The sequence below is a fragment of the Camellia sinensis genome, chromosome 4 (genome assembly GCF_055761805.1).
Source record: "Camellia sinensis isolate YWXY chromosome 4, ASM5576180v1, whole genome shotgun sequence".
NCBI lineage: Eukaryota > Viridiplantae > Streptophyta > Magnoliopsida > Ericales > Theaceae > Camellia > Camellia sinensis.
This window is the reverse complement of record NC_138964.1, coordinates 92,299,214-92,371,302: the sequence shown is the minus strand read 5'-3', so window position 1 is coordinate 92,371,302 and position 72,089 is coordinate 92,299,214. Positions and strand designations below refer to the sequence as shown.

Genomic DNA, 72,089 nt, shown 5'->3' with positions numbered 1-72,089 from the left:
GAATGTACTTCTCAAAACAAGTCTTGCATGCATGTAAACGACCTCGGCATTCTTCAAAACTAAGTCAAATCAAAACAAAACACAGTTTCTTATCTCGGGAAAACATGCTGGGCAACTACCAGGTCTAGCCCGAGGTCCCACACCTCCTTGCTGAGGTGTGGCCTCGATGGCCACATTCAAGGAAATGAAGTCGGGAAAATCTGGGTTTCCCTCTCTTGAAGAACATGACGAACATGAAGAACATGAACATGAGGAAGATGAATGCAAAGACCATAATTTGCTATTACAAAATCTGAGATTTCATGCTAGGAATTCAAAAACATGGACCTGGGTACCCATATTCAAGGATCTTGTGAGAACAAACACAAAAACATGAATTTTAATGCGAACTTTCGGATCGCACAAGACTTTTTCTTCAAGAACACATGAACACTATTTTCTCTTTCTAAAACCAACTTTAAATCAATGCATGACGTGCAGAACAGGTTCGATCGTGCAATGCAGCTAGATAAACAATAAAAACAACAAGAGTAAATCGAGAATCTAACCTCAATACACGAATCTAACGGTTTGATCTCTAGAAATCAAGCTCGAAAGCCCACTCCCTCACTCTAAAACTTCTTCTTCTTCCTAGAGCTTCTCTCTCTCTACAAGGCAAAGATATAATACAAAATGTATATTTTCTGGGTCTGTCGACTGACTTAACCCTTTGCAGGGGTACGTGGCAACGGCTGGTTGGCTCTACTCAAAAGGTGACTGAGTGAAAAGACAAGACTATGACAAAGTGTACTCAACAAGCTAGGCGGCAAGGGCACTCCGACAAGTAATGACATCGGCTAACAACAAGACTTCGGTAAGCAAGGGGCAAGGACCTCGGCTAGAAAGGACAACACTTGGCCTAGCTGTGCCACACCTTGGCCTAGATGTGCCACACCTCGGTCTAGGTCATACCAGTCTAGGAGCAAGGTCACTAGGGTTCAAGGGTAACATCTCCGCCTAGATAATACACATCTCGGCCTTGGCGATGAACACCTCGGTCTAGATAGTGACATCTCGGCCAACAAGTCGGAGCGAAGGCGGAGTCAACCAAAGTAAATCCCAAGATGGTCTACGATGCAAGAGGTTCAAAACTGACCTAGGCTCAAGGTGACCTTGGCTAAACCCACACCGGGCAAGGTACAAAGCATGTTGTAACACTTAAGCGAACAAGGACAAGACTTGAAATGCAAGCTTAACAAGATAGAATCATATGAATGCATATGAGTATGGTTAGGACAGTGTGAGGGTTATTACAACCTCCCTTCTTATAGAATTTCAATTCTCAAGCTTGTTGAACAAGCTTGAGTCTTGAATGCAATCCCTCCATACACGTGTATGGAGGATGAGAAATGTGCTCACCAGCTGTCACAGCTGGCAGAAAATAACTGCAAAAAGCAGATGGAAAGGTCTCGGCTAAAAAATATGGTCGATCAACCAAAAAGAGTGTCGATCGGCCAACACTTTTGGCCGATGGAAAGAAAACAAGGCCAATGGCATCATGCCTTAGCCGATGGGTTGTAGGGATGGCCAATAAGCCACCATCTTCCCTCAGAAGCAAAAACACAACTCCTTGGTCCACAACCAAGCACAAAACCAACAAGTTGAGAGATCCTAAGGTAAGGCGCGCAACCGAGACCTTCGGGAACTCAAAACGAACACGAGCATGGGTGATCATCGAGTGTTCAAACGATGATGTCCAAGTCTTGAGGACGGTCAAAAATGGGGTGTCTATAATATGACTTTTTTTTTTTGGTTTGGTTTGGTTTTTGTAAGGTGCTTTAATGGTGGTTCCTCTCACTTGCAATTTTCATGTTTTGAAGGACTCCTATGGAGTTTCAGTTCTTTCCCACTTGTTCTTTCATATTGGCTGACTCTTTTCACATGGTAAGAATATATTTATTCTTGCTTTTAATTTTAAACTTATTTGATTGCTACTTCAATAGTTAATGAAAACTATTTGTTATATTGTTGCTTCATTTTTTAAACTTACTGATTTGGATGCTTGCCATTTTAAGTTCACACTAAAAAATTGTATAGGTTTTTCTTTTCATTATGAATACTTTGGTGTGGTCATTCAGCATGTTATAAGAAGCACTGATTGTGGTATAAGATCCAGTTTCTAACAAGTGCAAAAAAAGACAAAAAAAATGTCTGCTTTCTAATGAGAGCATGTATCCACTCAAAATTCTTAGACATTTGGTTTGCGACACTCATGATAACATAATATCCTTACCTTCCTAATGTGGACCTTCATAATGATGCATGTACTTTTGATGATTTATATGTAGATAAGGCCATCCCACACGATCCATACCATTTCATGCTCCTAAAGCGACGAGAAATTTGATAGGAGTGAAGGTTTTGGTGATGATTTAAGCCCAACTAAGGGACAGAGATATGGTTATCCCTTTTACCAAAAGTGACTAATGACTTGTACTTGTGACTTGTGACTTTTTAAGGATGACGTAATTTGGATGTCTTCTTTATGGATGATGTATATGGATGTAAATTGTAAATTTGATTTTGGTAATCTATATATTGTGTAGATTATTGTTGTGTCAATGTTGTAAATTTGATTTAGGGTGCCAATTTGTTGGGCACAAAATGCATTCATGTTGCAAAAGTATAGACCAATTGATTGCATAATTGATTGTCTACCATTATTAGACAAGTCTAAACAAAACAAATTTGCTCCTAATCGATTATGTAATTGATTGTGAAATTGTAACAAGTCTAGTGCCTATTAGATCCAAATCGATTACACGACTGTGAAAGTGCCTAACAAATCCTAATCATTCACTATGAATCGATTGTAAATAATATCCAAGTAAAGGAAGGCAACTGATTGTGCACAAAAAGTCACACAATTTGCACAATCAATTGTGGGGTTTTATCCAATATCATCTATGCAAATTGATACACACAAAATCAAATTTAGCTTATTTAAATAATTGATTGGCAATTCATTAGAGATTTTGAATTATATGAACACAACAGAAGAAAATGTAACATTCAAACACTTTGAAAAAAATTAGCTAACTTTCATTCACTGAGTAAAATACTTGATATATACATACAAATACAAAGTAATTAATGCTCAATTGACCAAAAAATATTGGGCATACAATGAAGCTACTAAATTGCATTTTCTTCTTAAAAAAATAGTTTCTTTCTGAACATTCATATCCTTTGAGAATCAGAAGCAGTTTCAAGTAATGGCCCAAACTCATCATACTATGCCCTAGCAATTTGTATCTAGGACAACTCAAAGCTTATTGTAGAAACTATGAAAGTGAGATCTCCATATCATCCTAATAGCTCACAATCCCATGTTCAAATATTTCAAGATTAAGATACAAATTGATGGTCTTCTCAACATATGCATCTTTCTAGCCCATGCCAATCATCATATACCAATGTGATGGAGTCTACCGAAATGCTAGGGAGCATAGCTCTCCGAGGTTGTTTAAGAGTTGACCTATCTACAACAAAGAAATAGCTCATGTTCTTCCAATTTAAAATAAAATAAAAGACAAATAAACTTCATGTTCTTCCATTTTTTTTTTTCTTACCAAGTGAAATCACCCCATATTTTCACTTACCAATTTTTTTTTTCCTTTTATGTTTCATATTTTTAAATCTAGTATTTAAACAAATCTCATGATCTAATACTTACTTGGAGTACTTGAACTCAAATTCCAAAATATTCTAATCTAAATAAAAATTCTAGCATGTTAAAAATGATTATAGCACGTAATCACAATCTCTAAGAGTCTACTTAAATACGGTGTTTCATCAAGAGTGAAGTGGTTGCGACATGTAACAAATCATATTCCAACTCTTAAACATGATTTTGGGTTTTTAAAGTTCAATTTCAGAAATGAGACACATTGTTTCAGCCAAGATACAACAGCAACTCAAAACAACAACAAAACAATTAGGCCAAGATACACCAACAACTCAAAACAGAGTAGCCACTTGATTAAAAAACCAATCAAATAAAGCACCATCAACCAGGTTAAATCAGCAACATCCATAAGGCATAAAATCAAATCACAGACATGTTAGGGAAAATAGATGATTTCCCACAAGTAATTCAATTAATGGAAATAAAAACTAATGCAAAAAAATTAAATCAACGACGACACAAGAATTTTGCGTGGTTCCCTCTATGTGAGATACGTCCACAGGATTGAAATCCGATTCCACTATCCACCAATAGTTTTCAAACGATTACAAACGAGATACGAATAGTCTCACAAAACCACTCTTAGGTGAATTTCAAATAATCACAAATAAATAAGATAAAAGACCTCACCAAATAGATGACCAAAAGTCTTCGAAACAAATTGTAGAAGACCCAAAATAACAACCCAAATCAGCCATACAGTGACTACCGAAATAAACCTACAGAATTGAATTCCACCAAGCACTATATCAATTTGTTGTTGCCACACAAAATCAAAACCCACCAAAGATGAATCACCAAGCATTGACTTCCAAAAAAAGGATGTATCAGCCGATGTACCTCATACAAAATAAACAATACTTTTTGGGATTTTTTATCAAAGCCCTAGTTGTTACCAAATAGATTATTAAATACTCATTGGGCCTCCAAAAGTTAGATATGATATATAAAATATATTATAACCAACACCAAACCAAATTAAAATTCTTAATAAACCAATTGGGTTCCATACTTCACTAAGGAGGTATACCCAACAATTCTCCCCCTACCAACTTAGGTGGAGACATCAACCATACCTTCCAAAATTCGACACTTCAAATGTTTGTCCCTCGACAAAATCTTTGTCAATATATCCGAAATATTATCATCTGTGTGAACCTTTTCAAGTTGTAACAATTTTGAATCTAACACATCACGAATCCAATGGTTTCTCACATCAATGTGTTTTGATCTCCAATGAAAAGTATAATTTTTACTCAAATGAATAGCACTTTGACTATCACAATAAAGCATATATCTTTCTTGCTTTAAACCCAACTCTTGTAAAAATTTCTTCAACCATAACTCTTTTTTGCAAGCTTTCGTAATGGCAATAAATTTAGCTTCGGTAGTTGAGAGAGCAACACATTTTTGTAATTTAGTTTAACATGCCACAACTCTTCCTGCAAATGTCATCAAATACTCCGAAGTAGATTTCCTAGAATCAACATCACCGGCATGTCGGAATCTATGAGCCCATCAAGCATTGGCTTACCATTCCAAAACACAAACGCACCTTTGAAGTCCTCAAAGATACCTTAGAATCCATTTCACCACTACCTAATGTTCTTTACCCGGATTAGAGAGAAACCGACACACCATACCAACGGAGTGAGCAATATCCGGCCTTGTACAAACCATTGCATACATCAAAGAACCAACTGCTGAAGCATAAGGAATTTTTAGCATCTTTTCTTTGTCTTTCTCACTTGTAGGACATTGATTTGAACTAAGCTTGAAGGGACCCGCAAGTGGACAACCAACTGGCTTTGCTTTATCCATGTTAAACCTCTCAAGAACTTTCTCAATGTAGCTTTATTGAGACAACCAAATCAGTCCCTTTTTGCGATCACGAACAATTTTCATACAAAGTATTTGCTTTGCTGGCCCCAAATCTTTCATAGAAAAAGACTTGCTCAATACTAACTTCAACTTGTTAATCATGGTAGAATCTTGACCCACAATTAACATGTCATCAACATAAAGCAAAAGAATAATAAATTTGCTATCCAAATTTTTTTTTGACAAACACAAAATGGTCCGAAGTGGTTTTAGAAAAACCATTATTTATCATGAAATAGTCAAATTTTTTGTACCATTGCCGCAGTGCTTGCTTGAGGCCATAAAAACTTTTCTTCAATTTGTAAACAAATTTCTCTTTCTCCTTTTCCACAAAACCTTCCTTGAAGAAATGCAGTCTTCACATCAAGTTGTTCAACTTCAAGGTTCATACTTGTAGCCATACCAAGTATAACCCGAATAGAAGACATCTTCACAATTGGCGAGAAAATCTCATCAAAGTCAACACCTTTCTTTTGCCCAAAGCCTTTAACAACAAGACATGCCTTGTACCTTAGATTCTTTCCATCATTCTTCAATTTGAAGACCCATTTATTTTTCAGAATTTTCCTCCCCTTAGGTAACTTCACCAAATCATAAGTGTGGTTTTCAAGTAAAGAATTCATTTCCTCTTCCATGGACTTTTTCCAATCACCTTTCTTTGCATGATCAATTGCTTCTTGGTAGCTCTTGGGCTCCCCATGATCGGATATCAACACAAACTCATTGGAAGGATACTTTTTAGAAGGTTGTCGATCCCTTGTAGATTTTCTCAACTTAAGTTGTGGTGACAGTTCTTGAGTTGGACACTCTTCCTTAATTTCGGGTTCAACTTCATTTGGAGTATCATCATCATCTACATCTTTAAGAGGTGGCTGCATACCCCCATTTTCATTATCTACCGAAAACGAAGGAGATGGATCAATGTCAATGAGATCACTAGTTTTTGGCTCCAGTTGATCACCTTTGCCAAAGTCTTCAATTGTTTGGTCTTCAAGAAACACAACATCATGGCTTCGAATAACTTTTTTGTCAATCGGATCCCACAATCTATAACCAAATTTATCGCACCCATAGCCAAAAAAAATGCATTGTCTTGACTTGCTATTAAGCTTGGACCTCTCATCCTTTAGAATGTGAACAAAAACTCGGCAACCAAACACTCTCAAGTACTCATAAGACACATCTTTGTTGGTCCAAAATTTTTTCGAAATATCACCATTCAAAGGATAAGAATAAGACAAATTGATCACGTCAATCGCTGTCCTCATTGCCTCACCTCAAAAGGATCTTGGCAATTTAGCATGTGAAAGCAAACACCTTGTTCTTTCCACAATTGTGCGGTTCATCCTTTCGGCAATGCGATTTTGTTGAGGAGTCTTCTTAACTGTCTTTTGATGATGAATATCTTGGTTGTGACAATACTCATCAAATGACCCAACGTATTCACCACCATTGTCTGTTTGGATGCACTTCAATTTCTACCATGTTTCTCTTTCAACCATGGCCTGAAAATGTTTAAACACATCTAGAACTCGATCTTTAGTTTTTAATGCAAAAGTCCAAACTTTTCTTGAATAATCAATTAATGAAAGTAACAAAATAAATTGCACCACTATGTGTTCTAAATTTTAAAGGATCACAAATATCTGAATGAATCAACTCCAAAACATTTTCTTTTCTAGAAGCAACATCTTTATGAAAAGAAACTCTATGTTATTTACCCGCCAAGAAATGAATACATGTTTTAAGATGCGTACCTTTCAAATCGGATAGGAGCTATTTCTTGAACAAAACTTGCAGTCCTTTTTCACTCATGTGCCCAAGTTGCTTGTGCCACAATTCGGTAGAAGTATCATCCTCAAGTGAATTAATAACACCTTTACAAATTTTTTCTTGCATCGAATAAAGTGTGTGAGTCTTCTTGCACTTAGCCACTACCAAAGAACCTTTTGTGAGCTTCCATTTTCCATCACCAAATTTGTTGTTTGTAGCCTTCATCATCTAGCTTCCCAGTAGAGATCAAATTGAGGCAAATGTCTAGAACGTGCCTTATATCTTTATGCAACAACTTACATCCCAAATTTGTTTCCAAGAAAACATCACCTATGCCAATAATCTTGGATAAACCTTCATTACCCATTCGAACACACCCATAATCTCCTTTGGTGTAGGTAGTGAAGAAATCAACTCAAGAAGTCACATAAAAAGAAGCACCAGAATCAATCACCCAATTGCTCTCTTAGCCCACAAAATTGACACAATCATCTTCACAAACGATCATGAGATCACCATCGGTAGTAACCGCCGTTATGTCTTCTTTCTTCTTATTCACACTTTTGTCACGCCTTTTCTCCTTATTCTTGAGCTTTCGGCATTCCTGCTTCATGTGCCCTTTCTCATGGAAATAATGGCACTCAATGTATTTCATTGAAAAACAGCCATCTCTTGATTTGTCACAACTTTGATCACGACCATGAGGAGTCTTACTCCTCCCCCTTGTTTTGCTTTGGCCTCTCACAACAAATACATCCGAATGAGAAGAACCCGCTGATTTTCTTCTAGTTTCCTCATTCAATAAGCTACTAGTGACTTGCTCATTGTGACAATTCCATCGGGTGCCGAATTACTAACCGTCACAACCAAAGTCTCCCAACTTTTGGGCAAAAAACTAAGTAGCATCAAAGCCTGCAACTCATCATCAAAAACAATTTTCATAGATGCAAGTTGGTTAACAATACTTTTTATTTCATTCAAATGTTCCGGAATAGAGCTGCCATCTTTATATTTTAAATTAACCAACTTTTGAAACAAAAAAGCTTTATTTGTGGCTGATTTTCTATCATAAAGACTTTCTAATTTTTTTCATAAATCATGTGCCGAAGTTTCAGTAGCAACATGATGAAACACACTGTCATCAATCCATTGACGGATAACACCAATAGCTTTTCGATTAAGCCTCTTCCATTCATCATCTTTCATACTCTCAGGTTTGCCACTATATGGGTCCATACAAATCTTTACAAAATAATAGGACCTCCATTTTAGTTTTTCAAGTTATCCAATTATTTCCGTTGAAACTAGACATATGACCCACATTCCCCTCCATTGATTTACACAAATAAATAAACCCAAATAAACCATAAGCTCTAATACCAGTTGTTAGGGAAAATAGATGATTTCCCACAAGTAAATCAATTAATGGAAATAAAAACTAATGCGAAAAAATTAAATCAACAATGACACAAGAATTTTACATGGTTCCCTCAATGTGAGGTACACCTACGGGATCGAAATCTGATTCCATTATCAACCAATAGTTTTCAAATGATTACAAATGAGACACGAATGGTCTCACAAAATCACCCTTAGGTGAATTCTAAATAATCACAAATAAATAAGAGGAAAGACCTCACCAAATAGATGAACAAAAGTCTTTGAAACAGATTGTAGAAGACCCAAAATAACAACTCAAATCAGCCATAAAGTTACTGCCGAAATAAACCCACCAAATTGAATTCCACCAAGCACTATATCAATTTGTTGTTGCCACACAAAATCAAAACCCACCGAAGATGAATCACCAAGCACTAACTCCCAGAAAAAGGATATATCAGTCGCTATACCTCATACAAACTAAAAAATACTTTTTAGGCTTTTTATCAAAGTCGTAGCTGTTACCAAACAGATTATTAAATACCCATTGGGCCTCTAAAAGTCAGATATAATATATAAGATATATTATAACCAACATCAAACCAAATTAAATTCTTAATGAACCAATTAGGTCCCATACTCCACAAAGGAGGTATACCCAACAAGACAAGCTCTAATACTAACAAAAACAAATATAAAATCAGCCATTGAGAATTCTTTGAACTCCTTAGTTTTGCCCAAGATGTTACGTTAGACATAACTCTATCTAGAATGATTTCCCAATCCGAATTCTTGTTAAATACCAAATTATTCCACACTACAGTATTCAAGAAGATTTTTTACGATTCAAAGGAAAGCTCGGCAGAAATTCAATTACATACCACAAAATAAGAAATTCAAGCTAGATATAAAAAAAATTAGCTTTCAAATCACTTTAACAAGTTAAATTCTATTAATATCAATACATAATTTCTTGTGTTACAGCATATGTAAAATTCTCAATTAACCAATAATAAATTTCAGAGCTATCAAAAGCTAATAATTAATTACATATATGTTACACCAAACAAGAGTCAAAGATGATAGAGAGCAAGAGAGCAATGAACAAGAAATCATAGAGAGAAAAACGACAATGTCAATGTAAGTAATTCTTTCTTTTTTCTCATAATTAATTCTTTCTTTCACTTTCAATCCCCTCAATCCAAATAAAGCATAAAAGTATTATAAGAATTTCATTTTATTCACATCCATTTTAGCTAGTAGTGCCTAAACTTCTTCCACTACCTAAGTCCTGCATAGAATAATTTTTTATCCTAATTGAGTAAGACATACTTTTGAGGCTAAAAAGAAGCCCTATTCTATCTTACCTATGCCTCAAGTAGCTTTTGATTGAAAGCTAGTTGTTTGTAGCAAAGCCAAACAGAAAGTATTGACTAATTAGACTATAAATACTTTTAAATAAGGAAAAGAAAGAATAAAAATCAATAATTAATAAGACAACGACAGGAAGTTTAATGGAGTACAAGAGCAAAGAATCCACTGAATGTGAAAGAAAGATGAACTGGGACACTAGCATGGTTGATTGAACTTTAATAGTCACCCTAATAGAAAGAAGAGAACTTCAAATGGCAGATTGGTAGGCCAGCATTTAGCATATTAGATCATAAACTGAAAAGATGCAGCTCCGTCACTAATAAGAATAAGGAGTGAAGCCAAATCAAGAACAAATCTAATAAAAAGAGACCAATAGAATACCCTAGACAGCAAGCAATTCATGAGAAAACCCCTCACCAGTAACTCCAAGTAAAAATGTAAGACACACCGTGTGTCACGACCCGAACCCACCCCTCTGGGTTAGGGCCATAACCGGCCAGTAATCCTAAGATTACCTACGGCCTCAAAGCAAAACAGACTAAACACATCAGAGTAAAGGGGGCCAAAAGGGAAGCAAAATTTAAGACTTTGTCCATAGAGCTGTGCTTACATGGCACATCAAAACAAACCATACATATGTACGTTAATAACTCACAACAGAAACATAGTGACATAGGTTCTGTACAGACAGGATCATCCAAAACTAAGTCAACCCATAAAAACTATAAGCAAACATATACAAAACTTCGCCAACCTGACAAAATGTAAATACATAACAAAAGGGCGAAGACGGGTCTCGTGCGTGAGACACAAGGGCTGACTCTCTCAAAACCTTAGTTGTTCCATACAGACTTCACCGAGGCTGGGTCTGGACTTCTCTTGGCTCACCTACAAACACATGAATGAGCGTGAGCGATAGCCCAGTGAATAATATCAAATCAAATACAGAAGTTACATAACAATGTAAAACAACATGTTCCAAACGGCCTTAGGCCCAATTCATATTTCCATTTAACAGATATATAACTATACAAAATTCAAATCAAGTGACTGTAGTTCTAAACATTCTGGCCTTTGGCCCATTCAGATTTCCATTCATGTCAAAACGGCCTTTCGGCCCATTCATTTATGTCAAAACGGCCTTCGGCCCATTCGTTTACGTCAAAACGGCCTTCGGCCCATACATTCGTGTCAAAACGGCCTTCGGCCCACTCATTCATGTCAAAACGACCTTAGGTCCATTCATATATGTCAAAACGACCTTCGGTCCACTTATTTCTATCAAAATGACCTTCGGTCCATTCATATATGTCAAAACAACCTCCGGTCCATTCATATAGGTCAAGACGACCTTCGGTCCATTCATTTAGGTCAAAACGACCTTCGGTCCATTCATATAGGTCAAAACGACCTTCGGTCCGTTCTTTTGTTATCAAAACGACCTGCGGTCCATTTATGTTTATCAAAACGACCTTTGGTCCCTTTATGTTTATCGAAACGACCTTTGGTCCATTTATGTTTATTCCTGTCAGACTTTTGTCCACAATCCCAATTTGCAACTCATAAAGCTTATAAGGGAATAATAATTGGACATTCACAATCATTCAAATATCGATATTACTCACAGTGATCGGCTTGTGGATTTGCCCTGGAGCTTGACCCTACATATTTCATGAACACAAAAGGGTCATTAACAATTCAATCCGTTCCTTAATTCACATATTCCTCTTTAGGCTTTATTCTTATCTTATCAACTCATTTACAATGATTAACATATGCCTAAGAGTGCTTATAAGTGAAAGAGAACGGAAAACGAAACATAGAACGCATGAACAAAATTTCAGAAAACAGGGTCCCCGCTCGAGCGTGGACTTCCCCGCTCGAGCGGACCCTATAGGCCTGCAAAAGTGCTGGTTGCATCAAAAATACGCTCGAGCGTGAAATAGGATGCTCGAGCGGAAGGCCTGTCAAAATAGCTCCCACGCTCGAGCGTTAATCACCCCGCTCAAGCGGACATCAAGTTTGCAAAAAGTACTAGGAGCACGCATTTCCCGCTCGAGCGTCAGGTTCCCCGCTCGAGCGGACCTCAAAATTCTGGAAAACCCAGAACTGTGTTCTTGAGCTTCATTTCGAATTTTAACCAGCAGAACATGCATGTTATGGCTCAAATCTCAAATATAGTTATGCTAACATGCCATAAACACCAAAACACATTACAATGGAGCCCAATTCACAATTAATTTACATGCATGCCCCAATCTCCCATCAACTCATTCCAATACAAACCAAAATCATACATTCAAAGCCCATCTCTTAATTATCAAACATGCATGCTAATCTTGATTTCATTTCCATCCCAAACAATGCAAATGGTGTTCATTCTCATGGAATACAACAAAAACATGCTTGCATGTGGGATTACACTTTTAATCTTTCATAATTTACAATTCACATGCTAGATTTTGTGATTCCATAGGTGTTCTTTACATGCATGCACATATCAACCCTCAATTTCAACAAAACTAACTCAATCATGCTCTTGATTACAAACAAACCTTGAACACACAAGATTACAAATTCAAACGTTTGAATTCAAGGTCAATTACTTACCTAGAGGCTCAATTCTTCCAATCTATGGCAATTTCTTGAGTGTAGCTTCAAATGACTCAAGCTTTAGGATCAAAACCCCAATTTTCTTCACCCTCTCTCTCTTAGCCGACCCTCTCCTCCCTCTTGAGTTCAAAATCATCCAAAGTGTAAAAAGGAGAGGAATTGAGGTGTAATGGCCCTTACATAAAGCCCCACTAATTCCAATATAATAACAATAAAGTAATTGGGCACTAATTCAATAATTGAATCGATTTAATCTGATCCGAATCAATTTCCAATTAAATTTCACCGTAGGCTCTAAAAATTACGCTAATCACAATGGCGCAATCAATTTCGGGTCCTGTGGCCAATAGGGCCCTCAATTTAATTCCCAAAGTAGTTTACTCAAACAGATATTCCTATAGTGAACAGATAGGGTTGCAAAATCACATAATGGCACATAAAGTCATGCTGAACACATAATCATATTCAAATTAAGGACCAATTTAGCATATTACGGAATAGGGGTATCACACCGTGAGTTCTCTAAAGTTGGGAGAAACACATTCATAGAAGTATCCAAAACGTACACTTGACAATGTGAACGAATCAGATATAATGATAAATAACTTAAGGGAAGAAACCAAATCACCTTCAGAGAAAGTTCATTTCATAATTTCAAACATAAAACACCATAAATATGAGCACAAACAGTGAATTAGAAAAATATATATATTGAGTACAAAGGTTCTCCGATAGTTGGTACAGATTGATTCAATCCTTTAAAATTGTTTGGGGTAACCTGCCAGTTGAATTGTCACAACTAGTAATCATTATTTTCCAAATTCCAGAACTTAACTAAAAGAAACTCCACATTGTTGATTGGAGTTCTTTTGGGTAAGTAATTGCTGATTGAAGTTGACAGTAGTTAAATTTAAATTTCTTTGGAGGGGGCTGTGTTTCAGTGAGACGAACTCAAAATAATGGCTACTTGTACTAGAGCACATATGTTATTTGGATAATAAATTTATCGTGTGAAGTAGAACTCCTAAATGCCATGATAGCTAAATAACAATTTAAATGACACAAAGTGTTATGCAATCCCAACAAATTAAAATTAAAATTAAACACCAACCAATGCTCTGCAATTCTAAAAAATAAAATTAAATTAAAAACTACACACTAAACAATCCATTCCAAAATAATAAAATTAAATATTAAATAAGTAGTACATCAAATTATCAAGAGCACTTCAAAAACCTGTGAGTGTTATGCAGACTTTCAGACATAATTAATTAAGTGAAGAAACAACTAACATGCCTATGCAGTTCAATACAAAGCTAGACATTTGGTCATTGAAGGTCCATTAATGTGTAAATTTTGTTAAATTATCCATCTCTATAAATCCCAATGACGGTTCATTAATGTGTAAATTTCAGTTGTGTGTAGCATTTTCAAAACCACAAAATCACACCTGAAAAAATAAATCAAAATCTTCAATAAAAAATTAAAACCTAAGAGTTGGGGCAAAAATGTCTGCATTTGATAAGTGAAATGGAAGATCCAAAGTCTCCCCCACGAAAAATTGTGCTTTCAAACCTTGAAAAACCCAGATTATAGCAAATATTATTACACCTCTAAAGTCTTTAAACAAACTAAACTACTAAAAGAATTTCCCACTTATGCTTGATTTCATCAAGTGAACAAAATGTGCGTGTTTTGTTAGGATTGTATGCCTAATGGGTGATCATAGTTTGTGTCACCCAGTAAGCTTCGTTAACCAAGGGGAAAAAAACACTCAATATGATTGTGTGCCTAATGAGTATGTAATTATGTTCAAACAAAAGAACACGCAACACAGAGCACTCACTCACAAAAATATATTCAACACAAGAATGTTTACAATAAAATCATAAAATTCAAGCAAATCAAATAATCCAAAGCCTTGACGATGAAATTATTGAACATACACCTCAAGTAATACCATTTTTAGATTTCTTTTTAACAAAAATAATTTAAAACCAATACAGTTAAAAAGGAAACTCAAAACAAACCTAATCTGTGCATGCATTACTTGCATATATCCAATAATTGGTTACAAAAGCATAATGAAAAAGATTTTAAGGTTATTACATTTCACATAAACATTGATCTGTAGAAATGAATGTAGCAAATAAAAATTAATGCGCAGCACAATGCTTTCCCCAACCAATGTGCTAGGTTTTGAATGAGCTAAAATTCAAAAAAATTCAATAAGATATATTTGATCTATTTCAGTAAGTGTAACAACCCATATTCATGTCTTAGTCATGTTTATGTGCATTTACATAACTTTGTCTTGTTAAGTTTGCATTCATGAATCTTGTCTTGTTTTGCTTATGTGTTGCTTGCATGCTTTGTTCCTTCCCTACTATGCCAAGCCTAGGTCATGCCAAACCTAGGTCATGTTAAGCCTAGGTCATGTCAAGCCTAGGTCATGCCAAGCCTAGGTCACACCTTTGAACCTCTTACCCCTAGGACCATCTTGGAACCACTTTGGTTGACCTCCACCATCACCTAGGCATATTGGCCGAGATGTCATCATATAGGCCGAGGTGTTCATCACCTAGGCCAAGATGTGCATCATCTAGGCCGAGATGTTATCATCTAGGCGTCCTAGATCCCTGATCCTTGCACCTAGTGATCTTGTTCCGGGACTGGAATGACCTAGACTGAGGTGTGGCACATCTAGGCCGAGGTGTGGCACAGCTTGGCCAAGTGTTATCCTTCTTAGCCGAGATCATTGAGACCTTATTTGCCGAAGCCTATGTCCTTAGCCGAGATCATTACCTGCCGGAGTGCCCATGTCACCTAGCTTGTTGTATACACTTTGTCTTACACATGTCTTGTCTTTCTATCACCTTTTGAGGAGAACCAACCCGGTAGTGCCACGTGTCCCAGCAGAGAGTTAAATCAGCCGATAGAGAGAGAAAACCTATCATTTCTATATCTTTGTTCTAGGTAGAGAGAGAGGCTCTAGGAAGAGGAAGAGGAGTTCTGGAGAGAGGTAGATTTCCAAGCTTGATCCCTAGAGATCGAACCGTTAGATCCGTGTTTTAAGGTTAGATTCGTGATCTATTCTTGTTATTCTTTATGTTGATCTAATCGCATTGCATGATCTAGCATGTTTCATGAACCATGCATTGCTTTGAAGTTTGGTTTTAGAAAGAGAAAGTGATATTCATGTGTTCTTGAGGAAAAACCATGTTTTGATCCGAAAGTTTGTATCAATATCCATGTTTTCGTGTTTGTTTTCATATGATCTTCAAGTATAGGTACCCAGGTCCACGTTTTCGAACTCATGCCATGAAATCCCAGATTTTGTAATAAAGAAGTTATGATTTTAGCATTCATGTTCTTCATGTTCATGTTCTTCATGTTCTTCAAGAGAGGGAAACCCAGATTTCCCGACCTCATTTCCCTAGGTGTGGTCACCGAGACCACTCTTGCCTAGATCACACACCTAGGCCAAGCATCGTATCTCACCTTGGCCTACCTTGCATGATCACTTGCACCTTTAGTTGTCTTGCATGCACCTCGGCAGGGAGCTATACGCCGAAGCCTAGGTAACCACACCTCGGCCAAGAGGTGTGGGACCTCGGCCAAGACCTCCTGAGTTCACTCAGCTAGGTCATTATTGCCTAGATCATTTCTGTGTATCCATTCCAAGACCTGGTTGGTACCTAGCATGTTTTCCCTAGATGTTTTCCAGCATGTTTTCCCTAGGTGTTTTCCAGCATGTTTTCCCTAGACGTTTTCCAGCATGTTTTCCCTAGGTGTTTTCCAGCATGTTTTCCCTAGACGTTTTCCAGCATGTTTTCCCTAGGTGTTTTCTAGTATGTTTTCCCTAGATCATTTGCATTCATGTGAACCTTGTTTTTAAGAGTGCATTCAATAGGCTTTGCCATGTGTTTGTAGGACTTGGACCTTTGCCTTGATCCCGACGTCCCAAGAACTATGTGAGTGGTATTTTTAATAAAGCTATGTTATCATGTTTTGATAAGCTTTGCTTTACCTTGTTTTGAAAAATATTTGATCAAGCATGAATGATTACCCCTATTTTGTATATCAAGCATTATCTTGTTTTGATGACATTCTTGGAAAGTCCTCAGTGCTAGGGGGACTATAATGCAACTGCACCCTTGCTTGAGAGATCTCTGCCATCGACGGTCTGGGATACGAATGGCCCCACCGACGGTCTGGGATACGGGTGGATTTGTCTAATCGATTCCGGGTCGATTATTCCCTTGTTTTGTCTTGTTTTGCCACCGACGGTCTATGAACGGGTGGGTTTGTTTTGTCAGGAATGTCATCACCCCATGTATTATGTAGATGTTATTAAACATCCCAAGAAGATTTGAAAGGCCAAGATTTGATTGATGAACTTGATTCATCCCATGTTTTGAACAAGCTATGATATATGTATTGTTTTGACAAGGACCTCGGGAATCATTCATTTAACCCCTTTATTACTTATACCATTCACTGAGTATCCAAGCTCATCCTCTCCTTATATATTTGTAGGTAACAAGCATGAAGGCAGTGACACCGAGATGTGTTATTTGCAAGATGATGTTTGATCTATGTTATGTCAGCATCTTGAAGATTATGCTTCTTAGTTGTATTTCATGTATTTTGTATACATCGGCTTTAGAAGCCTTTTAGTCAAGATGTAATATGTATTTTATTTTGCTTGTAATCAAGTTGTAAAGCTATGTAAAGATGTATGCCATTTCATTTGACTTATGCACAGCTCTTATGGACTAATTAGATTTGTATATATTGCTTCCGCACATGTTAGCCCCATATGTAATACTCTGATTGTGTGTGAATTTTGAAAGTTGGCCTTCGGTAATCTCAGATTACTGGCCATCACGGCACCATTCTACTAGGGGCGGAATGGGGTCGTGACAGTAAGCTAGATTTTAACCATTTTTAGTAGCCAAAATAATTTGAAAGATCTCATACTTAACACTAATTTACCAAAAAGATTTATTTATCATTTTTCTAAGAAGCACGGACACGTGACACAACACGGATATGACACGAACACGCCGAAAAACCAATTTTTAAAAAATACAGGACACAACACATAGAGGACATAAAATCTATAATTTTATATATTTGTTATATTTTATATATATGAATATATCATTTAAAGATTATAAAAAATTGCAATATGACTCTAATTCCTATAAATTTATATGATTTTTGTTTTATTATTGTATCTTAAGTTGTTTTTGTTCAAACTTATAATTAGTTTCACCTGTGTCTAATCTATAGATACGTGTGTTTAAGCGATAGACACATGTGTCCTTCAAGTGTCCAAAGAGTGTTCGGACCTTTAAAAAAAATTAAAAAATAGGACATATTTTGAAGAGTGTCAGACACGTATTGGGGAAGTGTCCAAAGAATGTCAGTGTCCGACGAGGACACGACATGGATACGTCACATTCTTAGAAGTGTCCGTGCTTTTTATTCTTCCTTCTAGTAAGTAAAAAGGACAGCACATTCAAATTTCTCTCCAAATGCTCTTTACTAGAGTTTTTTTTTTTTGATTAAAAAAAAAACACTAATGCATTTTTACAAACATCTTAAATGCAATTGAAATTCAAAGAATAGTTTGAAAACAATCATTTAAAATCCAATTTGGAATAGTTTCGAACAGTCTCTTATTCTTCAAATTATCTTAGCTGAAATGAAAAAATCATTTAGAATAGTTCAGAACAACTTAAATCCAATCAAATTCAAACATCTTAAACATTAGAGAGAAAAATAGTTTAAAATCGTTAACAAGTTTGGAAAAAAACCCTTAAGTTGTAGTTTCACTAGCCCTAGTTCAAAATTCTGAGACATCTGAGATAATTCGAAGAATGAGAGAAAAAATTAGATAAAAATCAAAGTGAATAGAGTTTTCCAAGTAGTAAAAAATAAAGGGTTAGTAAAAATTATAATAAATAGGTCATATGGGTTTCACCCCACAAACAATAAACTTAAAAGAAGTAAAAAATCAACAAGCAAAGAAGAGTTCACAAAATTGACCATAACACAATAATGAGAGAAAGAGCGAATATATCAGCAGAAGAACACAAGAAGATGCATAGACTTCAACTGCTTCTATATATTAACACAGAACCGGAATAATGCTTACAAAATGGACCCACATATATACTAGATTTTAGGGAAGAGAGAGAGAGAGAGAGCTCTGACCTAAGGCTTCAACGACAAAGTACAAAGGATTCTGTAGCAAGAACAAATGCATCAAAATCCTCATGCCACTGAGAGAGAGAAAGATGATGGAGTGAGAGCAGAAGAGGGAGAGCCAACGGGGGAAGAGACGAAAGAGTAAAGGGGAGAGGGTTTTGGGCCTTCACGGTGTGTTGATTAACCGGTGTAGCCAGTTGCCTATTTTCCACCCGTAAACAATTGAATGGTTCAGATCAAATTTAAGTAATCCAAGGGTCTAGAATTAAGGTGCAAAGCTCCCATGTATATTTTGCAAGAAATTGAAAAGTAACTTACTATGTTGCTATGGGTTATAAACAAAATTTAACAATCTTATATTTCCAACATTATCATTTATCAAACCAAACAAACAAGGAAAAAAAAATTCAAAATTTTCCCTTTCTCACACTTTCCACTATTTCAATCCTAAAGTTTCACACTAATATTTCATGGTTGCTAGGAAAGCCTCCACGTTTAGAGGGAAGACACTTTGAAAAAAATTAGCATCAATACACTCTAAAAAAAGTATGCAGAGGAAAGTCATTTTATTAAACATAAGCTTCATATGAATTGAAAATTTAAATTAAAAGAAATTCATTTTATTAAACATAAGCTTCATGTCGTCTACGTTGTAGCTAAAATTAAAATCAAATAATTCAATTCTTTTTAGCTTTTCAAACTTTTTTGTTGGTTGGAGTCTGTTCCCCATTATCTTGTCAACTTCTTATGCTTAAACAAGGATACAAGTGAAGTTCAAGCACTATTTGGTTAGCATTTTTGGAAGTATTTCTATTATATGTGAACTACGTTCACTTTAAAAACCAATCAAACAAATGATTTACTTGAGATGGCTATTTAATTCAACTAAAACAAGAAGTACTAAACATTACCCAAAACACTTGGAATAACTATTTGCCCTAGCTTACAAATTGGGAGGTCCCAACCACAAGTTATAGTTGCTTCATGTGAATATCACTAAATATATTTTGGGATAAATCTTCGGAGAACATGTTAAGTCAATCACAAGTTTTCAACATATAAATGCAATGAAAATATAGTTCCAAAATATATTTGTTCAAAACTAGGCATTTTTACAAACATCTTAAATGCAATCAAAATTCAAATAACACAATTAGACCTATAATTTTAACACTAAAATTTCTCAAGAAATATTTTGCAACAACTCAAGAACAAGTCATGGAAGCAACAATATGGTTACAAAATACTATATTAATTAATGTAAGAATGGATTATTTCATTACGAATGTCAACCGCAATATATAAATAGCAAAATAGAACAAAATCCTTACCAAGTCTTGCTTCAGTACAAATTTGGAATCAGTGTGAGCCAAGAGAGATTGGAATAGAAATTCAAATAGAACACTAGAGACAAAAAATAGGGTAAAAATCAAAGAGTATAGTTTTAGAAGAGGGAGGATCTAAAAAATATCCACATAGAGTAAAAAATGGGGAAAAAGAGAGTTTTAAAAGAGGGTTTAGGGTTTCAAAAATAATTAGAGGGAGGCATGCCTTGTTGATTGCTCTTCAAAAAAAAAACAAAAATCCGCTGTTTTCTCAAAAACCAAACAGAGGCTTACTGGATTAGATTAGAGTTTTAAACCGAACAACCACTTAGAACCTCCAGTCAGCCGAACCAGAGAAAGAGAGATGAATGAGCGCAGTAGAGAGAGGAGAGAGAGAGAGGAGCAAGGGAAGAGATCACTCGAAGGAGGGAGATGGTCAACCAGTTGCTTCAGTGTCCAATTTTTCAAAATTAAAGAATTCAATGGTTAGGATGTATTTGTGTAATCCAATCAGTGTCCAATTTTTCAAAATTAAAAAATTCAATGCTTAGGATGTATTTGTGTAATCCAATGGCCAATAATGAAGTTGTGCAAACTCTTAAGGAGTTACACACTATAACAGCTCCCTATATTTGGTGATAGACCCTTCAGTGTCTAACTTGTCCTTCAAAAGGACAAGAATTATATAGATCCTTTCAAAACGCCCTAGTATTTTAAAACTTATTTCTTTTACTATAATGCCTTCATATATATGTGTGTGTGTGTGTGTGTGTGTGTATCAACTTGTAATCATCCTCTCTCATCTTTATCTCTCTTCTTTATGTCTCGTACTTATCACTATTCTCTTCATCAGTGCCATCGTTGTTCTCTATCAGTACCACCGCTGCTCACCATGAAACTCTTTCTCTACTGTCTTCATCACCACCATCATTTGTTGCGTCCACAAGTTCAGATCTGAGATCATTCACAATTGTTGTCACTGGAAAATGACGATTTGCGATGGTTCGCAAACCTCAAATCTGAGATCCTTCACTCTCTCTATGTCTTTGGTTTTGATGGTTTATGCCTTCTCTCTCTCTCTCTTTTTCTTCTTCTTCTTCTTCATCTTCTTCTTCTTCTTCTTCTTCTTCTCTTGATCCTCTATTTTCGAACTCTCTCTCTTTATCTCTCTCTTTTCATGATGCTCTGTTCTTTCAACAGTAAAATTTTACTCTAGTTCATGACACAAAACTCTTCTATAAAGCCATCATCACAGCTTGTTTCAAAGTAAAATTTTACTTCGAATTATAATAAACTTTACTCTGATTCAGAGTAAAATTTTACTCTGTAATTAAAAAAAAAAAAAAAAAGAGAGAGTAAAATTTTACTCTAAATTAGAATAAAATTTACATGATTTAAATTAAGATTTACTGTCATTAAGCAAATCAGTAGGTTGTTAACCAAATTAAAATTTTACTATTACGAAAACAGAATACATATTAAATGAACAAACCATAGTCAAAATTTACTTTTAGATCTATGAACAAACAAACAAAAAAACTCTTAATTTTTCATTTCAATATCTCGATTTCTCATTTTTCTGTCAAATCTAAGTTGCTTTTTTATTTTTTTATTTATTTATCTCTGACCTGAAGTTATTGATCTCAAATATGAGTTAGTAGGTGTTGACGTGCCCGAACGTCCCGGGCTCCACACGCGAATTTGGCGTGAAATCCCGATTTGTTCATTGGGCTTACTACAGTTCGGACTCAATGTCACGGTTCTGAATCTAATCTCGCAAAGTGCAATGCAAGACCGATAAATCACCAAAGAATCCAAATCCGGCAAATCGTTTTGGAAAACTGATTTTTATAAAGAAGTGCCAAACATAGACTGCTTTGCCAGATACATAGTCGCCACCTAAATATTTTGTTTTGGGGGATTTTGGAAAGCCTGACTCATGCCTAAGGCCACGTGTCCGTTATCACCAAAGTTGTCTCGACTCGGGAACTTGGGTACGAGAGGGGAAGGTCATGCAATGAGCACCCCCGCTCGCCCGATCAAAGATCGGCCTTTACTAACATGATATTTTGTTTTTGAAAACACATGCGTTCTTATTCCGGTTATTAGCCTAGAATTACTATGTGATGCGTACAACACACAAGTATAGACTAGATCGCCTAAGTTAGAACAAAACATTTCATGTTTGTTTGTTTGAAAATGGTTTGAATCTGCTATTCGCAAGTAGGCTAAGATGTGGATTTTGCCACCCTCGAGTGGGCTTAGAAAACATGATTTTGCCACTCTCAAATGGGCTTAAACTCGCATTTCAATGAATTGTTCCAATTCAAGTAATCCAACCTTCACCCACAGGCATTCATGCAGTTTAACACTTAAGCAGTTAGCCTCATGGCAAGCATGCTTTTATGGCAACACTAACACACATGCAAGATGCTAAAGCATAAAAGCTTACCTAGTACTCCGAGCCAAAACAAAAGCTAGTTAGTAATCAATGCATGATCCTAGCTATGTTAAGATGGCTAATGCAACACATGCAAAAATGCAACTAAGATAGGCTCGGCTATTCTAAGATGTCATGTGAAATGCAACTTGATAACATGTATTCAAATCGGAATTGAAATACAACGCAGTTAGTATGATGCGCCGAGCCCAGTGCATGCAAGACAGATGAATGGATGCACGCATGCAAGCATAAGGATGCTAATTGAAACATGCCCTAAAACTAACCACTGAAAGCAGGTAAGTAAAAGGGAGAAAGAAGTGGGGTTTGAAGACATTCACACACTCACGCACACTTATTACAAAATTTGCCCTCTCGACGGAGGGTCCGAATGAATAATAGCTAAGCTAATCTAATCAACTAATCTAATAATCTAATTAGACTAATTATTACACAACCAAATTGAATATCTAGCTAACACTAAGCTAATTATTACAAAATTTTAACTAATTAACAAATGAATTAATTAAATTACAAATTCATGCTAAGCATTAAAATATGTAAACTAGGCCGCCTCAGCTCTGCCTTGAAGAAGTTGAAGATGCATGCTCGATTCCCGTCCCGAAAGCTCTCCAAATGCTCTTTAGAGGCTCTGTCTGCAGGGTGTCCTTGAGAACTAGCTGCTGGATCTCACCAAAACAGTGCTGAGGAGTGCACTAGTGGCTTGCCGGTCATGAGAGGTTGCTGCCGACCCCCCTGCCGACCAAGGATGCACACTGCCGGCCACAGATGAAGAGGTGCCGGCCAACAATGAAAGGGTGCTGGCCACTGGTGTGCTGTGACACCAAGCTGCAGCAGAGCACAAAATAAAGAAAATGGAGGGTCTCCCAATGGTATGTACGCACTATGCCACCCTATATCACCTCAAAACATCAAGGGAAGGGCATAATCAGATCCAAGACCATCAATTACGCATCTCGATACATGATGGCCAAAGATCCAACATGTGTAAATTTCAATAAATGCATGACAAATAAGACACCAAGACCACCTCCTTATCATGAGAAATCAAAGGCAATGGAGACCAAAAGAAGATTGGCTCATTTCATCACTTCAAGTATGAAATGAGCTAATCCACCTTGTGTTCGAACACAACACCGGTTTGAACACAATGCAATGCAACATGATCAACCTATCAATGCTAATGGCATGAAAACAATGCTAATGCAACATAAGCATGCAAACACAATGCAATGCAACATGATCAACTTAGCAATGCTAATGGCATGCAAACACAATGCAATGCAACATAAGCATGCAAACAACAATGCAATGTAACAACATGCAAACAACATGCTAATCACAATGCAATGCAAACAACATGCAAACAACATGCTATATGGACTTAAACCGAATATGAACAGACCTCAATCACGCCCAAAACAGTGGCCAAACATGTTAAGATAGAAGCTCAAAGGACTATTAGCCCAAGCTTAAGGCACAAGCTTAAGGCACAAAACACAACTCTTCAAAGGCATTGAAAAAGTGAAGCATGGAGTATAATGACATGTATTCCAGCACTGAAATGGCATGCAAAATGACTTGGAATCATGCAAACAAGCCCAGTAATGCATGTTGAAAGGCCTAAACATCAAAGCAAGTGAAGTGTATTACACTAGGGGCATGCAAGACAATACTCAAATGGCCAAACCAACCCTAAACAGTCCCTATACAGGCCAAAACAGTAGCAAAAAATGGACTGAGATGATGACTTGAAAGGCAAGAAAATGAGGCTCATGCAATGGCTCACAAATAGGGCATAAAGGCACAACTCTCAAGGGCGCCTAAAGAGTGGAAAACATGGAGATGCAACAACCCTACATGCTCTGAAATATCATTCTAAGTGATGCCAAAACATGCAAATACATCAAGTTAAGCATGCAACACTCCTCAAAACTCAAGGCTAGTCAAAGCTTTTACACTACAAGCATGCATGACAAGCATCATTCGACCAATAAGCCTCAAAATAGAGCTAGAACAGCCCAAAATAAGAACAAAAGCATGCTGGAGTATAGCCAAAATGAGCTAGAATAGTGGGCCAAAACATCATGTATACAAGGCTAGTAAGCAAGATTTGCACTACAAGTACATGAGCCATTCAAGAGACAACCAAACCAGCCCAAAACAGAGTCAAGGCAGATCCTAAAAGTCACAAAAAAGTGCTTGAACTAAGCCTCAAATGTATAGAGATGCATGCTCCTTTGAAAGGCCAATAACTGAAGCAAACAAAACAAAAAGAGAGGGGGTCACCCCCCTCTGATTTGAGGCATCAAAACCACATGCCTACCACTGAAAATCCATTGGATTTCAGTGGCTAAAAGGCCAAACAAAAACTAACTGAAAGGCCTTAAGGCATGGCACAAAATAAGACCAAACAAGGCACACAAGAGGGTAGAACACCCTTAACACCAAAGAGGCCTTAAACAATCATCAAAAGCACTTAAAAATAGAACTTTTTTCAGTTGAAAGCAAGGCCTAAAACAATATGCAAGGATGGCCAAAATGTGATACAAACAAAGGCTTAAAAGGGGAATACACTCACCCTTGAAGCACAACTTCGAAACCAGCAACCTCAGGGGCCAAAAACCAACTTTCAGAGCTCAAACAACACTCCCAAGCACCTCAGCTCAGAGATAGTGGTGCATCACTAGGTGTTCCTTTACAAAAGTGAAGAGAAAACACACTTTGGGACACTATTCAATACAATATAGAGAGAGAGAGTGAGAAATATAAAGAGAGAGAGATATGCCTTCTCTAAAAATGCTGAACCTCTGCTGGAGAAGAGAAGCCTCTCCTTATATAGCGGAATGCAATGCCAAGCTTGTTCAACAAGCTTGGAAAGGGCTTCATCCCTCCATACACGTGTATGGAGGAGGGATGAGTGAAAACCAGCTGGCTCAAAAGATCTGGCGTAAAATCTGCTGAGACAATGTATTCTGCCGGCACCTCATTGATGGCCGGCAGGCTTCATCAATAGCAGGCAGGAATAAAACCATGGCCTATGGGGCCAAAAGATGGTCGGCAGTGCCTCACAAGGAGCATGCAGAAAGGGCCAACACAGGGTCCAAAAATGGGGCAGAAAGGATACAGGGTTTGGAAAGCTCAAACCTGTGACGTTCCGCCGCGAACTTGAATACTCAACAAGCAATCGAACTTGTCACCGGATGTACCTGCAAGCATATTCAAGTCTCGAGGACGACAAAAAATGAGGTGTCTACAGTAGGTATCAAATCTGAGATGGTGGTGGTTTAACGGTAAAAATAGCGGTTGCAGGTCAACGGTGAAGATGAACGACGCTGATAGACGATGAAGATGGTGGAAACGATGAACAAACATCGAGTTGGTGAAAAGAGAAAGAGAGAGCTATAAAAGAAATATAAGAGAGGATATAATGGTCAAATAAAATATTCAAATAACAAATTGTCCTTTATACGGAATTTTATAATTATAAAGGGGCTTTGAAAGTATTGATTTTTTTTTGTGTCCTTCTAACAAGAAAAGGAAGCTAAGAGGGGTTTATGATCAAATTTTCTATAAATTATATATATATATTTTTTTTTCACCTTAAAAACAAATATATATATATATATATATATAATGTCTGTATTTAATTCATTTCCTTTACAGCACATTGGATCCCTCTTCCGCAAGGAGTCACTTCCCTCTTGAAAATGCAAGACGATGGCAGGACTAAAATCTAATCCTCTAATATAGAAATATATTATGGTGAATTCCAAATTGTGTATCTTTATTGTTTGTTGGTTTTGCTTAATATATTCATATTCCTCTAAAAAGAAATTTAATCAAAAAAAAATTTGATCATAATTATAATAATAACAATAAATCATAACTAATACTATAATACGTTATTATTAAATTATAACAAATATCACAAAAGTCACTACTGTTACACCAAAAGTTTGTATTATAAAATTTCCCTTGTTGAGCTCGTTTTCATTGTTCATTGCCATTCTACGTTTCTAATTTCATTTTTTCATAATAAAAATAATGAAAAATAAAATAATGGTAAAGTTCAAAAACAAACTCATTTTCATTTTCTTATAAAATTGATTTTTGACAACTCAGAATACTAGCAGTTTTATAAAATTGCCCCTTTTTTTTTTTTTTTTTTTTTGTTTTTTGGTTTCATCCTATAACAGCATGGATTTCAATTTGTTTTTATTTAAAAAAAAAAGGGGGAAAGGGATTTAATCAAATCTCTCTCCTAACAAAGTTTTAAGGCATTAAAGACAAGGATAAAAAATCTTTCTTGAAAAATCCAACACATACCACTATTATTAAAATATTAAATTTTAAAATAATATAATATTTAATTTAGATGTCAGTTTTTAATAAAATTAATATTTTTAAAATTCTTTCATCAAAATTTATTAAAAGATCATATCAATAATGTTTGAGAGCTCTAATGCAATTCTAATGATGTGGAGAGTACCCATGTGAAGGTGGAGCCCACACTCCTCTCTATCTCTCTCTACTCTCTCTCTCTCTTCCACCTCCTTAGTGCTCCATTTAGAGCTCTTAAATTAGAGGTATGTATCATCATTACTCTATTGTAAGTCAAAATAACATGTTATTAGGCCTGTTTGGTAGAGCTTATAAGCTGTTTATTTCAACTTTTAGCTTAATTTAAGCTAAAATATTATGTTTGGTGCAACTTAAGTTAACCAACTTATAGCTTAAATTAAATTATTTCTCAGCTTATCTCAAAAGCTGATCAGGGATGCTTAAATTTTTTACTTAAACACGCAGCTGGTGTAGAGGGGCTAAAATCACTTAAATACCCTCATCAATACACAAATATTAATATTAATTAATATTAATATTAATTAAAAAATAAAAAATTGTATATTTTTGAAGAAAAAGAAAAAAATCAATATTAATTGGTATTAATTATTAATAAATTAATATTGTATACTTTTGTAATGAATTAATTATTAATTGACACTAATTAATAACAATTGTTGATTATTAATATTAATTGATACTAATAAAAATTAAATATAAATATTAATTTATACTAATTAATAATTCAGCATTAATTGAGACTAATTAAGCCATTAATTGATACGAATTAATAATTTTGGTATTAATTGATACCAATTAAGCAATTAATTAATACTAATTAATTTATAATGAAAAATAATTGTGACAATAATACTTCCATTCATTTTTAGCAAATGTATCAATTTTTATATTAATTGATACTAATTAATACTAATTATATTAAGTTTTATTAATAAAAATTAAAACTAAAAAAAAATGACAAAATAATCATTATTATATCATATAAGGGTAGAAAGGACAATTATATAATAAAAGCTATCTTACAGCTTATTAACCAAATACTACTCTGCTGCTTAAATCCATAATCCCACGGCTGCACCAAACAGGTTAACAGCTTATATTCACAGCTATAAGCCATAATCTGTTAACTTATAATCTATAATCACTTTTTCACAGCTCTACCAAACGGGCCATTGTAAGACAGAGTAACATGTTACTGTTAAATAAAATAGGAGTAATGGCATGTTATTCTGATTCACAATAACATGTTACTATGACAATATTGTCCAAGAAAAAAAAAAGAAAATACTTTACTTTGTCCTTGTTCAATTATGTATCTCCTCCTTAAGGGGTCTATGAAGCAAAATAAATTAGGTTGCCCTTTTCACCAAACAAAAGTCCAATGAAGAGGTTTTGACTAAATTTTCCTTATAAAAAAAAAATTAGGTTTTACACTCAACAACAGCACAGGGAAAAAAATTCAAATTGCAGAAACAATAATAGTTGTTTCCACCATCTCCTTGTGAAATGATCGAATTGGCATCAGGGAAATTCACGCAACAACGATCACAAAGCACCGGAAAAAGAAAGGGGGGGAAAAGAAAAAAGGTTATATTATCTAGTTATGCAATCCCATTTGTATTTTGAAATTATCCTTGCAAAAATCAATCTAAAACAAAAAGATTTCCATAGGAAACCAGGTTACACAAGATAATGCCCCCGACCTTGCAAAACAATGCACAACCTTAAAAAAGCGGTAGACTCGCTGGGAATCAAACATGCATCCATTGCCGCTCGTATGACACCAAATGACCCCATCCAATCTGATCAAGCAACGACAGCTTCAATTCATATAGCTTCTTCTTCGGAGCCTCACCATCCACTTGAATCATGTCATTTAATGCCTAACAAATTTAACAATCAATCAGTTATATTCTTTCTTTCTTTTTCTTTCTTTTTTTGGTAAGTTCAGCTGACTCAGAACTTAGGTCTCTTTATTGGAGAAATGCAGCCTAGACCACTGGGATGTTCCTCAGGGGGTCTAAAAGAAATTGAGTGCCTATGTGCCCCTGCCCTAGATAATAACAACCAACAATATATCTTCCGTTTTTTAACAGAAGCAAATCATTTTTACAAAGGGGCCAAAAATAAAAATAAAAATAAAAACACTTTAAACAAACTTGAACGAAAATTTGAGGGAACGATAACATGCTTGGAAAGTTTATGAGCAAAGACAGCTTGTTTGATGTTTGTACTAAACAAAAACACGACTTCTTAAATGAATTTGCCTAACAAATTCTAAGACTAAAACAGGCCATGGACAACATATCCAGACTTATCAGAAGTCAAGAATGTCAGAGATAAACCAAATGAATCACAAAATGAAGTCCTCTATATCTTCAAAATGCCTAATTGATCCAAAGAAGTTAGTTCACTGAACCAACCTCATCTTATTCGACACGTAAAAACATACAAATAAAAATTGAAAGAAAAAAAGTAGAAAAAAAAGAAAAAGCCTGATATTCCCACACCTCTACCGGCCTATTGAGTACAAGTACAAAGGATGATTAATTGGCAAAAGCATAATTAACGGAATACCTTAAGCGCAGTTCCAAGCCTTCCACAACGTCGCTCACGTATCACTAATAGAGTGGCATACTTCAAAGATTTCACATCCACCCATTTCTTTAGTTCTTTGAAGTTTTCTTCAAACAAATCTGGCAGGGCATTGGACTATGGAACAGATTTATCATTAGTCCTATCCAGCACATTTCACCTTCAGTTGAAGCCAAGGCTGATGCCTCTTCACCCTGCTATGATCATAACATAAATAAATTTATCATCACTGACGACAAGGTAACCACGATAAAATCCATAACTATTTACTGCAGAACTGATTCAGATGATTGGCAAGCAAAAGAGGACAGAATCGCAAGGCAGAAGAGCAAAGCATTTCATCTACACCTCTCGTATGGCAGAAAAGAAGCAATACAAGTACAATAAACATTTTAAGTCGTACTTGTTTGAGTTGTCTGTCAAAAGTGTCCCTGCACCTACGTAGCACACTAACATTGGGACAAGGCAAATCATAAAAAAACTAGGACACTGAAGGCACAGCGATACATATCGTGGAGAGTGGATGAAGTGGTCTCTCTGGGAAGATAGCGGGCACTTGGACACATAAGAAATGCTGTTTTAAGTATCCAAACCTATGAAATTTATTTTCAAATTAAGACACATCCAAGAAGTTTTGGGAATGTTTCTACGGGTGTTGACGTGTATCCAACATCGACCAGCTCCTCCTTACAAGAGTCTATTCTACCTAGTCTAGCAAACCGAGGCATTTGGTATCTTTGGATTATATTTAATACCTGAATAAAAACTGCTTTCGATCTATGCATATGCATCACCAATTTCTTTCTGTTTCCTTACAATCCATCTTACAGGACAAACAATTTGCATCAGACACCAGTCATACAGCTTAAACAGACTTGAAACTGAGGGTTAAAATGAACATGAATTTTTTATTTTTATTTTTTTTATATCAGCACAAGGAGCATGAAATTTAAACAAGATAAATGATCTCACAGCATCCAGCCCTGTCACAACCAGCCACTGTCCTAAATAGTAGGGACTCCAGGTCTTGGATTGGTTACCATCTGTCTTTATGTCCGTGACATCTTTCCATTCATTTAGAGGCCCAATGGCTCCTAAAGACAAGGATAGGACCATAAAACCACCATTTCTTCTACGCAGAATTTAAAAAGCGAACACTAGACATTACACTACGAAATAAATCTTTACCTTCAAGGATTCAATCTCTGCCATAGCTAATCCTTTTTGGTAAAGAGCTTCCGCTAATTGGTCACGTGCCGTCTCCATCTTCTTCTTAACTTTCTGTTAATAACAGAGAAAAAAGTAATGTAAGCTTCCATTACTTTATAATATGAACCAGTCAGGCAAACAACAAAACAAACTCAGAGGGAGAACATCTGCAAGTGCCTCACTCCACAGCTAGATGTCAGTTCATTACATGTTTTAATTGGCAGCACTCAAAAGTTTGAAACCATAATTATAGAGAACTAAGATCTTGCCTTCCTTGTACCATACCATAGAAAAGAAGATAATGCCTCAGTAGTTCAGTTTCCTCAGGATTTTGAGTGAGAAGAAAGACACTGGAAACATAGATACAAACCTCAGCCCCCTCATCTTCTGGATCACTTTTGAAAGAAAAGTACTTCGCTAATTCATCTGTGTCAACACTATCAATCACCTCATCTGCCGCATCTATAATCTGCAAGTAGCACTTCGTAAGAACAACCAAGTGGAATAGTAAATAATAATATTATTATTATAATACTACTAATAAAAATAGTAAAAAGATAGAACTAAATATTTTAATTTTTTGCAGGGATAATAACGGTACTATCATCAATTATATACATTGCAGATTTAGAATAAGCATGCAAGCAATATAAGCAAATCATTTTTTTTTTTAAACAGTTCAATTTTCTGTAAGGATGTGCTTGGATCTTCAATGTGTACGAATTTGTGGGGGGAAAAGAAGAGGGAGGGAAATCCCTACGAAAATCAAAGATTTCAAACACAGGCTAAAGGATAAGTTATAATACAACAGATCCCCCCTAATTATTACTTTTCCTGTACAATCTGTTCATCATACCATTTTAGGTTTGATTCTAAGTAGGGTGGGGATAGGTGACAAGATGATTAAAAGATTTCAAATAACACCTGATGGAAGAAGACCAAGCTTGGGTGATAACTGTACCTAAAGAGTTCTAGGAGAGAGAGCAGCAGTAAGAAAGATAATAGAGTCAGAAAAGATAGCAAGGGCTGCGAAACCTTTCCCTAGGAGAGAGTTATTAAGATTACCATTACATTCATGATGGTGAAGAAGACCTCCTGATGTATAGAAACACAGCACAGAACAGAGCTTGCCAAGTGGCAGCCTCTGCTGATTCTGACAGTGACGGCCATTACAAGACCTAACCAAAGACTGGAGACAAGGGTAATGGAGTACACTAAATGTGCTCCCAGGTACAGAGGATGTACAAAGCATGACTGCATGCCCTGAGGATAGGGAATCCCATGCACCAGTGAGACGCAACTCTCTCTCTCTCTCTCTCTCTCTCTCTCTCTCTCTCTCTCACACACACACACACACACACACACACAGATTGGCCACCTCCAGGTCAAGGTGTGAGTCTTGAAAAGGGAATACACCATGGAAAACTCTTGGCTCTAACCACCAAGCCATATAAACCCAAAGAGCCCATGAATAGGTGATGCGTTCCGCATCAATAGGTCATGTCATGATTGAGTAGGTTTGGTCACGACCTATGTTACGTGGGTAAGGATCTCAGGTGTACGATGTGTAGATGGACATTCACCCATAAGCATATTTAATAATCAAACTCATATTATGCATAAAATGCTATACGACATCTTGTAAATACATCTTTACCTTAGAAAATAAAAGCAGCATATTAAAAAATATGCATATTTTGTTGTGTTCCCATGTTCTTGGACATGAGAATTAGATGCATCTGGCACTTGAGACACACACCTGCACTTGACACCTATACCCAAATCCATGTAGCATAGGACATAACATGACCTATTGTGAAAGTTCAAAGATAACTTTAATAGTAAATAATGAGCAGTTCATCACAACCTCTTCTGGATGGGACGAAAATTGTTAGGTCTATAAAATGCACAAATCGTAATGCTGGGCATCACAACCATACTGAAGAAACATCCAGCAGCCTTGTAATCTGACACCTTTCTAACTGAGCAGTAGGTTGAATACCACAGGATCACATGGTTCAAGTTCCCAACAGATGAAAATACTACTAAAAACAATTAATTCAAACCCTTCCTTTGTAGAAGTGAGTACATGAAAAATTATAACATAAGATACAGTATTTGCATTAGAAATTACCTCTCCTAAATGGGGAATCTTATCTTCAACATTATTCTGTGATAGCAAACCTTCCAATATTTTAGCAAGCAAGGGAGTGCATTTTGGGTACTCGGACTGCCAACCAACAGATGATACGTGAAGCATTAGTGATTGAAACGGGCAGATGTAAGGCATACGAACCTGTTTTAGTAAATTACAGCTGACCACACCAGAGTTGAACACAGTTCAGAATTTGGAAAGCCAATCAAATCGTAAAATTATCCCAACATAAAGTTTGCTGAGTCAAATCAAACAAAATAAGCACACTTCTATTTCTTGTTTCTTTTCTTCTCTTTTTTTATTTGTTCATTTTAGAAGTTGGGTGGGGGAAGGATTATTGGAGTGGGGTAAAATCTGATGAACATTGAGTCCAAAATCTAAGACAGATGGATAAGTTTTACAATATTTGCAAGAGGTTTATGCATTATCTGTACAAAATATCTCATAATATGAATTCATATCATAATTATATCTAAAAAATATAATAATGAGTTTTACCTTAAGAGAGCTGGACAACTTTTTCCATTCTAAGCACTCTTCAGCGGTGCCTTGTTTAAGGCTTGCAAGAACCTTTATCTTGGCATCCCGAACCTGATTCAAAAAATAAGTTCTAGCATTGACTCCGATATACAATAAACTTCAGTATCAAATGTGCTGGGAACAAACAAGAGCATAGATTAACAGACAGAAAGGACTCAACAAAGAAATCAGTTAATGTGTACTAACACTGGTACAGCAAGCAAGCACTGTAACTTGAACCCATGTCATTCTCTCCAAGGAAATTGCAAGCATTTGCATTTTAAAAGGAAAAAATATCAAGGATTCAAATTTTAAATATGCTATAAATTTGCATTTTTAAATCTACTATGATTTCTTCTAGATCACAATATAACTGTTGAAAGTTCCACTTCAAAGTATGCAGTATTTCATCTGATTTTCTATTTAGGGCTTAACATGTAAGACGATAGAAATATAGGATACTAATAGCAGGGTATTAACAAAAGGTATAGCTGACCAAGGTGGTTCATGTAAAACCTCTAGTGTTGTAATTGTTACATGGTCTTGGGCAAAACTCAATCTCAAAAGCTACCCATTGAGGTGAGGGTGTCCTCACGCTTATATGCTTAACATTAGTTTAGGACTCAGGCGAAGTTGGACTTCACTTCACACCCTCCCTCACTCTCAGCATGCTCACTCAAAAGCACCTAAAGTATGCAGGCCAAGGATATGCAGGCCAAGGACACACACTTTACCCATCCTTGAGTACTCCGGCTCTAATATCATGTTACACGGTCTTGGGTAGAACTCAATCCCAAAAACTAGTTATTGAGGTGAGTGTGTCCTCACACTTATATCCTTAACATTACTTTAGTACTCAAGCGATGTGGGAACAAGTGATTGAAGTCCTACTTAAGATTGTGATTGAAATATGCAACACATTTACAGTTTCTGATTTTGACTTCTGACAGTGTTGAACTCGTAGATAGGATAGGTAATATATATGTTCATCTACTATCTCTTTGAAAACTAAACTATGACTAATTCCATGTGAGCAGTCATGATAGCATAAAAAAGTAAGTCCTCCAAATATGTGCTGATGTAACAAACAAAAACTTCGGCTTCAAGTTGAGCTCTGCTGTACAAAATCAGAAACTAAACTAAAACATTGAGAAGAGAGAACAAGATTTGTGATTCCGCTTTCAGCAAATAAGTGAATTGGTTGAACATACATTTTTTTTTGGGGGGGTCAATTTTGGGACAACGTTAGGGAAGGAAATGAGGCATGCGAGACATTCTTTTGCCATTGACAAAGGTGATGTTTGTCACGGGGAACATACATGTGATGACCCCATTCTGTGTTATAATGCTAATCTTAACTATACCTGTGATTATGTGCTTAATATGATTTATGGGTGTTAGTTGTGTGATTAAATAAGTTTTTGAATTTATATCTGTTCACCGTAGAGAAATCTGTTCTACTATTGGTTATAATTTGAAATTGAGGGTCGTAAAGGCGACAGAAACCAAAATTGATTATACCATTGTGATTAGCATGATTTTTAAAGCATATGGTGAAGTTTGATTAAAAAAACGATTCAGATCAAAATAATTAGATTAAATTAAATAATTGAGCCTTGGTTAATTAGACTAATCCTTAGTTAATTAGCTTAAGCTAATCACCACTATATATATAATTAGTGCTTAGGCTCAAGACATTGAGCTCATTTTCATTACTTGGCTGAATTTATACACCATAGAGAGAGAAAAGTGAGAATTAGAGAGAGAGGGAGCTATTCTTGAAGAATTGAACTCAAGCTTGGGAAATTCAAGAGCTAGATTCAAGAATTAACTAGAATTGAAGGAATTGATGGCTCTAAGTAAGTGATTGAGCTCTAATTCATAAGTTTAAGTTCATAACAATGTGAATCCAAACATAATATATGACTAAGAACAAGAATTAAGTTGACAATGTTGAATTTGAAGTTAATAGATGCATGCATGTAAGAGTTTGCCATAATTTTTGCATATTTGAGCATAAAGTATGTTAATCATGTTAAATTGAGGGTTGATTGACACAAATTATCATGTATTGAAGTCTAATTTTAAGTCTTGAAGCTTACATATGCAAGATATAAAAACATGCGTTGCTTACATGTAGTTCAAAGTTTGAATTTGGTTGAATTTATGAAATTTTGAATCATGGGTTAAAATTAGCTCCAAATATATATATATAATTGAGAATGTTCTTGCATATTTGCGTGAATCATGCATAAATTTGGACCCTTGAATGTGTGTTTGAAGCTCAAAAAAATTCTGGAAATTCTAAAATTCGACTTCACCACTCGAGCGAAGAAGTTACCGCTCGAGCATATAATGCAAGCAACCAATACTTTTGCAGATATTGAAAGGTTGGCTCGAGCGACAAAAGTACTGCTCGAGTGACCACTCACATTTTTTAGCATTGGCTCGAGCGACCAAAATTGAGCTCGAGCGTAAAAATGAAGCATCCAATACTTTTGCAGACCAAGGGGTCGCTCGAGCAAAGTGTCCTATTTCAGGAAATTTTGAAAAGTTGTTTTATGTTCCAATTGATGTTCTCCTTCATTTCTGAGCATTCTTAGGCATACGTTGAGCATTCCAAATGAATTAAAGAACACGAAAGAAGCCTAAGAAATTAAGCAAACTAAAGAACAAATTGAATTGTATTATGACCTAATGTGTTGTGAATTATGTAAGTTTAATTGCAATGACAAATCAAGCATTTGAACACTGTGAGTAATATCTTAGTAAAGATATTTTTGTATATGTATTATTTTCTAAATGTTACCTATGTGGTAAGTTTCCGAACTTATGAATTTATACTATGAATGATTATTCTATCTGTTTGATTCGTAATAGAATCTGTAAAGTAACTGATGTATGAAACAAAATAGGCCCAAAGCCATTAGGTATGTTTGATCAAAAATATGAAATGGGCCTAAGGCCGTTTGGTATATTTGACAAGGATACGGATTAGGCCTAAGGCCATTTGGAATGTTTAACAAGATAAGACTAAATGTCATCTTATATATGAATTGGATTGAAGGTCGTTTTGTATGATTGTTAAATGAACCAAAGGTCGTTTTGAATAAGGAATTGATTGGACCAAAGGTCGTTTTGAATATGACTACGGATATGATCATGATCATGAATATGAATATGCAGATAAATATGAATATAAGAATGTTGGACCCGAGGTCGTTTGGTATTATGATATGAAGGAGCGGTGATCATTTATATATGTCCATTAGACTTGAGGACGGTGTATGAATAAGTATTGGACCCGAAGTCGTTTTGTATAGACGGACCCGAGGTTGTTTTGCATATAATGGACCTGAGGTCGTTTTGTATATAGATATGATGCACTACACCCGAGGTCATTTGATTTGATATTGATCTACAAGTATAGTTTATGGATTTTGATGTACAATGAATGAGAATAGTAGTTCAAATATTTCAATTATAAGTATAATTTATTTATATACGAATCTCATTTATTAGCCTCTTTACTCTGGTATTATTTATGGAGCTTTAAATCACTCCGTATTTATATGTATGTAAGTGAGCAGCGGAATGTCTAACCCCAACCTTAGTGAGATTGTGAAGGTTACCGAGATTTTGGAGTCAGTCAAGGTTGCCTCACGCACGACGCTTTTGTTTTGATTTTCTTTTGCTTACTTTCGATGGTCATGTAAGACTAGGCCTATATATAAACCTTGGTTTTTGGTTTGCTAGTTTCTAAATGCTACTAGACATGTATAATCTTTTATGTTCTATTGGGTTTGAGTTATTACATAAGTGAAAAGTTTTTGTTATGCCATATATGCACAGCTCATTGGACAAAATCTATTATTCTGCTTCCGCTTCTGGCCCGCTATTATTAAATATGACTTGATTTTAGTCTAAGACTGTAGGCAATCTCATGATTACAGGCTGGTTATGATCCTAACCTATGGGGGCGGGTTCGGGGTCGTGACAATACATTTCTTTTTTCTATTTGGTATTCTAAAAGGTAACTCAAACTATGCATCTCTGATTTAAACAAGTGAATTACTAGATAAATATACTCAAGACAGCTAAGAAATGATAAACCCAAAACTTAGCATGAAAGATCCTCCAAGTGCAGCTCTGAGAGGACAACAATCAACAAGAAGTACACATCACACAATTTTTAGCAGGTGAAAACATAAAAAGCCATGTAGTAAACCAAGTAATCAACCGCCCTATCAACAAGCAAATTACAACAGTTGAAACAGGAACTCTTCCAGTGTCTGCACAACAACACAAGCACACATGTCCAGACACAATTGCATGCACAGAGACATTTGTATTACAATCAGGAAGGTTACTTTAGTTTTCATCAAATACCTCTTCTTCTAAGCGTTCCAACACACTTTTTGTGCAAGCCGTGGAACAACCTTTTCCCTTGTCTTCATCAAACTGTGAAAGAGATGTTGCAGAAATAAATTAAAGGAGTACAAACTCAGAATGTACAGCACAAGAACAGACAACAGTCATAGCAAGATAGGTCCTGAGGAATTAAGATAAACAAAAATTTCATGGACAATGACAACCTAGATACAAGGTAGGTATTTGCATTGTAATCTTTAGCTTGGAATTAATGAATTGAGAGTGTTCTAGGCTATGGCCTTGTGTTAGGGTTGTGTCCCTCTCCTTCCCCTTCTGCTTTCATATCTTTCTATTTCCCTCTCTCTTCTACTACATACTGCATCATTTTGGTACCAAAACTCAACTTTGATCTGTCTTTTTGTTTAATCGGCTAGGTTGCCTTCTTCTTGAAACGTCCTAGTTGATCGAACCCAAAAATAAATGAATAAACAAAAATAAAAATAAAAATAAAAAATTCTATCACTAATTGTTGCCATTGACAACTACAAGCCACTTTGCCGTCAACAACCACTCGTCGAAGTATCCTCATACCCTCGTCAAAGTTCCCAAAAGTGTTCCCTTATAGCCTTGCATGTTACCAAACCCTAGGGCTCGATCGAGCACCTTGAGGAAGATGACCCACATTCCCTCTCTCAATTGTCGACCAATCAAGCTATCTAGTTGAGATTCACTCGTATGTAGACATCGTTGTCGTCTTGATCAACCCTCGCCGTCACTCACCATCTCATCGATCACCAACTTCAATCTTTTGAGAAGACAACCAAAATGGTAATTGTTTAACCTGTTACCCAACCCTTCAACCCACAACCCAAAACCTCAAACCCAAGTCTTAGCAAACCATATATTTGGCCGAAACCCAGCACACTAGAATACCATAGAAGCCAGACCAGTCCAAAGTCACACAATAACCAGGCCAGCCCTCTCAGCCCACAATTCATATTAAGTGAAGCTTGACCCGGAATCCACATTAAAACAGGCCAACAACCTCACTAAATTTCAGCCCTAATCATCCTCACAACCTGCAAAACAACACAGCCACACTCACGTACCCATTAAAATAAAATATAAAAAAATCCTTTTACCCCATTAACCATGTTCACCAACGAAAAGATTTACTCAAAATTTGATGCCTTGCATCAAACTGTACAAGGACTTAAGGCCTCCTTGGCACAGACACGATCAACTTTGGATAAGACAAAATCATCTTTTGGATAAATTTTGTTTTAGAAAATACTTCTAAACCTCCTCAGTGTGCTAGTAAGGACCACGTGGAAACTGTTGACCCAGCAGAGAATTTGGAAATCCAAGAAGTTGTTCCCACACATATAATACTCTATCGAAAGAAGAGCCTCTTGAACCTACAAATGAACTCAACTGGTCAGATCCTACTGATTCTCCACTAACTACTTGATCATCATAAATTGATTTGATTGGTATTGAAGAAATCTTGTGTATTTAGAGTTTAGTTGATCTGGTCAACACATTGGGTGCCAAAAGTAGTTGGCATAGGAAGACAACAAAGCAAGTCCCATATTCAAAGTACTTGATTCTTTGGGGTGGATGAGTTCAATACTTAACGGAGAACTCGAGAATGAGTTCTTTTTCTCAATTAGGGAGAATGACGTAGAACATGCATGCATGGAAATTTGTCTTTAGTATTTATTATTTTTTTATTTTTTTTATTTTCTTATTTAATTTTAGTTTAATTAAGAGTCTTATTTTGGTTAGGAGCTTTGTTAATATTTGCTTCCTTTTATTTTAGGATTTAGTTTCCCAACTTGATTGAGTTTTATTAGGAGTCTAGATTATGATTTAGTTTCCTATTTTGATTAGGTTCTCTAGCCTATAAATATTAGGTATTTGCATAGTAATCTTAGCTTGGAATTAATGAATTGAGGGTGTTCTAGGTTGTGGCCTTGTGTTAAGGCTTGTGGCCCTCTTCTTCCAGTATTTCCCTCTCTTTCTTCTACTGCGTACTGCATCACTCGTGCATCATTGTTAAATTAGAGAGAATTTATAAAAGGGTTACAAACTGCATATCAACGAGAATGGGGAAATACAAAGATAGATAGTTTTGTTCAAAAATGGAGCAGATATACAAGAAGCATTTCATGGAGTGCCCACTGATAGTTTTGTTCAAAAATGGTGCAGAATGCAGATATACAAGAAGCATTTCATGGAGCGCCCACTATTCATTCAGTTTCATGAATTAGGGTCAGGCCATTACATGCCTCGATGTATTTATTTATTGATGTAGCATAGGGTGAAGATAATGCTGCCCACAGTTGGGTTGTGGCGGCATTAGGGCTAGTGAAGCTTTTAGGATTGGAGTTCCATAAGATAGAGGATGCTTCCTGGGTTGCTAGATGGGTAACAACTGGGCATGGTTTCCTAATTGTTTGGTTGCCGGATTATAAAAGATTGACTGATTAAAGATTCTGGACAACCACCTTGTAAAATATTGTGGCAGGGAATTGGGGGCCAATGGGTGTAGAAAGGAGATAGACTTAATTTAGATTTCATCTAGTAGGTTTTTGGTGCTGAAATTGAAGCTATTCTAGAGCTGTGAACAATAAAACACAAATGACAATTGTCGAATAAGAAGAAACTGATGTAACACGATTTAGAGTGGTGGATATGTGTTTAGAAGGCTTAGTTTGCCTGTAGGAGTCAGTTTATGACATTTTAAGGTTGTAAATTCAAAGCTTAGTGCTCTAAAATCCCAATTTGGGACTTTCACTCTCTAATGATATCCATTCTCTAATTTTGGTTTCATCAAGAACAATAAGCTAGAAATTCCAACTAGAATTCCTTAAGAATCACCCCCTAACAAAAGTCTGCGTAACACATCACACACATTTAAAAAAAAAAAAATCCCACATTCTCAAAATCCAACTCTCTCTTGAACAGAAATGCTATGTTATAATGTTACTATAATTCTAAAACTAATAAAAATCATATATAAGACCCTAAATACAACTTGCACTGCAACATGTCCCATAAACCCATTCTCCAACCAGCAAATCTAAAAATTACCAAAATTCTTCTAAGATCAAAACTTGACCAACACAAACAAGAATATGCTAGCAGCCAACTAAACTACATAAACATAAAATAAGACTCAAATTATACCAAAATTTGATAAACAAGGTTCCAAATAGAAACCATGCAAAATTTCCAATCTGCCCTTGCCCTTATTTGTCATCTATGTTACATGGACTCAGATATGGGTGTCGGGCGTGGGTATATATCTAGAGGTTGGACACATCAAACTATGAATTTAAGGGTACCGGATTCAGTAAAAAAAAATGCCATATTTTTATAAATTAATGAATTATGTGAGATAAAATGGTGTTATATGTAGCTTACAGTGTCAAAAAGGCATTTATAGCAATTATACAACAATATGTACATATAATAATAGTGTTATATACAATTATATAAGAATTATCTATTGAAAAATATTCAACACATATCACATACCCTTATTCAAATGTCGGGTGTCCAACACAGATATTTAATTTATTTTGAAGAGTCCGTGTAACATAGTTTGTCATTGCATGCTCTGCATCATTTTTTATTTTACCCTTTTACTTTATTGTTATTGTTTGGCTCAATGATAGATACTCATTATTCAAGTTTTCCTTTCCAGTAACTGAATAAGTACAACAGATAAACACAAATACTCAATCTCAATCAAAACCGTACCAAATGAAGGCAAATTGCAGTTCTTTATTCATCAGTGTAAATTACTAAATCATCCTACTGCCCTAACTCAGACTAAAGTTAAAACACTTCAGTTGTATAGCATTGTCTCTAGCATATCATACAAACCTATAATTAGTTAGGAGGACAAATTCAGCAAGTTTCCCCTGCTCAGGATCATCCTCAAGACTGTGTGTCAAGAGCAACCCTCCATAGCTCTCCATCATGCCATACAACAGCATCTATAACAGGCCCCTTCATAGCCCTGAAACATAAAAAGCAAGACAAATTATAGACATAAGAGACACATTAGAGATTCATGCAAAACGAATAAAGCAATCCAAGAAAATTGGAACTGACATCAGCTTGCTTTCGCAGAAAATCAACTTTGTTCTGGAGGTCTTCACGAGCCCGTTTCAAATTAGCATCCTCGACTTTTACATGTTTCTAGAAACAAGCAATTCCAAACAAATCATATACAAGAATAGAATACACGTGCAGGAAACACAAGCATGTTTAGACAAGGTCGTGCCAGTTAACAACATCTTCCAAGTCAGAATGTACGGAAACTTTGCTTTGTATTATACAATATCAGCTGGTGCAAAATTTTGAGCAGCAATGCAGCCAGCAGAAACAATAAGTTATGCATTGGGATCGAATTTGTGTTCCTAAGCCTATAAGGGGGTTGGGGTTCAAAGTTTGGTATTGTTTAATTTGACTCTTTTAGGGTTGTGGCGGTTTGTGAAGGAAAGGGGGCGGTTGTGGAGGAAGGTGGTGGTGGCTAAATATTGTAACAACCCTCACCTTACTCTTGTCATACTTGCATACATTCCTGCATGATCTTGCCTTGTTACGTTAATTGGAAGGATTTGCTTACCTTGTTTGTTTGCATTGCTTGCGTGGTTTTGTTCCTTGTTCGGTGTTTGTGTGGCCGAGGTCATCTTGAGCTTAGTTCGCCTTTGAACCTTTGTACTCAGAACTGTTTTGAGATCTTGGTCAACCCCCACCTTCACCTCGGGCATTTATTGCCGAGATGTCTTGTACTTAGTGAACCTTGTCCGCCGGCAGGTATGGCCTAGGCCAAGATGTGGCACACCCCGGCCAAGGTGTGGCACAGCTTAGTCAAGCGTCGTCCTCCCTAGCCGATGTTTTGTTATCCTGTTGCCGGATCCTTGATTTGAGCCGATGTCATTTATTGCCGATGTGTCTTACCCAGCTTGCTGCATACGCTTTGTCAGAGACTTGTCTTATCAATCAATCACCTTTTTGAGTTGAGCCAACCCGGTAGCGCCACGTGTCCGAACGTGACATTAAGGCAGCCGGCAGGCCTAGAAACAAATCATTTTTTGGTTTCCAATCTTTGTTTTAGAGAGAGAAGCTCTAAAGGGGAGGAAGAGAAGTCCTTGAGTGAGAGCAAGTCTTCCAAGCTTGATCTTCGTGGTTTGACCCGTTTGATTCGAGTTTTGAGGTCCTTGATATTTGCTTTGAGCCTATACCTGAAGAACTAGGTGAGTGGTATTTCTAATAAAACTATGTTACACTTGTTTTTGATGAATCTTGCTTTGTTTTGTTTTGACAAAAGTATTTGCTAAGCATGAATAAATAACCTGTTTTGATGTGTCAAATATAAGCCTTGTTTTGATGTACCTCTTGGAAAGTCCCTTGTGCTGGAGGACTCTAAACTTTCGCAGTACTAAGTATAAAAGGATACGGTCCTTGTTAAATCAGGCTACGGGCCTAAGTAACACAAGTCCCTTGTGCTGGAGGACTCTAAACTTTCACAGTACTAAGTATAAAAGGATACGGTCCTTGTTAAATCGGGCTACGGGCCTAAGTAACGCAAGTCCCTTGTGCTGGAGGACTCTAAACTTTCGCAGTACCATTGAATGATGAATACGGTTCATCCTTTGTTTTGCCGATGTTAGTGAGCACCCCTTGATACTTGAAATGTTCGAATGATGAATACGGTTCATCCTTTGTTTTGCCGATGTTAGTGAGCACCCCTTGATACTTGAAATGTTCGAATGATGAATACGGTTCATCCCTTGTTTTGCCGATAACAGTGAGCAGTCCTTGATACTTGTAAACTTGAATGATGAATACGGTTCATCTCTTGTTTTGCCGATGTCAGTGAGCAGTCCTTGATACTGGTAAGCTTTGAATGATGAATACGGTTCATCCCTTGTTTTGCCGATGTCAGTAAGCATCCCTTGATACTTGAAATGTTTGAATGATGAATACGGTTCATCTCTCGTTTTGCCGATGACAGCGAGCAGTCCTTGATACTTGAAAGCTTTGAATGATGAATACGGTTCATCTCTTGTTTTGCCGAAGACAGTGAGCAGTCCTTGATACTTGAAATGTTTGAATGATGAATACGGTTCATCTCTCGTTTTGCCGATGACAGCGAGCAGTCCTTGATACTTGAAAGCTTTGAATGATGAATACGGTTCATCTCTTGTTTTGCCGATGACAGTGAGCAGTCCTTGATACTTGAAATGTTTGAATGATGAATACGGTTCATCTCTCGTTTTGCCGATGACAGCGAGCAGTCCTTGATACTTGTAAGTTTCGAATGATGAATACGGTTCATCTCTTGTTTTGCCGATGTCAGTGAGCAGTCCTTGATACTTGTAAGCTTGAATGATGAATACGGTTCATCCCTTGTTTTGCCGATGACAGTGAGCAGTCCTTGATACTTGAAATGTTTGAATGATGAATACGGTTCATCTCTCGTTTTGCCGATGACAGCGAGCAGTCCTTGATACTTGAAAGCTTTGAATGATGAATACGGTTCATCTCTTGTTTTGCCGATGACAGTGAGCAGTCCTTGATACTTGAAATGTTTGAATGATGAATACGGTTCATCTCTCGTTTTGCCGATGGCAGCGAGCAGTCCTTGATACTTGTAAGTTTCGAATGATGAATACGGTTCATCCCTCATTTTGCCGATGTCAGTAAGCACCTCTCGATACTTGTGATCTTTGACAGATGAATACGGTTCATCCCATGTCTTGGTAAAGTTTGATGTGTTTGTTTTAAGGACTTCGGCTATATTCATGCAAAAACCTTTATTTCTAGTACCATTCACTGAGTATTTGTACTCACCCCTCTCTATATATATGTAGGTGGTGAGCAGGACGGCGGCGACGCCTAGACTGTTTTGAAAGCTTGTTTTGGATTCGTGCTTATGTCGGCTTTGCTTTTGTATTTACGTCGGCGATGCCTTGCATTGCATGTCGGCAAATCTTGAAAATCATGCTTCTTGACGTGTATTTATTGTATTTTGCGTATGTCGGCTCGAGAAGCCTTTTGATCAAGATGTAACACATATTTTGCTTGCTGTATTCAAGTTGTAAGATGAATGTCATTGCATTTGATCTATGCACAGCTCTTAAGGACGACTTGTATTTTGATTTACTTCTTCCACATTTGTGGGCCCCGTTCATTATTACTCTGATTGTGTTAAGTTTTTGAAAAGTTGGCCTTCGTTAATTACGGATTACTGGCCATCACGGCACCAAACTACTAGGGGCAGTTTGGGGTCGTGACAAGCAAAGGAAAGGGGGCGGTTGTGGAGGAAGGTGGTGGTGGCTAAATATGGTTTGGGTTAGGGGGAGTGGAGTATTGGAGAGGTGAGGCAGAGTCATGGGCGGAGTTTGTGAAAGGGGTTTTGGCTAGGTCGAGAGGAGTTTTGGAAAAGGGTTTGTTTCAGTGTGAGGGTGGGGGTGGGGGATCAAGTTAGGTTCTAGAAAGATAGGTTGTGTGGTGCGGCGTCTTTGGAGGAGTTATTTCCTTTGATATTTCGAATTGCAATTGATCGGGAGGCGACAGTGGCATCTTATGCGCATGTGCAAGGACAGGTGGTGGTTTGGAATGTTGGTTTGAGCCGTGAGCTGCAAGAATGGGAATTGGGTCAAATGATGGAGTTGTTGGGATTCTTGCATGGATTACGGTTTGGAGGGAATGGGGAGGATTCTTTGGTATGGGATTGCCGAAGTCCAAAAGGGTGTTCTCGGTGGCTTCTTTTTATCATTTGCTTGTCGGTGGGGATGTTGTTCCATTCCCGTGGAAGGGTGTTTAGGTGGTGGGATGTCCGTCCAAAGTTGCTTTCTTTGTGTGAACGGCAATATTAGGGCGGATGTTGACCATTGATAATTTGATTCGTTGGGGTCATATTTTAATTAATTGGTGTTGTCTATATTGTGGGAATGCGGAAACGGTGAATCATTTGTTTATTCGTTGTCTGGTTGCTTCATGGCTAGGGCTGCAAATGAACAAAACCATTCGGAACAAGCTCGAGTTCGGCTCAGTAAGAGCTCATTCGAACTCGGTTCGTTAAATTTTGTTTGCGTTCAAGCTCAAGCTCGAGCTCGTTAAATTTTTAATAAACAAGCCCAAACATTCTAAGGCTCGGCTCGTTAGCTGGCTCATTTAATAGTTATTATTTATATATTAAATAATGTAAAAATATGTATAAAAAATAAGATAAATATGGTATTTATATATTTGAAAAATATAAATGTAAATAATAGTTAACTATAAATAGTACATTTATATAATAGTGGCAGTAGATATTATTATTTTGATAAAATATTGACTTTTTTTTTTGTATGTTTATATATATTGTATATATAATTATATAATCAAAATTTCAATTATAATTTTAGTATCATACGCAAGTTCGTGTTTGTTAAAATCTTAATAAACAAGCAAAAACATAGTAAAGCTCGGCTCGGCTCGGCTCAACTCAACTCATTTGCAGCCCTATTCATGGCTATGGATGTCCATCATTATTATTTTTGGTTTGGGTTGGGAGCAGCCAAGTTCAACGGTGGAGGCATTACAAAGTTGGGCTAGGGGTAGGGTTGGGTTGGGTTGGGATAGGATGGGAAGAGGCGTCAGAAGGCGTGGATGCTTGTTGGCCATGGTTTGATGTGGCTGATTTGGTTGGAGCAGAATAAACACATATTTTAAGGTGCCATGGTCGGAGAGGTGATTGCTTACTATGCTTCATAGTTGGGTTACGGTTTCAGTAGGTCTAGATGTGCTGACTTTTGTAGATTTTGTAGAGGATTTGATTATTTAATCGTTGTGTTGGGTTTGTTTTGTTCATGGTTTTATTTCTTGTTCACTAGCTTAAAGCTAGTTTTTGTATTCTTTATATTATCTTGATAAAGTTTGTTTATTTATCAAAAATAAATAAATAAGTTATGCATCCAAATACAATGAACCCAAACAAACCCAAGTCAAGAACTGTCTACCCTTTTACTAGAAACTCCAAAAAAACAAAAAAAGGCATAAAGAGCTACAAAGGTAAAATAGAATTGCAGTGAAATAAGATACATCCACCAAAGTGTATGACTTTACAAAACAATTGGATGCAAATAAAGCTCATGCACGAAAACCTGAAGCCAATTCTTTTACGTGATTTATTGCATGTTAGTAAAATATGACTGAGGTTTTCAGGCATTTCATATAGAAAGACTTGTGCCCAATAAAATAAAAAGAAGCAACCTTGTCAAATTCATCAAGACACTTTACAGCTTCAGCTATGGCTTCCTGATGCTTCTCATCCCACTTTTTCTTTCGTTCTTTCTGTCCAAGAAATATTAAAAACGAAGCATTGTCCACAAAATTTTAGTGCAAATTTAATGCAAAATATCTACTGATCATAAACTAACATAAGGATTACCTTCAAACGAGAAGTCAACATGTCTGTAAAAAGCTCATACACCAACTTACACCCCACATGCCATTCCCCAGAAGGGTTCTTCCATGACGAATTTACAACCAGAGATGCCCCTACATTCAATGTTTAATGCTTGCATTAAACAGATACCTAAATAGATCCAAAACTACAAACGAGGTACCTGGCCAAATAAAATTATTCAAAAACTGATAAATAAATGAATAAATAAATTCAGAAGCAGCCAAATTTTAAACTAGAGATAGATATAAGTAATGTGATATTATCTTGAAATCACCCTTTCTCCTAGGATTTTAGAAAAAATAAAAAGAAGAGCAGGCATATGACATAAGTCCAAGGAAAAAGGATAGGTTAACAGAAAAGGACAGAATATACAGGGAAAACATAGAATGTTTCTTCCATGTGCTACAAGAAGCATTGTGCTAAAATTGTAAATACAAACATAGCCCCTGTAATGAGGTTGGGCCCATTTAACAAGGCCTTGTCAACATTCTTTAGCAGCAAGAATGAGATTGGGTCATTGGCATTCACCATTCACCCATGAACATTCTAAGTGTATCAGGAAAAAGATTTGACAGTTTGATGAAGCTTGTCCAGCAGAACTTTAGTGCAAAAATTAGACTCACTGGATCACCATGATTTTGATCAGAATGTTTTAAAAAATTTCATTCATTTCCAAGATAAACAAGAAATACAGAAAATAGTCAGGCAAAAAAAAGCAGAGTCAGATTGAATATTGGCCATTTAATTGTCCTCTGCTTATTTTACAAAGGCAGTAGACTGTTCATACCATACCCTTTAGGTGTCAAACACATTCTTTAGCACATACAATACAAAATTTGTACCTCGCTAGGGTTGGTCAGTGGCCAGAACTCATGAACCTCACTAGGAGGTCAAAAGATCAACTCCCTCCTTTCCCCTCCAAATTTACCCCGAAAAAAAATTGCATACGTTCCATGACATCGGCCAAAATCATCCATTATGGTCAACTTGCAGGAATTATATGAATGCATTAGTACATACGATCTACAATGTAGAGATGGCATATGCATGGTGCATGACTCACTTATTTAAGAAAGAAAATTTTATGGATTAAATTACTACGAAACCAATTGTATTAGGGTAAATTTCACTTACCTCCCCTGAGGTTATGACAATTGTAGATACCTCCTCCAAGCTTTTGAAACGACAATGACATCTGCTCTACTTTGGAATAGTGTTTCAGATTCTTCCCTGTAGACACCCTATTTTTGACCGGCCTTAAGACTTGGGCGCTCCGTGAAGAGCTCTCGATGATGAAAACAGAGACCACTCCAAGCAACAAGCCAGGGATGAAGCAAGACAAACCTTTCTATACCCGTTTTGGCCAAAGAGTTTTTCAGATCTTCAAAACATATTTTCAAGATGTTTTTAAGGCATGTGATACCTTTTCATTCATTTTGGCCATTCTTGGCGTTGTGTTTTCCAAAATGATTGATCTATTTTTCAGAAAAGAGAACTTGAAAAGCTATAATGAATGATAAGATAAGGGAAACCTTCTACGAATTTTGGCCGGACAAGACTTGCACAGCCGAACAATTTTTTGATAGCGAGATGGACAACTTTGAGATGGGCGAGCACGTCCGAACAAGTTATGTTCGAGTGAGCACGCCCAAATCGTTTTTGTCCCGCCAAACAAATTTTGGAAGGAAAACGACGGACAACAAATGGACGCCTGAACAAGTCTTCTCCGGCGAAAGCTATTGACATCAACCAAACAGGCTTTCATGAGGTGTCCCTAGCATCTCGGAATATGTCATCCGAATCCTTAGGGATCAAATGGCATATTCCAAGCTCCCCAAGCCTATTTAAACCCCTCATTTTAGAGAATTGGGGGCTGGCTCTAATTTTCTATTTCACAATTCCTAGTTCTAAACTCCTAATTCTATTCTCTAATTAAATTAGTTAATTAGGTAATTAATTAATCAATTAGAGTGAGAGTTGGTGAGATTTGGACATTGATATTCATACACTTGGACTATCTTCATCATCCCTTTGCTTGGAGAGTTGGAGCTAGAGATCTTTGCTGGCCAGAGGGAGCTCGAATTGGAGTTTGTGACCAACTTGAGCTCTATCTTCACTAGCTTAGAGGTAATCCCTACTTCCATCCATGGCTTTCTCGCAATATTCTATCTCCGCTACTTTTTTTTTATTATTGCTGGAGTTCTCTTGAGATCACTGAGATCATTATTGTCGAGTTGTTGATAACTTAGTTGAATTTTCTCTTCTCTCCCTTTTTTGTAGTTGGTAGAGCCCTGTATATTGACTTCGGCCAAGTCTAAATTGCTTTTTTCTGATTTTATTATGGGTTAGAAGCCCAGACATGGTTTCTTCTATAAGAAGGGACCGGATCTCCCCTTTTGAACCTCTTTTACATGAATTTGAGTAGTTAAACTCATCTTCATGAGTAGGAGGAGAACCTCTTGGTCTGTGTTATGCTAATTAATCTTAACCATGCTTATAATTATGAGCTTGATATGATTTTGAATGTTAATTATATGATTATATGCGTTTGTGAAATTCTATCTGTTCACCGAAGAAAGATCTGTTTGATTTTCTGTTATAAAATTTAAATTAGGGGCCGTAGAGACGTCAGAAACCAAAATTTATTGTACCATCATAATTAGAAAAATTTTAGAGCCTATGATAAAATTTAATTAGAAATTGATTCGGATCAGAATAATTAGATTAAATTAAATGAGTAATTATCTTATGTATGATTAGGAGACTTAATCCAAGATTTGTGTTATAAGCTAATCACCACTATATATATATGGAGACATGAGATGAAACTCATCTTCCTTGAGCTCAAATCAGCCAAGAAGAATATAGAGGGGGAGAGACAATTAGAGAGAGAGAGAACACAAAATTGAAGACTTAGACTCAAAGCTTGGAGAATTGAAGGAGAATTGGAAAATTGAGCTAGAATACACTTAGATTCAAGCTATAGGTATGATTGTTGACCTTGATTCTTGTAATAAGAATATGTAGAAGTTGAATTCACCTAATTCTTGAGTTCATGTGAATGTAATTGTACAAAGAAAGTATGGGTATGTTTGGTTTGCATTTGGGAGATGAGTTTTAGAAAAAAAAATTCTAAAAAATTGTTTGGTTTGAGTTTTTCTCAAAAAATTTTCAAAATCACTTTCTCTCTCTTACACATCAATCAATCACTTTTTCTCTCCTCTCTCCTTCTCAATCACTTTTTCTCTCACACACATCTATTCAAATTCTCCCAAAATATCAAATCATCCCAAAATCCCAAAAAAATAACTCTCCCAAAATATACAACCAAACAAACTAAAAAAATTTCTAAACTCTCCCCAAAAAAATTTTCAAAAACAACTTTCCCAAAAACAAACCAAACAAGCCCTATGAATCTCTTTGAAATGGAAAAATTGAGTTTAATTGTGTACATGCATGCATGAATCACCAAGTTGAGCTTGAATTTCATGGAAATATCCTCATGCATGAAGCTATAATTGACATTTTTGGTGATGTTTTATAGTCTGACTACTTTTCATCTCATGCATAGTTTCAACCTTGTGATTTAAGCTTGAATTTGGGACAAAGGTTCATGATTTTGAGTAATTGGTTTTAAATTTCCATATTCTCATGTCCTATAATGGTTTTCCATGTTTTGGCATCAACTTGCAAGCTTTGGACCTTTGAACATCAAGTTAGAACTTTAGACAGAATTCTGGAAAACCCAGAATTCAGCTTGTCCGCTCAAGCGAGGAAAGCCTCGTTCGAGCGTGAAATTGTAGCTCCCAAAAGTTTTGCAGAGATAACACGGTGGCTCGAGCGGACGAATCTGCGCTCGAGCGTACCCTGCCTTGCGTGACTCCTCGCTCGAGTGTCAAAAACCTCGCTCGAGCATAAATTACAAGCAACCAGAAGCTTTGCAGACCAAAAGGGTCCACTTGACCGACCAAAGCTGCGTTCGAGCGGAGGACCCTGTTTCAGAAATTTTGTAAAGGCATTTTATATTTTGTTTTCCGTTCTTTTTCACTTCTAAGCATTCTTAGGCATGCATTGGATATTCCAAATGAATCAAAGAGCATGAAAGAAGCCTAAGAACATTATACGACTTAAAGAACGGAATGAATTGAATTATGACCCAATGTGTTATGAATTATGTAGGGTCGACGCAAGGGCGAATCAAGCACCGGATCACCGTGAGTAATATCCTAGTAAATATATTTTTGTATATGCATTATTTCCTAAATGTTGTCTACGTGGTAATTTCTAAACTTATGAATGAGTATTCTATCCGCCCGTTTCGTGAAAGAATCTGTAAAATGAATGTCATGAAAATGGAAAATGAGCCTAAGGCCGTTTGGTATATTTGACAAGGACATAGATGGGGCCTAAGGCCATTTGGAATGTTTAACAAGATAGACTAAAAGTCATCTTATACATGAATTGGGCCGCAGGCCGTTTTGTATGATTGATGAATAGACCAAAGGTCGTTCTGAATAAAGAATTGATTGGACCAGAGGTCATTTTAAATAAAGAATTGATTGGACCGAAGGTCATTTTGAGTATAAATACGGAAGCGACGCATAGTTATGAATATGAGAATGTTGGACCCAAGGTCGTTTAGTATTATGACATGAAGGACCGATGGATATTGATACATGGATCCATTATCCATTAGACCTGAAATTGGTCTATGAATGAGTATTGGACCTGAGGCTGTTTTGTATAGATGGACCCAAGGTTGTTTCGTGTGCGATGGACCTGAGGTCGTTTTGTACATGAATACGATGTGCTAGACCCGAGGTCGTTTTGCTTGTTATGGTCTATAAATCTGATATGAATGGGAATAATAGTGCAACTGTTTAAATTATAAGTATGACCTATTCATGAACGAATCTCATTCATTAACCTCTTTACTCTGGTATTATTCACTGGGCATTACCTCACTGTTTATATTTATGTATGTAGGTGAACAGCGGGATGTGCAGCCCAGCCCCAGTGAGCGATGAGAAACCATGTTTTGAGAGATTAACCAGAGTCGCCTCACGCAAGAGGTCTTGCTTTTGCTTTACTGCTCTTTGAACCTTCTGTGGTCATGTATGACCAACCTTGACTAACCTGGTGTATAATTTGAACTTTTGTTAACACTGGTTTTGAATAATCCTATGGCATACTTAATGTGAATATACGTATGGTGTGAGTCATTATGTGAATGTATGAATGTTTGGTTAAGCCATGTATGCACAGCTCAACGGACAATTTTAGAAAATTTTCTTCCGCAATTTCGCCCCTTATTATTAAATACGTTTTGATTTTTGACTAAGGCCGCAGGTAATCTCGTGATTACTGGCCGGTTATGACTCTAATCCATAAGGACAGGTTGGGGTCATGACACCTCTCTTCTCATTAGAATCTCCCCCCTCCCCCCTCCCCCTTTTGTTATTTTGGTTGATTTTCATTCATATAGAAGCCTAGACAGGGTTTCCTCCGCGAGAATCAATTAAATCTCCCCTCTCATTATTATTTCATGAATTTGGGTAGTTTATACCCTATGAAGCATGGGTGCGGGTACAAATACTGGTACGGACATGATATAGGTACGCCGATACGGCAAAACCTAAAAAAATAAAACACGGGTATGGCTAGGGTACATCAATAAATTTTTTATTTTTTATAATTTATAGTTTGAGATCTAATCTACAAATCAAAGTTCAATACCAAAACTAAAAGGAGAAATTACAAAACCAAAAGAGAAATCATAGTTCAACAATACCAATACCAATACCAATACCAAAGCAAAGTCTATAAGCTATTTTAATGCCATTAAATAGGAGAAATTATAAAACAAAATTTCATTCTAAAAGCAAGCTAAGCAAAGTTTAAAAACTTAAAGCTTTAGTTTTCACTTCCATCAACTTCATCATTGAATAATACATCTTTCATCTATGGCACATCAAGTAAAGGATTTGTAATTTCAAGTAAACAAGAATTCTCTAATAAATTAAACGTATTCCCACCAATGTCCCATAGCTTGGTGTACTACCGATGTACCCATCAAGTAGTGCGTATTTTGAGTACCCGATATGCATAAAGCCCTATCGATGCGAATACCAATACTCAACAAGCACCCGGTACGAGTACAGCAACATTTTCGAAATACCCATGCTTCATAGTTTATACCCCTTTTCATGCGTTAGAGGGTGAGAATCTCTCTATCTTCGCTAGAGCCTTCTTTATGAATTATTGATGATGTAGAAACCCAAACACAGTTTCCTCCAAGATGATAAGTTGGACCTACCCTCTCAAAACACGTTACAACGGATTTGGGTAGTCCATGTGTAAGAGGTTTAGGACACCTCCTTATCCTCACCGGAGTATTTATTTTAAGTAATGATAATTGTTATGCATGTCGTGTGCATTGGAATGGGTTTCTTTCTCCCTACCCTTACTCTCCTCTTTTATTCTGCTTTAATTTTATTATTATTCAACCACCATGGCATTCACATGTTTAGGTTAGAACCATGCATCTGAGCTCAAATCATTGTATCTTGATAGTTGTGTGGTGTGTATTTCTTGATGTTTCATATGCCATATCGATAGTGTCCGGGCTCATAGGATTCATTTGTGTGAATTTTGTATTTTATAGGTCTTTTTGCATATAGGATCATACATATTTCTAATCGGTTGTGTATTGCTGCACTTGGCTAGAGTACTCGCTGAGTCTCCTTTTCTTCATTCCGTGCATACCATTCAGCCCAAATATCTAAGATCATGCATCGATTTCTAACTCTTTACGTTCATGGCATAGCGTGGAGGAGTACTAAATGAGCCTTTTTCATCTCTGCATCTTGTGTGATTGTTTTTTATTATGTCTAGCATACTACCATGAGACTATGTGCTTATGTGTTATATCTCTATAAGTTCTCATTGTATGGAGGCCTCATTGCCTAAGTTGGGATGGTTCCAATCTCTTTGCAAGTCAGTTATCTCGTCTATTATGAGATCTCTGCTTTTAAAACCTTTTCAAATGGCGAGAGATTAGAACATTCCAAAGTAGGTGATTTGGTCTACACTTGTTTGCTCCACATAGTAAAGATAGCATTAATAATTAGGTTATATGATCATATTGCATTAATAATTCTCATATTTTGGTAGAGGCCGATCTTTGATCAGGTGAGCAAAATTGCCCAATTCATGAACTTCCCCCCTCATACCTAAGCTCCCAAACCAAGACACTTTGGTTGTGACGGACATTGGCCTTTGGCACGAGTCAGGGTTTCCTAGCTTCCCCAAAAGATTAGGTGGCGACTCTGAGTCTAATGATGCAGTCAATATTTGGCATTTCTTGTGATTAGTGGATTTTCTATGGATTTCCCATATTTGGACTCTCACCGGCTTCACATTGCATACTCGTGGAGTCGGACAGGGTCCAAACTGTGCGGGTGCTTCAGAAACCCCTTTCCGAAGGAGGTCCTCCTCCCTGTTGTGACTCCTTTGTTGATAAACAGGATGGAAATTGATGAGGTAAGCATAAATTTATTTTAAAATCTCCACTTTACCCTTCATCAAATTCAATAAAAGATACCAATCTTTTCACACTAACATATAGGGTAAATAACACTCACCTCCCTTGATAATTGGAGAAAATACAGTTAGTTTCACACTTTCAACATAATTAAACTAATCTCCCTTGAGTTTTTTATTCATATAACAATTAGGTTTTTTTTTCATCAGTAATTTATTAGCTGTATGAATGAAAAAATGATGTTGTCATATTTGTTTCTACTAAAATGCATATTTATCTTTATTTATTTCAGTGTCTACCTATCATCTGCATTAGTTTCGATCACTTTAGCCTTACTAAAAGGGAGGTCATTGTAATTATCCCAAAAGTATAGGGCTAACTGTATTTTTCCCAAATCTCAAGGAAGGTAAGTATAATTTACCCTAAAAAATACAAGTCCTCCAACATCACTACAAATTTAATGATACTACACAAATTAGTGTTTTTCAAAGAAGGTCAAACCTATTTTTGTATTTTATAAACACAACAGAAATTATTTTTTTTCCCTGAACACAAAAAACTTTTCTTTAAAAAAAATAACACTTTTTTTCATATAGTTCCAAAAACTAATTTTTTAATACGTGAATCAAATAATAAACCTAATTAGGGAATATTTTGAATTTCAACATTGAAATTCATAACTCGTGTTCTTTTTCAAAGTAGTCACTAAAATTTCTATAAAAAAATAGTCCCCTATTTAATTGACTATGACGTATTTATTGAATTTAATAAGGTGGACATGCGTGCATTGGTATTGAGTAAAATTAAACACCTAAATCACCTAGCCATTTCCGTTAGGTATGATTAACTCTATAATGCATGAGATAGTTTCATATTGAGTTAACATTTGTATTTGTTTTCTACTACCATAAAATTTGTGTTATGCACAACCTAAAAGAATAATTAAATATTCATCTATCTACATATATATATAAGTGAGTTTTTTAACAAAGAGAGTTGTGTGAGCTTCAAAGTCTTGATATCAATTTTTTTATCTTTTGATCATTAACTTTTTTCTATGGTCTGGTGAAAGAAAATTAACTAGTTTTATGAGTTTTATAAAATCATGATATCATGTATTGTTAAAGTATCTATGCATTGAACTTCTTTTCTTCTTTTTTTATACAACTTCAAATAAAAAATATAAAATATAAATAATAAAAAAATTGTATTTATAAGAGACAATAAAAAGAAAAAAATAAATACGTGTGAATAATGTGTATAGCATTGGTCAATTATTGGTAGACACAACAAGAAATGATCAAATCACATCATCATACATTACTACTACAAGAGAGAATAAGAAGAATAACCCTAGCATAAACTAAGGGTAAAATAGTAAACCAACAAATAAAACCATCACTGTCCTAACATAGGGCAACTTAAGGGAGGTAATTGTTATTTTAAAAACCTAAGGGTAGGTATTTGCAATTGTCATAAACCTCAAAGGAGGTCAGTGTAATTCACCCAATGTATTAAGATGAATGCATAACAGATCCACCTCTTCAGATAAGAAGAGAAAGTAATGTGAATGTGTGTACATACTTGTATCAAGCCTAATATGTGACAAGCCCTTAAAATGTCACATCATCAAAGCCCCGCCTGCATGGCAACTGACAAAGCACCACGCTGGCATATCATGTGCCTAATACATGGCGAGTCCTACGGGCGCCATGTCACCAATACCCACCTGCATGGCAGACCACTAAGGCACTATGCAAAACCAAGACTACATGCTTACCCTAAGAGGGAGCATGCACACAAGCCCAAGTATGAAGAGCCCTACAACCCCTACAGGCCCATGATCCTTCTTCATATCTCGCTCCAAATCCAACAACAATATAATCAGGCCCTTGGCGACCTACTTGCATACATTGGACTTGAATTGATAAGAGCGTGTTTAACCTAAGCGAGAGCATGCACACAAACCCAAGTATAAAGAGTCCTATAACAAGCAGTCCCATGGCCCGCCTATAGTCCTTCATACTTCGCTCCAAGTCCAACAACAATATAATTAGGCCCTCAGACTACTTAGATGCATTGGACTCAGATTGATAAGAGCGAGCTCTTGGCCGTCGTAAACATTAAGATAGACCCCTAGTCCATTCACCTACTTGGTTATCTGGGTTGGGAGCAGGACCCAAGCATCACTGCTTGGAATCATCAGAGTCATCAGAGGACCTTGGGCTGGCAGCTAAGGTCATGGGATCGCCAAGATGGTTGTCTTCTTACTCAGTCAACTCCATCTTGATCAGGCTTCGAGAAAAGGCAATAGTGATCTCACACTCATACCGTCTGATGCATGTATGATATGTCGTACTCCCGCTTGCCATGATATGTTGCTCCACTGCCTACCATCAAACCACAGACAACAACAGAGCTTTATATCAACTTCTAGCAGAGTTGGGAAAAAAAAGCCACCTGTCCAATAGGTTGCTTGAGCTCCAATACTCCAGGAGCCTATATAACATATCATATATGCAGTAGGCAGACACGCAACACAACGACAACAATCACAACACAGATTCACAACACACAAGTGTTACACCCAGACACTCATACTCACATTACACTTGAATACACACTTACACACTAGTGTTCAAGGTCTATCACTACCAAACTCTCCCTCTCCAAGCTTGCCTTGGCCTCCTCTTCACCTATGGTGATCTCAGGCCATTGAAGTGCCAACCATCTTCCCAGAGGTCAACAACGGACTAACTCTACACACACACCTACCCACAATGTGTAGCTCATGTTTAGACTGTCCTTGCACATTGGTCATCATCAATCTGATGTAAAGCAAGATAACTGGAAAAGGGGCTAATCAGGAATTCCAAGTGGAAGCCCACTTAGGACCTAGGAAGCACGGATACTCCAAAAAAAGTTTCACACGAGTATCGGATACTTATCGAATACGGATACACATACGATATGGCAAGATACGCATCGGATACGGCAAATAAGTATCTGATTTATTTTTTTAATTTAGGCCTCGTTTGGCCTCGTTTGGCAACATCATATTATGACCTAAAAGTCCAAAAGTCATTAAAAAATCAAAAATTCAATACAAAAAGAGTCAAAGATTCTCTTCTCTCTACTTTTTGCACATCTTTTCGTAAAAAATCAAAAAGTCATCCCAAACATACTAATTTTTTTACCTCATATTTTAGCTAAAAAACCAAAAAGTTACTAAAATAGCCTATTCCCAAATGAGGCCTTAGTATACAAGAGGGATACACGAAGGATACTTGAGGGATACGACACGATACGTGAGAGATATGCCAAATAAGTATCCAATTTTTTATATTTTATATTTTAATACACCAAAAAAGTATCTATTTTTTTTTCAATTTTTGTTCTTATTTTATGTCTCTTCCATATTCTATAGGGCTTGTATTGTCATTATTCAATCCCTTGTGACAGCCCATTTTCCACTTTATTAGCTTTGCTACAAGGGCTGCTCACTCGTGTTAAAAAATCACATTTGTTTCTATTTTTTAACTTCTTTCTATTATTGTTTTATTTTATTTTTAAATTTTTGATATTATAACTTGAATAATCCTTGGTAGCTCGAAATTCACTAGCTCGAATTGGCTCGAAACCCAAAACGACGTCGTTTTGGGTTTCTTTTTTTTCTTGTTTTTTCTTTTTTTTCTTCTTTTTCTTGTTTTTCGAATACAAAGAGACAGAAAAGAGAGAGAGGAGGAGAAAAGAGGAAGAGAGGAGGAGAAGAAAAGAAGGGAAAGAGAGAAGAGGCGAGAGAGAGGAACCATCACTGCCATCACCGGCGCCATCATCAACAGATCTGTGTATACACAGATACACAGATCTATGTAGGTCTCTCTCTCTATGTGTGTGTAGATCTCTCTCTCTCTCTCTGTGTTGATGATGATGTGTATAGATCTATCTCTCTCTGTTCTGTTTGTTGTTGTTGTTGATGATATTTTGTTGATGATGATGATATGCTCTCTCTCTCACACAGCTCCCTCTTCTCTCCTCCTCCTCCTCCTTGTTCTTTTTCCTCTTCTTCCTCTTCATCTGCAAAGAGAAAAGGAAAAACAAACAAACAAACAAAAAACATTGCCCAAAACAACATCCTTTTGGGCAGTCGAGCCACTCGAGCCAAAATAAATTCGAGCTACAAAACGAAACTGCTATAACTTAGTGCTATTGTTATCATTGCTTAATTTTGTAAGCTTATTCTTGTTTTTTAAATTTCCTTGAATATTTGTTCGAATCCTCTGTTATTGTTTGTTGTTAATTCTTTGTCAATATGCCTGGTTATTAATTGATTACTCTTTGATGAATATAAAATTGATATTAAGGAATTTAGCACTTGATATTTTATGAATGTACTCTTGCATTATGTTTTATTTTATACATATTACATTACTAAAAATTATTTTACAAACATATCATCGCCGTACTCGTATCCTACTTTTTTTAAGTTTTGCCATATCAACGTATCTGTATCCATATCTCGTATCCGTATCTATGCTTCCTAGCATGGGACCTTATGCAATTAGTTTTAATGTCAATATGAGACTAAATTTTAAGGGCAAGTTTGGGAAGTTAATAAAATAGCCAAAAGGCCAAAAAAAATACCAAAAAAGCTAAATAGCCAAAGAACTATACAAAAAAGTCAAAAAGATTCCCTTACCTCTCTATTTTTTGCACTTTTTTTCTTAAAAAGCCAAAAAATATCATAAACATAACAATTTTTTTCACCACATATTTTAGTCAAAAAGCCAAAAAAGTTATTAAAATAGCTTTTTCCCAAACCAACCCTAAGTTTTATACAAATTAATATGTTGCCAAAAAAATTTATTTATGTTTTATCAGAATTGAGTAATGAAGAGTAACATGGTAATTTTAAGATTTGTTGTAAACTATGAAGCACAAATACTCCAAAATAGGTCATGTACGAGTATCAGATACGGATAGGCGTCCGATACGCGATACGTATTGGATACGGCAAAAAAATATCCCAACTTTTTATTTTTTGTGAATTTCGGATACGCATAGATACGTAGGAGATACATTCCGAATACTTTTGGGATACATGGGGCAAAAAACGTAATTTTCATAACTTTTTTTGTGGGTCAAACCATAAATAAGAAGTAAAATTGAAAATAAAACAAATCACATCCTTCAAATACACATACACATGAACCAAAATCAAAAAAACATAGAGAAGAAGAGAAATCCAAACCTCCACAAATCAAAGAAGCGGTGAAGCAAAAATCTCTGGTTTCTTCCGCTCAATCGACCACAGCGACAACAAGAACAGGTTTCTCTCTCTCTCATTTTCTCTCTCTGTCTCTCTCGCTGCTCTCTCTGTCTCTCGTTCTCCTCTCTCTCTCTTGCTCTCGTTTTTTGTCTGTCCCTCTCACTCTTCACTCTCATGCTTCTTGGTGATATGATGAAAAATTCTCTTAAGGTAGAAGCCATTAAATTTAAATTAAATTTTTAAATTTAATGTTAGTAATTAATTTAATTTAATTTGCTTTTGGTGTTGACATGTAAGGATGAATGTTTAATTTACTTTTACTTTTAGTTTTGGATGTTTTATGAATGTTTGAAAACTCTTGGCTTAATAGGAATCCCTCTATTTATCTATTTATTAATTTATCTTAGGTTTTATTTTCATGCATATTACATTATTAAAATTTAAAAAAAAAAAAATTACGAACGTACATCCGTCGTAGCCGTATCCTACTTTTTTAGATTTGACGTATCGCCATATCGTATCATACCCATACCTGTATCCGTGCTTCCTTGGCTACAAATGCACTATAGTTTGGGTCATAGGTCATACTATGGGCCAAGTTTATGTCTTTCGATCTCATGTGTGGTCTATACAAGATTTAGGGTAGTTTGGAGCTCAAAGAAACAAAGTTGTCTATTTGGTAGTCTTGGTCGCAGTAGAATTAGAACAAATCCAATAGCTCATAAATATGTATGTAATCAGTCTATTCACAAGAGTTGAAACTATATTTTTTTTTTTTTTTTTTTTCAAGTAGAAACTACATAATTTGTCTCCATGTTAATCCTTTCTCTACATATTGGCCTGCAATTTAACAGCAAAAATCTTAATTAAGTGGTTCTTTTGGTGCTTCCAGCATTAAAATTTCGGAAAGCCATTAACCAATCACTTCAAAACAAAGTGAATTTCCACCTATCTTTAATCTCTAAAACCTGCAAGCTTCCGTCAACTAATCTAGGTCCTAAACCTGCAAACTTTCAAAATTGAAACCTAATTGTAGACCGCTATATTGCAAGTTTCCAAAAGTCATTCCACATCATTGTGTCATCCAACTTCCTAACACCATGGCTCCACCCACAACCATCAGTATCCCTATTTTTAGTTTCAATTGCCCCAAAAACTTAGCAAGGCGTAAAGCCCAAATAATTTCAGTTTGCATTAGCATTTCTTTTATAGGTCATGCTAGTGACTTTAGACTGTCAAGGGGGAGGAAAATGCCTTGAAAAAGTCAGAATCTCAAGGTATTTTTACACATCCCAAAGCACTTTCACTTATTATATACCCTTTTCATACATTTCAATACATTTTATAATGTTCACCAAGGCTTAACATTTTCCTTCTTTTATTTTCATACTTTAGGTGATTGCTGGATTGACTTCTTGCTTCAATTATTGTCGGTCTTTGAACGATGTGCAAAAATACTGATGATTATTTTGTACCTAAGTTCAGCCCTACATGCACTATACCAAAGGGAAAAGTGCCAGATCTAGGTTGAAATGACACATTTGAAATGACACTTTGTACCATGCCCTAAGGACGTTCAACAATTTGCAAAATTCTCACTATTGCACACCATTTAAATAAAGAGCAATGCTAGAGACCCACAAATTCACCACAATGATGTGGTAAGAGAATTGAGTCTTTTATCATTGGGTATGTAACAAATCAAAAGTTGACATCTATCATACCACATCATTGTAGGTCAAATTGTGGGAGATTTTTGTGGGTCTCAAACATTTTCCTTAAATAAATAATAAGGAAAATCAACATGAAAGCATAAAAGCCCAAAGCAGAGATGATTGCAAAAAATTAAGGAGTGTCATTTAGAAGCCAAAAAAAGAACATGAACGCAACTTAGTTATCCCAATTGATACAAGACAATAAACAAGAAGATTACCAACTAAAAATTTTATTTTGTAAGTTTAATTGATTGATATCCTTACTAATATCAACCCTCCACATTCCTTCGTGAAGGGTCAATTAGTAATTAGGAAAAAATAAACCATGTTGACAAGCTTCAAGCAAACATCCATGCTTTAATATCATTGTGCTACAAAATATTCAAAGCAACTTACCTGAAGCTCCGCATAAACAACCATCTGCATCAGCCTTCACGACATTTGAAGTATCAATATCACCACTCCCAGTGCTTAAAGGAAAAAAAATTCCTCTAGTTAGAGCTATTTCAAACAAAAATATTGATTAGCATGTTTCTTGAAATTATCCAAAAAAAGGTACCAATCAATGACATCTAGAATTTTTGGCTTCCCATCTGAGGTAACTTGCAATCCAGCAGCTGCAGGGTCCACACCAGAATCTGGAAAAATAGGCGTTTTTAACAAATAGATATAATACAAAAAATAGATCAATAAACCAGTTGAGCAGTATAGCCCACTTTGATTCACTTTACAAATTGATTTCAAAGCTTTTTGCATTAGCAAAACAATATAGAAGCTCATCCCATTCATATATCTAGGAGCATAAAAACAGATGAGCTCAGATTACAGCAATGATCTTTGACTTCAGCATCCAAAGAAAAAACATAGACATTCACACACGTGCACACACACCAAACATATCAAACATTTTGGGATAATGCTGTACAAATAAAATTTACACAAAAACTACATAGAATGATGCAGCCTATTTATATTTATTCATTGGAAATCAAAAAGCTCATCACCATGATTCATAATCGCAAAAATGTCATTGCCAGAATGACCAAAACATATATGTACGTTTATTATTTAAACATATTTTTTGGGGGAATATATCAAATCAAAACTTCAACTTTATGATTTGAAGCTAGGACACCCTGAGCTGAGAGGGAAAACAGAATAACATAAGTGACATAAGTTTTAATCTGTGAACTGACCCTATGTTTGGATTGAGTGATTTTGAGAGAAAAGAAAAGAAATGGAGAGAAATGTATTTCTCTTACTCGTTTGGATAATCTAAATCGAGAGAAATGCGAAGAAATTGAGAGAAATAAAAAGAAACTCATTTCTCTTATGAGGCTCATTTTCAATCTTCCCAAAAGTGGAGAGATTGGGAGAGAAAATAAATCATTATTTTCATAATACCAATTTTGTCCCTATAAAAATAAAAAAAATAAAATGATTGAAAATATAAAAAGGTTATTTTGGTAATATAACATAAAATAATTTCTTTTCTTTTCTTTTCTCATCTAACCAAACAAGAATGAGAGAAATCACAATCATTCCTTTCTTTTATTTTATTTCTTTCTTATCCAAACAAAAAATGAGAGAAATCACAATTATTTCATTTATTTTCTTTTCCCTTATAACTTAAGTACTCTTTTCTTTTCTTTTCTTTTCTTTCCAAACATAGTGTGAGTCTGAGAGGGAAAGAAAATAATCTTGAATGCATAAAATTGAATAACTTGTTCAAATTTTTTGGTACACAAATCAGAGCAACGAAAATGGACGAAATAAATTCAGTCAAAACACTCGAAGATAAAAAATCGAAACTATTAAACGTTTCTATTTCAGTTTTTTCTAGGGAAACAAACACTGATCAGAGCAGAAAGCTGAGAATTGAAAGACCGTACCAAATATAGCAATGACAACACCACGGCCATCGAAGTCCGGGTGAGCTTCGATGAACCGATCGGCCTTAATCTCTTTCTTCGGCATGAGAGAAGCTAGGAAGGTGGACTCGTTTAGCTTGAAATTACACAAAGCCCCATTGTCTTCAGTAGAATTCACAGATGAAGAACAAGGCATTGCCCTAACCCTGCTACACTTTCTCTCTCCAAAGTTTCTCTCTATTGTTGCTGCCGCTGCCGCTGCCGCTGCTTTGCAGTAGCTTTTGGGGATCAAGGATTAGGGCAGGAGAGAGAAACGGCGGAGGAAATGATTGTCTTGCCCAACACGCCCAAAGGACTTGTTGGCATTTCTTAAATTCCGCTTTAGGGGCGTTTCGATAACTTCGGCTACGTGGTGGCGGTGGATTCCGGCGGTGAGGCCGGCCCAGTGGCCAGGATTTAAGGCCTATTTTTAGTAATTAAAATCATATATTTTATAGTTAAAAAATTAAAAAATATATTATAAATCATTACATTTTTTTAAAATCTTTTCTTAAAAAATTAAAAAATTAAAAAATTATTAAAAAAATTTATTCTCGAATGAGATTAAAGAAAAAAACACATCCCTTATTCAGTCAATGGCATAAATTGTTGTTTGGTACAATTTTTAAGAGATCATTATAATTAATTTATTTTAATTTAGAAACTTATATCAAATTGTTTGATATAACTTTTATTTATAATTTGTTAATCAAAAATAATTTTAAAAAATTAATTATTCAAAATCTAAAAAAAAATCCACCAAATAAGCCTAAGTAAGTGGGTTTACAATGGGATTTGGGTGGTTGTCTTTAGGATTGGGGTAGCGTTTAATTATTGAATATGTCATATTTGTTTTTTGAATGCACCGAATATGTCCATGCAATGTAATTTCCACGCTTGTGTAATGAGATTCCTTGGAATTTGGACTATGGACGTGTCGTAGTGGGCTTTAGATTGGACTGGTGCATGACGATCCAAGAAAATTTCTCACGATGACACTGGTTTGGGAATTGTTTATTTTAGGAAAAATTAGTCTAAAATCTATCTCCCACTTTTAATAATGGAAAAGATCCACAATATTATTTTATGATATCTAAGATCCTTCATCACCAAACCCATATATCACAGACAAATTTTAGAAGAAACGAAAAGGCTTCAAAACTATCTTCAAAAACTAAGTTTGGTCTTTCTCTTCTCACTCTCTGCTTCCTCTCTCTCTCTCTCTTTCTCTCTCTCCTACATCAATGGCAGCTGTGTTGGTATCAAACGGCTAGTCAACCGATCAGTCATCTGCTGATCGATCATTGATGAAATTACAACACACTCACTGAATCTCATCGACGATGGACAGCTTGAAACGATGCTTCTTCTCTTTCTCGGGTATCCCAAATTCTGTTTCAAACTATTGAAGCTCTATTTAAACAAGTATTTATCCGATGAAGACAACAACGGTGAGTCTAAATGTTCTTTGATTAAGAAAAGCACACAAAAGATAACAATAGAAGATTTGTCTGATGATGTGATCCGAGAGGCTGCCAAAAAGACAGAAGGCTTCTCAGGTCGAGAGATAGCGAAACGAATGGCCAGTGTTCAAGCAGCCGTGTATGGACGCCCGAACTGTGTATTGGATTTCGAGCTATTTAAGGAAATAGTTGACTACAAGGTTGCAGAGCGTTAACAGCTAATAAAATTGGCATCTGAAGGCGGTCAATCAGCATAGCTGGGGAATGAGTTTGTCAGTTTTTTACTTGCAAGATAGAGGTCTTTCTGTTGGGTCCCCAATTTTGTTTTTTGTCACTACATTTTGTGTATTGAAGTTTCATCATGAAAAAACTTGATTCTATTTATATTTGTGATTCCTTTGAAGAGGAACTGAATCATATGCCTTCATCAAACCAGAGAATTTCTCTGGACCAACTTAGAGAAAATTCAATTCAAATCAGAGAATTTATCTGGACCAACCCTGAGAAAATTCAGTCCAAACCAGAGAATTTCTCTGAACCAACCTAGAGAAAATTTAGACCAACCTAGAGAAAATTCAGTTCAAACCAGAGAATTTCTCTGGACCAACCCAGAGAAAATTTAGACCAATCTAGAGAAAATTCAGTTCAAACCAGAGAATTTATCTGGACCAACCCAGAGAAAATTCAGTTCAAGCCAAAGAAAATTCAATCTAAACCAAAGAATTTCTCTGGACCATGTGAACAAACCCATGGTGGTAACATTGCAAATTCAAACAGGTGAATAAATTAATTTGGAAAGCAATGCCCATGGCAATCTTGTGGATTTTATGGAAAACAATGAATGAGCTGGTTTTGTTAAAATAAGCATCTGGTGTGGTGCGAGATGAAGAAATTAGTTAGAAGTTCTTATGTTTGCATTTTGGATAAAATCAAAGGCACTGATTTTAACATTTAAGAATGGGTACTCTGTTATGGATTTCTATGCATTCACTTTGTCATGTCTGATTACAAGATTCATCAACTTCTACATTGTTGATGTGTGTTCATTCAAAGTGCAAATAAAGGCAAATGGTGTGTCATTTTGAGGGTTGCTGATATTGTAGGTTTTTTTTTTTTTTTATGTTAGTCCATAGATCCAGAGAAATTTGAATGTTCAAAGTCTTGAACCTAGAGAAATTCTTTGGAAGCCCAGAATTTCTCTGAATAGAATTCTCTAGGAAAAAATTCTCTGGGCTGGAATTTTTCTGAACTGAAATTTTTCTAGTTCAATGTTGAGGGACCTCAGACATTATGAAAATATTAAATGTCCTTTATACTATAAAATTTTAATATCAGGGACCCTAAAAAAAAAATCCCTTTATTTTATTTGACTTTTTATGTAAAAATATATAAATAAAAAAATATTATAATAAATTTTAAATTATTTTAGTCTATTAGTAGGTGCAGGTGATTTTTCTCTAATCTATTCTATTGTAATTAGTTTCTAAAAGTGCTTGTTACTTATAATATAAAGAACAAACTTTAGAATAAAATAAATATACTAAACAATGCATCCCTTTGTAAGTATATTGTATAGATAATTTAGCAAATTTATGAACAAAATATAACATAAATAAACTTTAAAAAACAATAAATAAGCTCTTAAATACATAATGTTATCAAAAAAAAGGGAAAAAAAAAAAGAATTAAAAGTTTTTGGGATTGGTTTCTTGTACAGTGGACATCCTGCATAATGAGAAACATAACATTATTCGTAAGGATCGTTCATAGTTCATACTGAAAATGTGTGAAATTTATTTTGTAAAAAGGTGAATTTTATCTTAATATTTTGATCCATATATAAATTTATCAGGAAGGGTGTTGCTTTTATATTAAGTTGATAATTTATTTTAATATAGGATTGGATCGTGTATGTATTAATCTTTTAAAATAATTGTTCATTTCACAATTTTGTTCATTTTTTATGAATTGCAAAGCACAGCTGATGTGCTTTATTTATTTGTCATTTTTTTCTATTGTGGAGCACTAATTGACGTGCTTAATTTGTTATTCATCCTTTTTTTGTATTGTAGAATATTGGTTAATGTGCTTAATTTGTTATTTGACATTTTATTTGTATCGCACAGTATTGGCTGGTGTGCTTAATTTGTTATTTATTTTTTTTATTGCAAAGCGCTGGCTGGCGTATTTAATTTGATTTTTATTATATGTTTCTGTGTTGTGCGACTTACATTTTATTGTTTGTTTAAAATATTAAAATCATTCCATTTACATTTTCTTTCCAATAATATTTTCACCGTGCCTTCAAGCATGGGCATACTCTAGTTAATTTACAAATTAAGAGAAAAACGATTAATTATAAGCAAAACATAAAATAATTCTTATATTAATCACAAATTTTATCAATTAAATATATAAATTTACACTCATACCAAACACAAATAAAAATTAAACAGATTAATAAAACAATTATTTGATATATTGTTAAAAATAAGTATTAATTCATTTTATTTTGCGTTTACAAGTCTAATCAAGTCGAGTTTTTGTCTACTCAAACTCAATTCATTACTAAAATGAGAAGCTTATGTTAAACTCAAATCGTTAAAATAGAATTACACAGCAAATTCTCTTTCTTATAGGCTAACCATGATCAGTTTTAGTTAAATGTGACCATTTAAACTACTGAAACAATTAGTTGCTTATGCCAATTAGTGCCCAGAACAAAAGAGATCATGATGGAGAAAGATGGGGAGAGTTAGAGAGAAACTTTTTCCTTGAGAGCTAGAAGAAAAAGTTAGAGAAAATAAAGAGAAATGGGAAAAAAGCCAAAGAGAATTCAGATTCATCCATTTAAACTTGAGAATTAAACACTTTGGTGATTTTTTTTAAAAAAAACCTTAAATGAGATGTTTAAGTTAAAACTAATATCGTTAAGCTACAATTACTCAATAAATTCTCTTTCTTAGAGGCTAAACAAGATTAGTTTGAGTTAAACTTGGCCAATTAAGCTAATGAAACAATTAGTTGCCTAAGCTAATTAGTTCCTAGAACAAAAGAGAGAAGGATGGAGAAGCACAGAGAGAGCTAGAGATAAACTTTCTTCTTGACATGTAGAAGATAAAGTTATAGGAAAAAAAAGAAAAGGAAGACAATCAAAGGGAATTCAAATTCACCATTTTAGACTTGAGAATTGAACACTTTGGTGATTCAGAAAACCTTAAATGAGGTGTTTAAGTTAAACTAATATCGTTAAACTACAATTACTCAGTAAATTCTCTTTCTTAGAGACTAAACAAAACTAGTTTGAATTAAACTTGGCCACTTAAGCTAATGAAACAATTAGTTGGCTAGGCTAATTAGTTCCTAAAAACAAAATGGAGAAGGATAGAGAAGAATAGAGAGAGTCAGAGAGAAACTTTCTTCTTGAGAGCTAGAAGCGAAAGTTAGAGGAAAGAAAGAGAATAGGAAGAAAATCAAAGGAAATTCAAATTCATCCTTTTAGACTTGAGAATTGAACACTTAGGTGATTTAAAAAACCTTAAATGAGGTGCTGAAGTTAAACTAATATCGTTAAACTACAATTACTCAGTAAATTCTCTTTTTTAAAGGTTAAGCAAGACTAGTTTGAGGCCACTTCAGCTAATAAAACAATTAGTTGCCTAAGCTAATTAGTCCTTAGAACAAAAGGGAGAATGATGGAGAAGGACGGAGAGAGTTAGAGACAAACTTTATTCACGAGAGCTAGGAGAGAAAGTTAGAGAAAAGAAAGAGAAATGGGAAGAAAATCAAAGGGAATTCAAATTCATCCTCTTGGACTTGAGAATTGAACACTTAGGTAATTTAGAAAATCTTAAATGAGGTGCTTAAGTTAAACTAATATCGTTAACTACAATTACTCAGTAAGTTCTCTTTCTTAGAGGCTAAGGAAGATTAGTTTGAGTTAAACTTGGCAACTTAAACTAATGAAACAATTAGTTGCCTAAGCCTATTAGTTCCTAGAACTAAAGAGACAATGATGGAGAAGAACAGAGAGAGATTGGGTGAAAGTTTCTTCTTAGAATAGAAAGTTGGAGAAACGAAAGAGAAATGGGAAGAAAATCAAAGAGAATTCAAATTCATCATTTTGGACTTGAGAATTGAACGCTTTGGTGATTTAGAAAACCTTAAATGAGGTACATAAGTTAAAATAATATCATTAAGCTACAATTACTCGGTAAATTATGTTTTTTAGAGGCTAAGCAAGATTAGTTTAAGATAAACTTTGCCACTTAAGTTAATGAAACAAATAGTTACCTAAGTTAATTAGTTACTAGAACAAAAGGGAGAATGATGGAGAAGGACAACAAGAGTTAGAGAGAAACTTTCTTCTTCAGAGCTGGAAGAGAAAGTTAGAGAAAAGAAAAAGAAATGGGAAGAAAATTAACGGGAATTCAAATTCATCATTTTGGACTTGAGAATTAAACACTTAGGTGATTTAGAAAAAGCTTAAATGAGGTGCTTAAGTTAAACTAATATCGTCAAGCTACAACTACTCAGTAAATTCTCATTCCTAGAGGCTAAGCAATATTAGTTTGAGTTAAACTTTGCCACGTAAGCTAATGAAACAATTAGTTGCCACAGCTAATTAGTTACTAGAACAAAATGGAGACGAACGGAGAGAGTTAGAAAGAAATTTTATTTTTAAGAGCTAGAATAGAAAGTTAAAGAAATGGGAAGAAAATCAAGGGGAATTCAAATCCATTCTTTTAAAACCTTAAATGAGTTGTTTAAGCTAAACTAATATCAATAAGCTACAATTTCATAGTAAATTCTCTTTCTTAGAGTCCAAGCACGATTAGTTTAAGTTAAACTTGGCAACTTCAGCTAATGAAACAATTAGTTGTCTAAGCTAATTTGTTCCTAGAACAAAAGTGAGAAGGATAGAAAGAGTTAGAGATAAATTTTCTTCTTGAGAGCTAGAAGAGAAAGTTAGAGAAAAGAAAGAGAAATAGGAAGAAAATCAAAGGAATTCAAATGCATCGTTTTAGACTTTAGAATTAAACACTTTAATGATTTAGAAAACCTTAAATGAGATGCTTAAGTTAAACTAATGCCGTTATACTGCAAGTACTCAGTAAATTATCTTTCTTGGAGGATAAGCAAGATTAGTTTGAGTTAAACTTGGCCACTTAAGTTAATGAAATAATTAGTTGCCTACGCTGTTTAGTTCCTAGAACAAAAGAAGGAAGGATAGAGAAGGACGGAGACAGTTAGAGAGAAACTTTTTTTTTTCAGAGCTAGAGCAGAAAGTTAGAGAAAATAAAGAGAAATAGGAAGAAAATCAAACAGAATTCAAATTCATTCTTTTGGACTTGAGAATTGACCACTTGGGAGATTTAGAAAATCCTAAATGATGTGCTGAAGTTAAGCTAATATCGTTAAGCTACAATTACTTAGTAAATTTTATTTCTTATAGGCTAAGCAAGATTAGTTTTAGTTATACTTTGCGACATAAGCTAATGCAACAATTAGTTGCCTATGCTATTTAGCTCCTAGAAAAAAAAAAAGAAAAAAAACTGAGAAAGATGGAGAAGGACAGAGAGAGTTAGAGAGAAGCTTTTTTTTTTTCATTGCTAGAAAAGAAAGTTAGAGAAGAAAATGAGAAATAGGAAGAAAATTAAAGGGAATAATTCAAGCTTTTGGACTTGAGAGTTGAACACTTAGGCGATTTAGAAAACCTTAAATGAGGTGCTTAAGTTAAACTAATTTTGTTAAGCTACAATTACTCAGTAAATTATCTTTCTTAGAGGCTAAGCAAGATTAGTTTGAGTTAATCTTGGTCACTTAAGCTAATGAAACAATTAGTTGCCTATGCTATTTAGTTCCTAGAAGAAAGGAGAGAAGGATAGAGAAAGACGGAGAGAGTTAGAGAGAAACTTTGGTTGCGTTTAGTAGAGTTTTGTAATTATGATTTGAGAGTATGAGTTGTATTTTGAGTTTGTGAGGTTTGGAATTATGATTTGAGTGTAGAAAATTTGTTTGGTAAGAGTTTTGAAAAGAGTTTTGAATTGAGTGGGGAATATTTGATGTGACATTTGATATTTGATACAAAAACTTACAATTCATAACCAAACATACAACTCAAAATTATTTTAAAGTACATAAATTTTTTTTAAAAATTCAGAAAAATATTTTTTTCGAATATATAAAACTGACATATCAATTGCAAAAAAAAAAAAAATCACTATTCCGGTCAACCGGCTAGACGACCGGTTAGGCCAAATTTTGAAAAACGAGTTTAATTAAATATTTGATTCAGTTTGGTAAAATTAAAATTTGATCAATTGGGTCCAAATTGAAGTTAATTAAGTTATGAGGATTGGGAATTAAGATTATTATGAATTAAATTTATTTGTGAGGTGTTCAATTTGAATATATAAATTATTGATGGAGATTTTGAGTTTGATTTGAAATTGAGGGTCTTAAAGATTTGGGAAACCAAAATTGATGATAGTAATAAGTTTCATTTGAGATTTGGAGCCTTTTTGGGAGTTCGATTAAAAATTTGATTCAGATTGATAAATGTAAATATAATTAATTGGGTTTTAATGGAAGCCAATTCGACTAATTAAATTATATGAGATTTGTGATTAGTTATGATTAATTTAATTATGTGTTAATCAAAATTTACTAAGACAAGTGTTACTTAATTAAATTAATCCAAAACGTAAATTGAATTATGGAATAATCTAGAATTGAATGTAT

General features: G+C 35.5%; 1 protein-coding gene and 2 long non-coding RNA genes across 3 annotated transcripts; 1 reads left to right on the top strand and 2 right to left on the bottom strand.

The window, feature by feature from the left end:
- Window positions 1–23,509: 23,509 nt before the first annotated feature.
- LOC145824729 (uncharacterized) lies at window positions 23,510–25,964 on the bottom strand. Its single transcript, XR_014366742.1, has 3 exons — window positions 25,881–25,964; window positions 25,335–25,449; window positions 23,510–23,646 (listed from the first exon to the last, which is right to left on the bottom strand). It is a non-coding gene; the product is annotated as an uncharacterized LOC145824729 (long non-coding RNA).
- Window positions 25,965–28,692: 2,728 nt separating this feature from the next.
- On the bottom strand, window positions 28,693–64,302 carry LOC114322439 (uncharacterized). Its single transcript, XM_082923456.1, has 15 exons — window positions 63,865–64,302; window positions 62,532–62,610; window positions 62,369–62,442; window positions 47,428–47,537; window positions 47,250–47,330; window positions 42,093–42,179; window positions 41,967–41,997; window positions 41,622–41,682; window positions 38,816–38,891; window positions 37,986–38,057; window positions 33,576–33,668; window positions 33,057–33,152; window positions 31,293–31,391; window positions 30,902–30,994; window positions 28,693–29,001 (listed from the first exon to the last, which is right to left on the bottom strand). The coding sequence occupies exons 1-15, from the start codon at window positions 64,037–64,039 to the stop codon at window positions 28,870–28,872; spliced, it is 1,359 nt and encodes a 452-aa protein (XP_082779582.1). The 5' UTR covers window positions 64,040–64,302; the 3' UTR covers window positions 28,693–28,869.
- On the top strand, window positions 49,454–52,745 carry LOC145824730 (uncharacterized). The gene is made up of 2 exons (XR_014366743.1): window positions 49,454–49,572; window positions 52,432–52,745. It is a non-coding gene; the product is annotated as an uncharacterized LOC145824730 (long non-coding RNA).
- Window positions 64,303–72,089: the final 7,787 nt, after the last annotated feature.

Coding starts and splice junctions, on each gene's coding strand:
- LOC114322439 (XM_082923456.1), bottom strand. CDS start 64,039: ATGCCTTGTTCTTCATCTGTGAATTCTACTGAAGACAATGGGGCTTTG. Junction 62,443..62,531: donor ATTCTAGATGTCATTGATTG/GTACCTTTTTTT, acceptor TTTTCCTTTAAG/CACTGGGAGTGGTGATATTG. Junction 33,153..33,575: donor AGTTGTCCAGCTCTCTTAAG/GTAAAACTCATT, acceptor GTTGGTTGGCAG/TCCGAGTACCCAAAATGCAC.